The 72089-nt window shown below is 49.9% G+C and overlaps 1 pseudogene; it reads right to left on the reverse strand.

The window, feature by feature from the left end:
• Positions 1-12245: 12245 nt before the first annotated feature.
• LOC103644416 (noroxomaritidine synthase-like) lies at positions 12246-50063 on the reverse strand (annotated as a pseudogene).
• Positions 50064-72089: the final 22026 nt, after the last annotated feature.

Here is a 72089-nt window from a genome sequence, read left to right on the forward strand (position 1 = left end):
ATTATCATTCATCAGAATCTATACTACTCTATTAAGAGTGTAGAGTTGGTATCCACACCCTGCCCCCGCTCGCGTCCGCACGCCCCCCCCCCCCACCACATCCACACTCTCGCCCACGCACACCCGCAGATCTCACAGCTTTAGTTGGCATATATTTTTCTCATATTCCCAAGATATTTCATTACATTATTTGCAACTATATTTTGGTGTATCTAGATATTTTGTTCTAATGTTTTAAAGAAGAAAGGTTGACAAAAACTTTACAAAAGTTAAAGGTAAAACAATGTTCCTTTGTTTGGCCAGACGTAGGGATGAAAATGGACGAGAAAAATCTTGTTTCGTCTGGTACTGTATTTTGTTTTTATCGAGGTTGTTTCTGTATTTGCGGGTAAACAGGAACATGACGGAAATGGAATGGTATATTGCAGGAACGGAAATGAAAACGATTCGGTGTTTTTCCATCCGTATATCCTGAATCCCATTTTACTATGATATTCTTGTTTTTCCCGTTTCCAAAATCTCGTTTCACGTAGCACATAAAACAATATAAAAAGTGTCGTCTTAGTCCTACCCTCTATGGCATGCTTGTTTAATCTGTGATTCTCTATTTTTATTTATATAATGGTACCAACTAGCTTTGGTGAATATTTTTTGTGGTCTAAATTTTATTGGACTATCATGTGCAGCTTGTGGTGGATAATTCTACTGTTTTTTTCCTATCAATTGTGGTGTCTTTGAAACTGAAGCATGCGAATTGTAATGCTTGTGATGGTATGGTAATTAGGACTTGCTTGCATAATTTTTATGTTATTATGTTACGTGCAACTGTACATGGTACTCTCTCTTGTCTTATGTATCTATAAGTTGGGGTTCATGATTGAAGAATGTTGATGAAAAAATGTTACTTTTGTGCAAGATGTTGATCTTTAAAAACATATTGTCACACCCGGATTTCGGGGCACCAAGACCCGGGCGCGAACATAATCACCAGGTGTGCTGGGACCAAGTCTCACACATATGATGAATCATGGCACAGGATCGAATGTCACATCTTTACTATATAATCGGAGTTTTGTACAAAATAAATATATAATTACATTATATGGAGACAACGGTCCAGCAACCCAAAGTTGACTGGGAGACGACGACCTAGACCTCTCACGAACACATTGCAGCATCCTTCATGCGCCTCATCCTGTGGTACCTGTTCTTGACCTGTGGGGGGTGTGAGACAGCAAGAGTGAGCTCACATACGTTCATCGCTCAACAAGTTGTGGGGAATAATGTGCATGAACTCGCCAAAGGTGGGAGATCACGTGAAGTGTAAGGCTTACCAAAGAGGATGGTTAGAGCTGAGCATTGCTTTTAAAGTTGGTCAAAATTTTATTAGCAATTACTAAGTATAAGTAAATACCAACCCAATTAAGTAGTAGAACAGAAGTAACAACATCACCTGCGATGCAATGCATATGACAAATTGAATTTAAGTTCCATAAATTAATCATGTGAGGGTCCGAGCTGCTCATGACCGTGAGCACGACTAGTATACCAGTTTTACACTCTGCAGAGGTTGCGCATCTTTACCCACAAGTCATGTTACCCATCTGCCAAGGGATCGCGACTTCCCATACACCTCTACCGAGGAGGCGAGGCAGGGTAACACTACGAGGCCTTTACAAAGTTCCACTAGCTTCAGAAAACCCGCTACAGTTTATAGGAAGCTCCAATGCAGGAATCCCTTGCAGGACCGCCATCGCAGCAAAATCCTCCCGAGGGCCTCCCTACACTGACCACTCCCCTACTGCCCTTGCCCCTTTCGGGTAAGGTAGTCCTCCACTAGCTTTCCTAATTAGTCAGCCAAGGGCGTCCCATTAAACCCTTGTGGTAGCACTGTTTTTCCGGGTGGTCGCTCCATGTTCCAATTAACATAATGATCTTATCATGAACAGTAAATAACAACGGATAACAAAAGTATAATCATGAATAACGTATCTTCATACCCAAAACCACATAAAGCACTAGCAAGTACTACCCAAAAAGTTCAGTGGTAAACAAGGTATAAAGATAGACAAACTAGGGTAACCTATTGGGTCCCATCAAATTTAACCTATGCAGATCATTATGATTAATCAGAACATGGCTGGGTAAAAAGAAGTGATCAAGGACACAACTTGCCTGAGACTTGAGATTCCAGGTACCGGGATGATCTTCAGATGACACGTGTCCTCACTGCTAAACGTAGCAATACAGACAAACATGGTATAGGCTAAAATTAACATTACACCAATCATAAGAATAAACTGCGTAATAATAATCTACGCACTGCTACGAGATCGTAGGAACAAGAAACACTAAATTCGGAGCTACGGTTGTTAAGTTAGGAATTTCTGAAGTTTATTTAATACCTAGAATAGAGTTATTCATGTGAATAATTTTAAATCAAGTTTTATAGTTAGACAAAGGTACTAGGTAATAAACAATACTTAAACAAAATTAATGCCACTGGAATGAATCAATTTGGAGCTAAAATGAATTTAATACGAATTAAACAAGTTTTCTTGATTTATTTTTAAACTAAAAATCATTTCCTATATTAATTACTTGATTTAAACAATCCCTGGGCTGCGGCCACAATTCCAGAGAAGCACAGGGTCTATTACGCAAATAGCACCAAGACTCAGGACTGGACTGCGGGTTGAATACCTAAACGGACAGGGGCTTATTTGTGAAACTGGCTCGGCGAAGGGGTATGGGCAATCCACAGCCGTCCGATTAGGAACGGATGCGCCAGATCAGATCGATCATTTGAATCCAACCGTTATGCAATACTGATCGCAGGATTAGAGATCAACGGCTTGATTTAATCTATGAAGGGGTACGCGATCTGGACCACCGGATCAGCGATCAAGGGCTTGGATTTTAAATGACCGCGATCCAATCTGAGGCGTCCGCGGTTAGATCAACGGCCACCGCAACCCTACCCCGAAGCGGTACATAGGTTTAATCTAGACCAGTCACCTCGAGATCAACGGTCCGTGGCTCATCACATTATCGCCCAACCGGAGCCGTTGATCACAAGATCAACGCTCCACGCCTTCTCTTCCCCACTGACCCAAGCCGCGGCGCCGCCACCATGCCCACGCGGTGGAGAATGCGGGCGAGACACCCATTAGCCTCCCCCGAGCACCATTGTCCAATTGAACGGAGTAACACGATGGGCACGCCATGGCGATCACTATGGATTTATTCTTACCTTGATTCGTGCAGCACAGAGCCCTGGCCATGGCACAAACAGGCAGTGAGGGCGAGTTCCCAGGGCGGCGGCAATCCTCTTGACTTGGCACGGCCCCGAGCGCCTCCCCAGTGACCTGGTGAGGTTCCGAGCCGACACCCGAGAGCCCGTCGCTGACGTGAATCGATATGGGAGCAAATCTGGCGGCCACCATGGTCGGTGTGATAGGAGAACCGAGCAGAGGATAACTCGAGCTCGAAGAACAGGGGCGTTGAGCATCCGGCCATGGGATGGGCAAGGTGGCCATAGAGTTCTTGTTTTATATCCCAGGCGGACCAATAGAATCCGCAGTGCGGAACCGGTAAATCCGGCCGGCGGGTGCGGAGGACGGAGTCCGCGCGCGCGAGTTCGCCGCACGTTCGTTGCGGAACAGAAAGAAGAAGGTGCTGACATGCAGGGCCCCCAGGGCAGCGACCCGAAGAGTGTACGTGGGCGCTACTGCCACTGGCCACATGGGCCCGCCTGTCGGCGCGCCAGCCAGCCGGGCTGAGGGGCTGTTGGGCCGAAAGCAGGGTTGGTCAGCCCATGTAGTATTTTGCTTCTTCTTCTTTTTTCTTTTTTTTCCAAACTCAATTTGAATTTGAATCCTAAATTCAAACTTTGTGCAGAATTTGTCCTCAAATTATATTGTGAATTTAAGAAGTGTCAGTTTGAGAAATATAAAGTTTATCTATGTTTTATATACTCTCTTTTCCAAATTTCCAAGTTTCGAATTAGGTCAAAACCTCCTTTTCATTATTACCTTATTTTTATTCATATTGTTTTAAATGCGCAGACAAAGATCCAATGTGATGCAAGGGTTTATTTTATGTGTTATTAATTATTTGTTCCCTTTTATATATGGTTATTACTGTGTTACAATGAGTATGGGGCAAACACATAACGAGATCTACTCTCTTCCGATTGATTACAAATTGGGTATTACAAATCCTACCCCCTTAAAAACAATCTCGTCCTCGAGATTAGTAAGAAAGTGATGCAAACGTTTTGTTTGGAATTTATCTTCTAGTTTTCAATTGGTTCAAAACCAAGAGGGTTTTTTTTCTTATTATTAATGACTAGGAAAGCAAAGGTATCTTTTATGTCAAGTCACCCAGTAGGAAAGCTGAGGGATGGTTATAGCAGGGATAAGTTGTGGTAAGAAAGATTAGGGTAAGGAAAGACTCCATTCCAGATTGTTGATCTTGATTCCCTTGGAGATCTGATCTGACTCCCATCCTTTGTTGACAAGGTTGATCTATCTTCTCTCGGGTCTTGGTGTTAGACACTATCATCCGAGTTGGGATAACAATTGTGGGTATATGGGGTAGGTAGGTTAAACAGAGTTTTTTTTTCTTTGCATTTGGGATAAATGGAGTATGCATCCTGTGATGTAGGTTAGGTTGTTGTTCACGAACGAGTTGGTGTAAGGCACCCATTTAGGTTCATGTTTTATCGGAGTGGGGTCTAATCTATTTCACCAGGATTAACTAAATCTTTAAGTAACTCACTTTAGATTAGATCATGTTAGATTAGGTGGGATCTAGATCAGATTGGTATAATTAGATAAGATCTATTTATTTTAGGCTAGATCATGGTTGTTACTGTAGAGTGGGATATGTATGCCTATTAGAACAAGATAAATCCATAAGGATAAGGTAAAATCTTTTGAGGTCAGTTAGATCTATTAGGGTGACATATTTTTCTTTAAGATAAGATGAATCTATTAAGATAAGAGAATATTTTTAAGATAAGATGAATCTATTAGGTTAGGGTAGAATATTTTAAGATGAGATGGATATCGTTAGGCTAGATATTTTAATGGGGAATAATCTAGTTTGTCTAGTTATTTTTATAAGCATTTTCTTATATGTATATGCAGATGTAATAGTGGACTAATTCCACAACTCATCACACTCAATCGAAGATCCAAATCAAACAAGTATCATAAGAACAAACATTCAAGCATACAAATACTTATAAAAATAGTTTTGTTTTTATTCCTAAGAGTAGGTCTCCTAGTCCTAAAGGTCACTTTAGGCACAGGATTTCAAAGTGTGAAATCCACATTTGTCTTTAGAATGAAAAGGTAAGAGTAATCAGAGTAAAGCGGAAATAGATAAGAAAAGATTAAGAAAAGAAAAGAATCAGAGTAGCAAAGGTAAGTAGATAATGGTTGTCCAGTTCTATCTAGGTTTCGTCCTACAGTCAACATTCCTCTGATACCACTTCTGTCACACCCGGATTTCGGGGCACCAAGACCCGGGCGCGAACATAATCACCAGGTGTGCTGGGACCAAGTCTCACACATATGATGAATCATGGCACAGGATCGAATGTCACATCTTTACTATATAATCGGAGTTTTGTACAAAATAAATATATAATTACATTATATGGAGACAACGGTCCAGCAACCCAAAGTTGACTGGGAGACGACGACCTAGACCTCTCACGAACACATTGCAGCATCCTTCATGCGCCTCATCCTGTGGTACCTGTTCTTGACCTGTGGGGGGTGTGAGACAGCAAGAGTGAGCTCACATACGTTCATCGCTCAACAAGTTGTGGGGAATAATGTGCATGAACTCGCCAAAGGTGGGAGATCACGTGAAGTGTAAGGCTTACCAAAGAGGATGGTTAGAGCTGAGCATTGCTTTTAAAGTTGGTCAAAATTTTATTAGCAATTACTAAGTATAAGTAAATACCAACCCAATTAAGTAGTAGAACAGAAGTAACAACATCACCTGCGATGCAATGCATATGACAAATTGAATTTAAGTTCCATAAATTAATCATGTGAGGGTCTGAGCTGCTCATGACCGTGAGCACGGCTAGTATACCAGTTTTACACTCTGCAGAGGTTGCGCATCTTTACCCACAAGTCATGTTACCCATCTGCCAAGGGATCGCGACTTCCCATACACCTCTACCGAGGAGGCGAGGCAGGGTAACACTACGAGGCCTTTACAAAGTTCCACTAGCTTCAGAAAACCCGCTACAGTTTATAGGAAGCTCCAATGCAGGAATCCCTTGCAGGACCGCCATCGCAGCAAAATCCTCCCGAGGGCCTCCCTACACTGACCACTCCCCTACTGCCCTTGCCCCTTTCGGGTAAGGTAGTCCTCCACTAGCTTTCCTAATTAGTCAGCCAAGGGCGTCCCATTAAACCCTTGTGGTAGCACTGTTTTCCCGGGTGGTCGCTCCATGTTCCAATTAACATAATGATCTTATCATGAACAGTAAATAACAACGGATAACAAAAGTATAATCATGAATAACGTATCTTCATACCCAAAACCACATAAAGCACTAGCAAGTACTACCCAAAAAGTTCAGTGGTAAACAAGGTATAAAGATAGACAAACTAGGGTAACCTATTGGGTCCCATCAAATTTAACCTATGCAGATCATTATGATTAATCAGAACATGGTTGGGTAAAAAGAAGTGATCAAGGACACAACTTGCCTGAGACTTGAGATTCCAGGTACCGGGATGATCTTCAGATGACACGTGTCCTCACTGCTAAACGTAGCAATACAGACAAACATGGTATAGGCTAAAATTAACATTACACCAATCATAAGAATAAACTGCGTAATAATAATCTACGCACTGCTACGAGATCGTAGGAACAAGAAACACTAAATTCGGAGCTACGGTTGTTAAGTTAGGAATTTCTGAAGTTTATTTAATACCTAGAATAGAGTTATTCATGTGAATAATTTTAAATCAAGTTTTATAGTTAGACAAAGGTACTAGGTAATAAACAATACTTAAACAAAATTAATGCCACTGGAATGAATCAATTTGGAGCTAAAATGAATTTAATACGAATTAAACAAGTTTTCTTGATTTATTTTTAAACTAAAAATCATTTCCTATATTAATTACTTGATTTAAACAATCCCTGGGCTGCGGCCACAATTCCAGAGAAGCACAGGGTCTATTACGCAAATAGCACCAAGACTCAGGACTGGACTGCGGGTTGAATACCTAAACGGACAGGGGCTTATTTGTGAAACTGGCTCGGCGAAGGGGTATGGGCAATCCACAGCCGTCCGATTAGGAACGGATGCGCCAGATCAGATCGATCATTTGAATCCAACCGTTATGCAATACTGATCGCAGGATTAGAGATCAACGGTTTGATTTAATCTATGAAGGGGTACGCGATCTGGACCACCGGATCAGCGATCAAGGGCTTGGATTTTAAATGACCGCGATCCAATCTGAGGCGTCCGCGGTTAGATCAACGGCCACCGCAACCCTACCCCGAAGCGGTACATAGGTTTAATCTAGACCAGTCACCTCGAGATCAACGGTCCGTGGCTCATCACATTATCGCCCAACCGGAGCCGTTGATCACAAGATCAACGCTCCACGCCTTCTCTTCCCCACTGACCCAAGCCGCGGCGCCGCCACCATGCCCACGCGGTGGAGAATGCGGGCGAGACACCCATTAGCCTCCCCCGAGCACCATTGTCCAATTGAACGGAGTAACACGATGGGCACGCCATGGCGATCACTATGGATTTATTCTTACCTTGATTCGTGCAGCACAGAGCCCTGGCCATGGCACAAACAGGCAGTGAGGGCGAGTTCCCAGGGCCACGGCAATCCTCTTGACTTGGCACGGCCCCGAGCGCCTCCCCAGTGACCTGGTGAGGTTTCGAGCCGACACCCGAGAGCCCGTCGCTGACGTGAATCGATATGGGAGCAAATCTGGCGGCCACCATGGTCGGTGTGATAGGAGAACCGAGCAGAGGATAACTCGAGCTCGAAGAACAGGGGCGTCGAGCATCCGGCCATGGGATGGGCAAGGTGGCCATAGAGTTCTTGTTTTATATCCCAGGCGGACCAATAGAATCCGCAGTGCGGAACCGGTAAATCCGGCCGGCGGGTGCGGAGGACGGAGTCCGCGCGCGCGAGTTCGCCGCACGTTCGTTGCGGAACAGAAAGAAGAAGGTGCTGACATGCAGGGCCCCCAGGGCAGCGACCCGAAGAGTGTACGTGGGCGCTACTGCCACTGGCCACATGGGCCCGCCTGTCGGCGCGCCAGCCAGCCGGGCTGAGGGGCTATTGGGCCGAAAGCAGGGTTGGTCAGCCCATGTAGTATTTTGCTTCTTCTTTTTTTTCCAAACTCAATTTGAATTTGAATCCTAAATTCAAACTTTGTGCAGAATTTGTCCTCAAATTATATTGTGAATTTAAGAAGTGTCAGTTTGAGAAATATAAAGTTTATCTATGTTTTATATACTCTCTTTTCCAAATTTCCAAGTTTCGAATTAGGTCAAAACCTCCTTTTCATTATTACCTTATTTTTATTCATATTGTTTTAAATGCGCAGACAAAGATCCAATGTGATGCAAGGGTTTATTTTATGTGTTATTAATTATTTGTTCCCTTTTATATATGGTTATTACTGTGTTACAATGAGTATGGGGCAAACACATAACGAGATCTACTCTCTTCCGATTGATTACAAATTGGGTATTACACATATGTTCTTGACTTTTAAACTTGTGAAGTTGCGATTTATAATGTCTTAAACTCTTGATATTGTAGTTTAATGAGTGATTGTACAATATTGCATATTCCGTTCAAAGTTTCCGGTTACCGACCATTTTCATTACATATGTGTTTGTTTTAATCGGTTTTCGTGTAAAGCTACTCTCGTTTCCGACTATATCGCTCCCATTTTTTGGTAGGAAAATATGGTAACAGAAATGGGAGAGGGGGTTTTCCGACCGTTTCCGTCCGTTTCATCCCTTGCCATATGTAATCTCTGTGGTCAAGTATTATTATCTTTTTTTGTTCTGTGTTCTAACGATCATTTTGCTTGTCTATCACGACCAACCAATAATGGCTTGTTTGGGAACAAGGATAGTAGAGGGGATTGAGAGGAACAAAAGCCCTTACTATTCAACCGTGTATTACTCAGTTCCAAACAATTAATCTCTAAGTGCTCGTTTGGTGGACAAGAAAATGGAGGGGATGATATATAGAGAAGGATTCACTTGCTATTCAAATTGAATAACAAGTGAATTCCTCTCTCATTCCTTATCACCACATCACTCCCAAATGAGTGATTTTCATTTTATTTTCTTCCCACTCCCCTCTCCGATTGGCTATCGCGAAGTATGTGAAGTGACGTGGACAGTTCCTCTTCTAATGAGATCTAACCTTTTGCTAAGTTTAGTTTAGATTTGATATTTCTAATGTCTCGTATCAATCAAAACAATATATGTTGGACAGCGAAAACAGGAAAAGAGAAAAAACAAACAAACAATATGTGTGGCACGCCGGGTAGGGAGACAGAGGTTCCAACACGATGACGACGTGGGGCATTTTGTACTGCTTGATCTCTTCCATGTAAGAGCTAGCAATTTTGATGCGAGAGCGTGTGTCCTGCAGATTCTTTATTATAAGAATAAGGTAAGATAGATAAGATTATGTTGGTCTGTTAAAGCTTTCTTTTTGTTAGAAAGCCTGTTAAAACTTAGGCCCTCTTAAACCTCTTAAAAATAAGTTAGCAACTAAAATTAGATGAGATCTTAGCTAATAGACCAGTTAATTGTTAGTTATACCTTTTAAATAGTTTTTAGTCGTTAGCTGCTGCAACGCAGTTAAATCAATTAATAACTGATTAGCTAACTAATAATTAGATCTAGAGGTTTAAAACAGAGCCTTAATCCTTCTCTACAGCTCAGCTAGACTTATTAGAACATCTCCAATAGTTCCTAAAATACATATCTCAATAACTGATAATTTACACCTCCCTAAAAGTCTTGATACCTAAAATAAAGTTCATACTCTAGTTGTTCTCTATATTTTCCCTAAAATTTGTTTGGTTATAGCCCAACTATCTCTCTCGCGCCATATATTGTCCAACACGAGTCGACGAACGGTGTGCTATGTGTAGAAACCTAGCCAGCCTCCATAGAAATTTCATGATTTCATGTAAAGGACGGCTAAGTTTCTATACATAGTGCGTGACAACTTTCACGAAATAGTGTTAATTTTTATCAGCCACTACATATGATATCATGACATGTCGACAAATTTTATGATTTCTGACTTTGTGTTTTATACAGTTTTAAAACAACTGGATCGTAAGTTCGCGGTCATATTTCATGAGCATGGTGTTCGAAAATTCCGGTCTGTTTCTAAAATAGGTCGTAGCTTATGTCAAATAACATGAATATCATTTTGTATTTGTTGTTTTCCATTTTTTGAGTGGCTTGCAGTTTAAATCTGAATTATCCGAAGAAATTTAATTAAATGAACTAAATCTAATAGTTATAGAAAACACTTTGATAATTCTGCAAAAATTGAACATGTAGGTCTATATACTGTAGGAACACACCACAAAAACTTTGGTAAAAAGGAAAAAAATAAATATACTTTATCGAGTGTTAAGGGAAGACACTCAGCGAAGACTTGCTTTGTCAAGTGTCTGCCAGGGAACACTCGGTAAAGAATTAGTTTACCGAGTGTCCTCTCCGGACACTCGACATAGTTAGCGGCCATCAACTGTAGACGATTGTTGATGGCCTTTTGCCGAGCGTCTTGTTTCCCCGAGAGTTTGATACTCGGCAAAGGCTCTTTTACCGAGCGTCAGTGTATGCCGAATGTTTTTACGCTCGGTAAAGGATATCTGTGCCGAGTGTCTTTATTCACCGAGAGTGACAATCGGTAAAATATATTTGCCGAATGTCTGACAAATTATCCTCGACAAAAAGCTAGACATTCGGTAAAGAATCTGATTCGAGCAACGCTACCGTATTCGTAGGTAGAGTAGAATCTTACATCGCATCCCGCTGGGTATTATTTTCATTGGATTATTTAATATTATGCAAATGGTACATGATGGTAAGATAAGAATTGAGTTGTCCAGCCTGCAGGTAACAGCCATGCGCAGTGTGATGTGTTCAGTCAGGAGCAATGTTTATCGGGATATAGCTGCTCAGGATGGGTGGGGATAAGCTAATCATTTTTTCGCGCTAAACAGACTAATCCGCTAATATCCGATATTTGCCCGCTAAAACAGCTAAAACACGTATCAGTTAGCGCACTAAAATCGCATTTGGTAGTAGTTGCTGTGCGTTTGTGGGGACGTGGGCCGAATGAAATTTGGACCAAAAAAGTAGCTTGCCCCCAAACTAAACCCTAGGCGACTGCTCTGTTGCTCCTCTCCTCGTGCTCTCTCGAGCAGCGCCGTCATGGTGTGCTCAAGCCTAAAGGCGACAGCGTTTCTACGAGGAGCTCAAGGTGACGGTGTTTCCTCAGCAAGCTCAAGCGACGGCGTTTCCACGAGGTTGTGGAGGACCTGGCGTTTCCACGAGCTTGTGGAGGGCGCCGCGGGATCCGCGGCATCTCCGTCTTCGGCGGGAGCCGACGACGACCGTGACAGCGAGCTCGAGAGGTTGCGGCGGGAATGTTTTGCGGCTCAGTAACCAGTAGACTGTAAAACTTAGCAACCGAATGTCGTCACTGTCTTTAGGTATTTTTGGTGGATGTTTTGCTTGTTGCAATCAACGGCTCGCTGCTTTGCTTGTGAACAAGTGAGGTAGGTGCATGGGTAGCTGCTTTGCTTGTTGCAATCAGCACCTAGCTGTTTTGCTTGATGAATGGCTAACTGAACGTGCGTGCTACAGTGAGGTAGGTGCATGTTCTGATAGGTGCATATTATTTCTGGTAAATGTTTTGCTAGTTGTTTTGCTTGCTGAATGGCTAACTGAATCAGCAGCTAGCTATTTTCCTTTCTATTATTTCTGGTTCTCAACCGCCGATTGTTTGTTTTCTTTGGTTTTTAGTCTATTACAGAGGTGATGCTGCTCGGCTGTTCTATATATTCTGAACATCGCTAAAATATTTAGCTACAGCGATGCTCAGATATATCCTTTTCTAACTGCTGAAAAAGGTCAGGGATAAATACCTTAACCCACTATTTTAAACACTGGTCAGGAGCTAGCCGCGTGACGCGGGAGCGGGAGCGGGAGGCCGGACAACGTGGTCTCTTCTCCTAATCTTGACAGCAAGTCCATTCTTCATGTGAAGCGTGATGGACAGCTTCGGCTCCACGACGTACGTGGCCCGGCACTGTAACACCCGGATTTTAGGGGTCCAAAACCCGGGCGTAAACATAATCACCAGGTGTGCTGGGACCAAGTCTCACACATATGATGGATCATGGCACAGGATCGAATGTCACATCTTTACTATTTAACAGGAGTTCTATACAAAATAAATAAGTAATTACATTATAAGGAGACAACGGTCCAGCAACCCAAAGTTGACTGGGAGACGACGGCCTAGATCTCTCACGAACTCATCGCAGCATCCTCCAAGCGCTTCATCCTGTGGTACCTGCTCTTGACCTGTGGGGGGGTGTGAGACAGCAAGAGTGAGCTCACATACGTTCATCGCTCAACAAGTTGTGGGGAATAATGTGAATGAACTCGCCAAAGGCGGGAGCTCATGTGAAGTGTAAGGCTTACCAAAGAGGATGGTTAGAGCTGAGCATTGCTTTTAAAGTTGGTCAAAATTTTATTAGCAATTACTAAGTATAAGTAAATACCAACCCAATTAAGTAGTAGAACAAAGTAACAACATCACCTGCGATGCAATACATATGACAAATTGAATTTAGTTCCATAAATTAATCATCAGAGAGTCCTGAGCTGCTCATGACCGTGAGCTCGGCTAGTATACCAGTTTTACACTCTGCAGAGGTGGTACCCTTTACCCACAAGTCATGTTACCCATCTGCCAAGGGATCGCGACTTCCCATACACCTCTACCGAGGAGGCGAGGCAGGATAACACTACGAGGCCTTTACAAAGTTCCACTAGCTTCAGAAAACCCGCTACAGTTTATAGGAAGCTCCAATGCAGGAATCCCTTGCAGGACCGCCATCGCAGCAAAATCCTCCCGAGGGCCTCCCTACACTGACCACTCCCCTACTGCCCTTGCCCCTTTCGGGTAAGGTAGTCCTCCACTAGCTTTCCTAATTAGTCAGCCAAGGGCGTCGCATTAAACCCTTGTGGTGGCACGTGGTTCTCAAGTTAAGCTCTATGTTCCAATTAACATTTTAATGATCTTGTCATGAACATAAATAGAATAACAACATAATTGGAACATAGATATAATGAAATATTAACCCAAAACCATATAAAGCAGTAGCAGAACTACCCAAGTGATTCAGGGGTAAACAAGGTATTTAGGATGAACAAACTAGGGTGACCTATTGGGTCCCATCAAAATTAACCTATGCAGATCATTATGATTAATCAGAACATGAGTAGGTAAAAGAAGTGATCAAGGGCACAACTTGCCTGGGACTTGAGATTCCAGGTACCAACTTGCTCTTCAGGTGGCTCGTAACCTCGCACTAGTCGTAGCAATACAAACAAATATGGTATAGATAAAATTAACATCACACCAAACATAAGAATACACTGCGTAAAAATAATCTACGCGCTGCTACGAGACTAACGCAACTTGAACGGATCAAATCAGAGTTAAAACGGAGAAGATACGAATTTCCTAAGGTTTTATGTATTTGATATAAGATTAGTTATGAAATGAATTTTGTGGTGACATTCATGTCAAAACAGAGGTACTAATTGATAAACAATAATATTACCAAATTATAGGAATTGGAATTAGTTAATTTGGACTCCATATGAATTTTCTATGAATTAATCAAGTTATAGAAATTGTTTTTATGTTAAAAAATTCATTTTCTAATTCAATTTATCTATTTTTCTCATTCACTAGACTGTGCAACAATTTGCAGAGAAGACAGGGGCTAATCTACAAAAATTCCAGAGACTCAGAGCACTATTGCACTGGACGGCGGGTTGATTCCAGTGTTTGTCAGGGTCTCTTTAGCAAATAAGCCAACGAAGGGGTATCCCCAGTTTCTGGCCGCACGATCTAAGATCAAGGGCTGGGATTAGATTGGGTCCCTAACGAACCGGTGCGCAATGTGGGCCGTAGGATCAAAATCCGATGGCCCAGATTCTATGAACCCTGATATAACCAAAACCGCATGATCTGAGATCTACGGCTCCCGCAAACTGGTATGGTCTGCACTAATCCACGTCGTTCATCAAGGGACGGACGGCGCACACATCCTTCCCACGGCACAGAAGCCGTCATCTTCCCCAAGCGCGTGGATACGGCGGCGCCCGACCGCGACGGCGAGACCGTCGTGCTTGTGAATCCAACAAACCCGAGCACCATTCCCCAATTAGCTCATCCCTCGCCAAACCGATGACCTCCCGAATCTAATTCACCAACCAATTGCAGCCGCCATCAAGCACAGGCCCCTGCCCATGGCAGAGCACCAATTTGAAGTGGTGCCAACGCTGCACGCCCAAATTCGTCACCCAGACCCTATTCGAACTACCCTACATGACGCTAGAAGGAAAGGCGAACGAGGTGGTTATGGTCCATACCATGTATCGGAGTCTGGTTGATGATGGCCACGGTGGAGTGCGAGCTCGGCGGAGAATTCTACCTCGGCAAGTAGTTCATCGCGCACCGATCACCCGAACGGCCCAAAATCGACGGCGAAGATCTATGCCTTTCTCCTCCGCGCCCGACTGATACCCCACAGGACCCCAATTTCGACGGTCGCCCGTTCCACGGATTAGCTCCCTTCCCCGGCGTCACGGTAAAGGCGCGCCCACACATTAGCTCGCGAGCGTGGCAGGTGTGGTGAGGAGCTTGCGGTTAGGCAAGAGGAGCAAGGGGGTGCGGCTTAAATACCCTGGAGGCCGAGTCCGGCTAGAAGCGAGAGAATCGCTTGGTTTGTTGAGATTTCCTACCGCCGCGGTCGCTGTTCCGGTTGGGGAAGAAGAAGATCCATCCTGCCAGAGCGGAACCCATCAGTCGGTGAACTAGCAGGCGCGCACGGTCCCGGGCCCACGCGCCAGCAGCAGTAACGAACGAAGCGGTCTTGAGCAGGACAAGCGGGCAGCGACTGGCAGCCGGGCCCCACGCGTAAGAGAGTCCAGGCGCGGTTGCGTTGGGCAGGCGGGAGAGGGAATGTGGAGGTGGGCTGAATGGGATTTAGCCGGCCCAAACAGAGTTTTGGCCTTTTCCTTTTCCTTTTCCATTTTTCTTTTCTCCCCTTTTCAAATTCAATTTGAATTCAAATTTAATTCAAACTTTTTTGTGGATCTTTCTTACAAATTATATTTTTTTAAATTAGGGTATTAACTCTGGATATATTTATTTATATATATTATTTACCTATTCATCTCCTTTATCTTTTCTCTTTTTTTTTCCAAATCCCAAGTTTTAAATAAGGTCAAAACCTTCTTTTCACTATTAATGTGTTTTTATTATGATTATTTTTATAATTAAATGCACAAGCAATTAAACTCCAACATGATGCACCATTCTTTTATTTAGTATATTTATTGTTAGCCAAGGATAATTCCATGATTTGAAATATGCAAATATGAGAATAATAACACAAGTGGTCAATTGAACCCTTTATATTTCTCAATTCTTGGACATTTCACTACTCTTGCAATTTGGGTATTACAGGCACCACCTCGACGGCGAAGTTCCACAGCAGGGCCGCCGCCACGGTCTTCATCTGCACGAACGCAATCTCCTTGCCAAGGCACGTCCGCGGCCCGGCGTTGGAGATGAACTTGTAGGACGGCTCGTAGCGTAGGCCCCCTTCGTCGTTGAACCATCTCTCCGGGCGGAACTCCATGCAGTCCTTGCCCCACACGCCCTCCATCCTGCCCATGCAGTAGTTGGAGATGAGCACACTGTCGCCGGGCATCAACTCCTTCCCGCTCGGCAGCACGTCGGCGTCGACCGCGGTCTTGCGCTCGAACGGAACAGGTGGGTACAGCCTCAGGGACTCGCATAGGGCAGCGTGCAGGTACACCAGGCTGTTGGCTTTACCCATGTTGAAGGTCACTGTTGACACCTTTTTGGAGGCATCAATTACTCAAGAGAACCGGCGGCGATGCTCTCTGGTCAGGTGCGGACGGTCCGCGCGCAGGGCCGGACGGTCCGCGGCCTGGCGCTAGGCGGCGGTGCTCTCTGGTCAGGCGCGGACGGTCCGCGGCACAGGGCCGGACGGTCCGCGACCTTGTGTAGGAGCTCGGGTTCTCTGCCTGACGGCCGGACGGTCCGCGTCCTAGGGCCGGACGGTCCGCGCGTGCGCAGGGGCGGCGGAAGATCGCCGGCGGCGCCTGTATCTCGCTCCCGGGAGGGACCCCGTCGGGGAGGAGAGATCCTAGGAGTTGTCTAGGCTCGGGCAGACCGACCTAGACTCCTCTAATCGACGTAGAGTCGAGGAGAGGCGAAGAATTTGGGGATCGAGAGGCTAAACTAGAACTAGACTAGAACTACTCCTAATTGTACAGGAAATAAATGCGAAATAGAAGTTGTATTGATTCGATTGATGATTACAAATCGGCCGTAGACCTCTCTATTTATAGAGGAGGGGGGCTGGACCCTTTACACAACTGATTCCGAGCTAATCCCGCGAATATAGCTAACAATCGTAGCACAAAATTCGGAATCCTAAACTGCTCTGCGCAAGCGCGGACCGTCCGGCCCATAGGCGCGGACTGTCCGGACCGCGGACCGTCCGGCCTCAGGGCCGGACCGTCCGCCGGCTCAAAAGTGTGCTCAACATATGCCCCCCTGCCTTTTGGTGGAGCTGAGCAAACCAAAAGCAACTAACTCGATGTGATTACATCGGTTCTCTTAGGCATCCTACCACATACTAGGATGGTACTGTTTGAGGAAACGCTCATTCAAAGCCTTAGGCAAGTCCTTGCCTTGTAATGTTTGTAGCAAATAGGCGTTGCCAGACATCACCTGTTTTACTTTATAAGGGCCTTCCCAGCTTGGTGACCATTTCCCGAACTTCCGGTCTTTATTCCTTAGAGGCAGAATGGTCTTTCACACCAGGTCCCCTACTTGAAATGATTTTGCTTTGACCTTCTTGTTGTAGGCCCTGGCTACCATGATTTTGTCCTTTTCTATTGCTCCCAAAGCTATCATCCTTTTGTCAGTCACCTCATCAATATTATCCATCATTGAATCATAATAATCGGTAGCAGTTAGATCATTTTGTCTGGCGAACCTGACAACATTCAAACTTATTTCCACAGGCAACACTGCTTCCTGCCCATAGACAAGCACAAAAGGAGATACTTTAGTAGCCCTATGTTTAGATATTCTATGAGCCCATAAAGCTTCAGACAAAATCTTATGCCAATGTTTAGGATTATCAGATATTTTCTTTTTTATCAAATTAATCAATGTCCTATTGCTAGACTCGGTCTGACCATTGGCGTGAGCATAATATGGAGATGAATTAAGCAGCTTAATTTTGTATAATTCAGCAAATTCACGTACCTCCTTTGACATAAAAGAAGTACCTTGATCTGTAGTTAAGGTCTGGGGAATGCCGAATCTATGAATAATATGCTCAGTTATAAACTCAATTACCTCCTTGTGTGTCATGTTCTTTAGAGCAACGGCTTCAGTCCATTTGGTGAAGTAGTCAGTGGCAACTAACACAAACCGATGCCCCTTTGATGATGAAGGATGAATTTCTCCAATAAAGTCTAATCCCCACCCTCTGAACGGCCAAGGCTTGATGATAGGATGTAATTCGGATGCAGGGACCAACTGTAGGTCGCCGAATTTTTGACACACTTGGCAACCCTTGTAGTACTTGAAACAATCAGCTATCATACTAGGCCAATAAAAACCAGATCTTCGCAACAACCACTTCATCTTTGGAGCTGATTGATGAGTACCACAAATTCCTTCATGTACTTCGGCCATGGCTAATATAGCATCATCTGGGCCCAAGCACTTAAGCAGGATATCATTGACCGTTCGGCGGTAAAGTTCATCACTCATCAAAACATACTTGAAAGATGTTCGCCGAATGTTCTTATCTGTCCTGATATTGGGATTTCGTAAATAATTAAGTATAGGTGTCCTCCAATCACTTGCATCGGCTTCATTGTCAGCCGAATCGATTAAGAGAACTTTTCTGGTAACCCCGGACGGTCCGGCGTCATCACGCGGACGGTCCGCGACCTGGGAATTTGGTTCTACACTGGTTATCAGATTTTCAGTTTTGTGAAATTTCCATCTCTTTATCCGATAACCTGATGCATCTTGTGCCAAATTGTTAGCTTTATAATTCTCAACTCTAGAAATATGCCGAATACTGAATTCGTCAAAAGAATGGATTATGCTCCAACATTTCTCAAGGTAACTATTTAGAGTACCATCAAAACATTGATATTCTTCTAACACTTGTTGGACAACCAGCTGAGAATCACCAAATACCTTCACATGTTTTACTCCCATACCATTTAAAAGTTCTAAGCCGAATAGGAGGGCCTCATATTCAGCTTGATTATTAGTGCAATAAGTTTTCAATCGGCTAGAGAAGTCAAAGGAGACATTACTTGGTGAAACAAGTACAATGCCAATTCCTTGCCCTTCATTGCAAACCGATCCATCAAAATATAAAGTCCAAGGAGTAATAGTGAGGTATGACATGTCTAGCTCATGAATATCATTAACCCGATGTTCTACAATGAAATCCGCTACGACTTGGCCTTTCATAGATTTCAGTGGTTCATAGGCCAAGTCATATTCTATTAGTGCATAAGCCCACTTACCAATTCTACCACTCATAATTGGGTTATGCAACATGTATTTGATCACATCGGCTTGACTAGAAACAGTGCAATGACTAGACAGTAAATAACATCTACATTTGGTGCAGGCATAAAACAAGCATAAGCATAACTTTTCAATAAAAGTGTACCTTGTTTCAGCATCCACCAACCTTCGGCTTAGATATGTCATCACATGCTCCTTCCCCTCAGTTTCTTGTGTCAAAACAGCCCCAATGACCTTATCCTCAGCTGCAATGTATAATCGAAATGGCACTCCTGCTCGTGGTGCTTTTAATACGGGAGCCGAAGATAAGTATTTTTTGATGAGATCAAATGCTTCTTGCTGTTCCGCCCCCCAAGCGAATTCGGCATCATTCTTAAGCCGAAGAATAGGGGTAAAAGCATCAATCTTCCCGGCTAGGTTAGAAATAAACCTTCGTAAATAATTCACCTTGCCGAGGAACCTCTGTACCTCGACCTTAGAGGTCGGAGGCCCCACATTCCGAATAGACTTGATTCGGTCAGGGTCTATCTCTATACCATGTTCATGTATGACAAATTCTAAAAACTTACCAGCCGACACTCCAAAAGCACATTTACGTGGGTTCCTTTTCAAACCATACTGACGCATTTTATCATAGGCTTTGCGCAAATCAGCTATATGAGAACTAAACTCAGCCGATTTGACTACAATATCATCAATGTAAACTTCCACAGTGTTTCCTAACAATTCATGGAAGATCAAATTCATAGCCCTCTGATAAGTGGCACCAGCATTTTTTAGACCAAATGTCATGACAACCCACTCAAATAAACCAATGAAGCCTGGACATATAAAGGTCGTTTTAGACGCATCTTCTTCGGCCATGAAAATCTGATTATATCTGGCATTACTATCAAGGAAGCTAATAATTCTATTTCCTGATGCATTATTGATTAATGTGTCGGCTATGGGCATGGGATATTCGTCTTTAGGAGTTGCTCTATTTAAATTGCGAAAATCAATGCATACTCTAAGTTTACCTGACTCCTTCTTCTCCACCGGCACAATATTGGAGACCCACTCTGCGTATCTGCAAGGTCTGATAAAATCAGCTTCTAGTAGCCGGTGGATTTCGTCCTTGATGCGTGGGAGAAGATCTGGACGAAATGTTCTAGCTCTTTGCTTGAAAGGTCTAAAACCAGACTTGATAGGCAGCCGATGCTCTACGATCTCTCGGCTTAATCCAGGCATCTCAGTGTAATTCCAAGCAAAGCAATCTGAATATTCCTTCAATAGACCGATCATCTCATTTCTAGGATCGGTCTCCAGGGTCTTGTTTACAAAAGTCGGCCTTGGAGTTTTACCATCTCCTATGTCAATCTCCTCCAAAGGATCGGCCGATGTAAACCCCTGTCCTAGTTTATCAAGATCTCGGAATTCCTCTATCATGTTCCTCGCAGAGGAATTAGATGATCTTTGTATGATGGCGGACTTTCCGGTCTCGGGGACCGGATCATCCATAATACTATCCTTTTGATGTGATACATGTTCGGTCTTAAAGTCCGAACCCTTTTGTGAAAGACCAGACCATCCGGCCTTAGAAGCCGAACTGTCCGTGGCTAGAGACTCATGAGTTTTGTGTGTATTCATTATTTAAACTTTATTTAGGATTTAGCCGATTCTCCATCGGCTCTAGCATTACAGGAATGAAACCTTTCTTATCTATACTTATGAATTGATAATCAGAAAAATCTACTCCTGTGAGACATGTAGCAGTCTCATAAGTCCAGAGTACAGGGGCATTGGCCACAGCGATGCAGGCCGATACATCAGCATGTACTTGTTCTATGTCATCGCCTACCCATTGTATTAGCATTTGATGTAATGTAGAAGGTATACATTGATTGGCGTGAATCCAATCTCTGCCTAGAATTAAACTGTAATTTCCTTCTACATCAGCGACGAAGAATGCAGCAGCAAGGGTCTTAGTCCCGATGGTTAATTCAACAGACGTGACTCCCCTGGCTTTGATCGAACTATCAGTTCCAACACCGCTGAGGGTCATGTTGGTCTTGACAAGTTCGTCATCTTGTTTACCTAATTTTCTGTATAATGAATAAGGCATTAGATTTACAGTCGCCCCTCCGTCTACCAACATCTTAGCAATCGGTATCCCATCAATGTGACCGCGCACGAAGAGCGGCTTTAAATGATTTACCGATTCCTTTGGTTTAGTAAAGGTGGCTTCTTTAGGACCAAAATCAAACTGGGCAACAACAGGTTCATCGTCGCCGATGATAGTACAATCGGCAGAAAATGTAATAATATTTACATCCATACCTGGGCGTTCTGGAGAAGCCTCGTAGTCGACCAGGTCTTCTCCCAGCAAGTCGTCCTCTTCCATTGATGTTGTCGTGTCGTTGGAGGCCTCCTGGTGAACGGCGGACGGTCCGCACGCGGGGGTCGGACGGTCCGCACCTGGTGCAGGTTGTCCAGAGGCTTCCTGGTGAACGGCGGACGGTCCGTGCGCGGGGGCCGGACGGTCCGCGCCTGGTGCAGGTTGACTTTCTATTTCTGTGGCCGTTTGTTTTTTCTCAACGGCCTTCAGTCTCCATTTCTTTTGCGGTGGCGAGTATAGTGGATGTGTGTCATTAAATGTCTTTTCCGCCTCCTTCTCCTGGCTCTCCTTTGCTCTTAGGCGCTGTAATTTTCTCTTTTGGGATCGTGTCAATCCCGCTGGGCACCATCGAGGCATGGAGTATTTTGGATCGGCTGTTTTGATGGTAGCCGTATCCTTTTCGGTTGTGTTGGCCGATTCGCCGAAAATCATCGGCCTTTTATTGTCTCCCTGTATGACAACATCTGCGGTGCCTATTTTGATGATGTCCTTTTTTGTTGTTCTTTGAGTTGCTACAGGCATATGTTGTGGGGGGTAGATATCCCCCGGGTCCACTAAAAGAGTAAAAGACCTCACGAAAAGCCCAAGGGCCCAATAAATCGTAAGGTCATTCTTTCGTGGGCCTGGGGAGAAACAATCAGCAGAGCAGAGCGAAATGAGGCCGGATTGGTGCAAACCCGGACGGCCCACAACGTCGAGCGAGTAAACCGCAACAGAGATTCGACTTTCCCACGCTGAAGCCCCCATGCAGCGGAGCCATGCGAGGATAAGTCGGCAAGGGTTACGTAGGGATAAACTCAAGAGGTTTACTATCTTTTAGCTACTTGTTGTTATCATATCCACGTGTGTTGCCCCACGGTCGAATATATAAGGCCTGGGGCGCACCCCTTCAGATCGATCGACCCTATTTACTTAGCCACCCACGTTAACTCTCGGTATTCTCAATCCAGAGAGCTCTCTTGTAACCACGTTCACCAAGCATACTCACCAGGACGTAGGGTGTTACGCATCTCTAAGCGGCCCGAACCTGTAAACCTTGTCCACTGTCCCTCGTGCGAACGGCATGAACCATTTTGCTACAGTCGTCGACACCGTCCTACTCCTAAAAACACCTTGAGGGGCAACCCCGGGTGTGCGGTCGGACCCAAAACACCGACAGCTGGCGCGCCAGGTAGGGGGTGTGTCGACGATCCGAGCTAGCTCAATGGCCGTCACCTTCCACAGCAAGATCACCCTTCGCCCCGGATCCGTATTCTGCTTCGGAACAATCTCGTCTGTAGCGGATGAAGAGGGAACTCTACACCGTATCGCGGATCCGCCGGAAAAGAAGTCTCCTCCAACGAACTCCGAAAATGCCGAAGAAGTGCAACCTCCAGCTTTCCGGAAAAAGATCGTCTCCGGAAAGTCAGGGGCTGAAGGCTCGCTGACTCGGAGAACTCCACTGTCTACTTCTCCGACAACAGAATGGGCACAAATCGCGAGGAAGAAGGAGATTAGGGAGAAGCAAGTTGTTCTTTCCGTTCCTCCGGCCTCAAAGGAGAACGGAAAGAAGGTCGCCACGACAGCAGCGCCATTCTACCCCGACGTCCTCTTCATCGGGAGAGTGGAGTCACCTACCGTCTCCGACGACGAGCCGACTGCACCCGGAGAAGAACCGCCTCAACGAGAATCCCGTCGACGGAGGAACCGGCGCAGGAACGTTCGACGACATCACGCGGCCGAAGAACGGGATCCGGAGCAACCTGTCTCGCGAGACGAGGTCTCGGAGATAGGGGAAACTCCGGAGGAACGTGTCTTCAGAGAGCGAAGGAACTCCCGACGACGTGATCGCCGCAGGGCTCAGGAACAAGCCGAGCAAGATGCAAGACAACGCCGGGAGAATCCATTCTACGGGCGCAACTTGAATCCTGACTTCGCCCGAGCTATGAACACGCCGAGCAAAGTCGGAGGAGTACTAGCTCGGATAGCTGATGGACTTCCTCGGACTCCCGACGCTGAGGGCTATCGACGCTTGTTCACCCAAGCAGCCAACCATCTTCTACCGCTTGCTCATCCGCCGAACGATCTACGACACGCCATCAACAGTCGTCGGGACGTGCGAAGCTCCATCAATGCTTCACGCGAACGACGGCATGAGAACGAGATTCGCCGTCGGGAGGAGTACGACAGGGATCATGGCATCCCGACTCAGAGCCAGGCCACCAGGACTGAGTCGGCAACAGCCTCAACTGGCGGTACCACCCGGGGACGGTCGAGGAACCACAATCACAACTCCCCTCCCTGGGACAGACATCGTCCCCGACGACAGGAGGACACATGCGGAGTGTCCGCTCTTACTCCGCGCCTTAGGGCCATCCAATGGCCTCCTAACTTCAAGGTATCCAATGTCGACAAATATGAACCTAAGCAGGATCCAGGGGGTTGGCTAGCCGTCTACACCACCGCTACTCGAGCTGCCGGGGCATCCGAAGACGTGATGACCGCGTATTTACCCATCGTCCTTGGGCAAGACGCGCTGCAGTGGCTGCGACATCTACCCCGACACTGCATCGACGACTGGGGAGACTTCAGTCGATGCTTCACCGCCAACTTTCAGTCCCTCTCCGACAAGCCGGCGCAACCGTGGGACCTCAAATCCATCAAGCGCCGGGGGGATGAGACTCTCCGGTCGTACCTCAAAAGGTTCCAGACCATGAGAAATCGAATCCCCGAGGTCACGGAGGCGACCGTGATCGAGGACTTCTACAGAGGATCCAACGACTCGGCTTTCGTCCGAGCTATACTACAGAAGGCGCCGACTGCCTCCGAGGAGCTGTTCCGGGAAGCCGACCTCTACATCACCGCCGACGAGCGAGCTCAGGACCTCATCGGAGGAGCAAAGCCTGCACCGGCAGCACCACGACGCGACGCGAACCAACCACCCGACAAACGTTGGGAGAAAAGGCCTCGCGAAGAAGTACACGCCGCCGGACCACCTGCCTCTCGCGCCCGAGGAGGACCTCGCGGAGGTGAACGCACGCTGGACGACATCCTCGACGCCCAATGCCCATACCACAAGGACATGCGCCACACTCTTCGCAACTGCCGGGACTTCAAGCACTCCGTCGGGCATGGCCGACCCTTCCAACCTATACCTCCTCCTCCGCCGAGGGGAGGACCGGATGAACCACGACAACCCCGTCAACCCCAAGAGGAAGGAGGAGGAGCTTTCCCGCGCGTGGACAGGGAGGTCAACGTCATCTTCGGCGGACATGGGTCGCAGGAGAACAAGAGACAACAAAAGCTCAATGACCGACAGATACTGGTGGCAACCACCAGCCCTCCCGCCCCATACCGGTGGTCAGAACACCCGATCACTTTCACTCGGGAGGATCAATGGCTCAACTTCGACCATTCAGGCAAATACCCGCTCCTCGTCGATCCGATGATCCGAGAGAGCCGGGTAAAGAAGGTGCTAGTGGACGGGGGGAGCAGCATCAACGTCACCTTCCCCCGAACACTCCAAGGCTTGGGGGCTCACCTCAAAGAGCTCCACAAGTCGGACACTCCTTTCTTCGGCATCGTGTCGACGGAAGGGGAATACCCGCTGGGCCACATTTACATGCCCGTCACCTTCAGAACTCCGGAGAACTACAGAACCGAGTTCCTGAGGTTTGAAGTGGCGAACTTCGACTGCGGGTACAACGCCATCATCGGGAGGCCGGGATTGGCTAAATTCATGGCCATTCCGCATTACACATACATGATACTGAAGATGCCAGGACCGCGAGGAACCATAACTGTGTGCGCCGACTTCCAAGGCGCCGCAGAGTGTTTCCGAGTGGCCATCCAAGCAGCCCTCACCACCAAGCCGTCGACGGTTCCTTCTACACTGGCGAACTCTAAGCCTGAGGAGGACCTCGCGGTACCGGCGAACGAAGCTCAGGCCGCGACCTCTATGCGACCGACTGAAGAAACTAAGAGGATCAACCTGGGGTTCGCTTATGAACGCAAGACTGCCATCATCAGCTCCAGCTTGGACGACAAATAGGAAAGCGTGCTCGTCCAGTTTCTGCAAGATAACCGGGATGTATTCGCATGGCAACCTGCGGATATGCCGAGAGTCCCAAGAGAACTGGCCGAGCACAAATTGAAGGTCTATCCTCAGGCGAGGCCGATTCGGCAAAAGCTACGTCGTTTCACGCCCGACAAGAGAGAGGCCATTCGCGCCGAGCTAGCTCGTTTGGTCGCGGCTGGATTTATTAGAGAAGTATTACATCCCGAGTGGTTAGCCAACCCTGTTCTTGTACTCAAAAAGAATAAAGTGGATTGGCGCATGTGCGTCGACTATACTGATCTCAACAAACACTGTCCGAAGGATCCCTTCGGGCTCCCGAGGATAGATCAGGTGGTAGACTCCACCGCAGGATGTTCTGTGCTGTCTTTCTTAGATTGCTATTCCGGGTATCATCAGATTAGTTTGGCGAAAGAAGACGAGGAAAAAACGGCGTTCATCACTCCGTTTGGTGCTTTCTGTTATACCTCCATGTCGTTCGGCCTCAAAAACGCTGGAGCGACTTATCAGAGAGCCATTCAAACATACTTAGCCGATCATTGGGGCAAGCGTGTGGAGGCCTACGTAGATGATGTGGTAATCAAAACGGAGAATTCGGAAAACTTCATCGAAGACTTACAGCTGGTTTTCAACAGCCCGAGACGATATAGATGGAAGCTTAATCCCGAAAAGTGTGTTTTCGGGGTACCAGCGGGAAAGTTGCTCAGGTTTATCGTCAGCCACCGGGGAATTGAGGCTAACCCAGATAAGATTGAAGCTATCATGAAGATGGAAGCTCCTCGATCACAAAAGAAGGTTCAGCGACTTACTGGATGTATGGCAGCTTTGAGCAGATTTGTATCCAGGCTGGGAGAAAAAGGTTTGCCATTTTACAAGCTACTCAATAAGGTGGATAAGTTTCAATGGACTTCAGAAGCACAAGAAGCTCTAGATGCACTGAAAAAATTCCTGACAACACCACCGGTATTGAAACCACCCCGGCGAGCTACATCAACTCAACCGGCTGAAGATTTGCTACTGTATATCTCTTGCACGACTCACGTGGTAAGCACCGCGTTGGTAGTCGAGCGAGTAGAAGAAGGACATGCTTATCCAGTGCAACATCCTGTTTATTTCATCAGTGAGGTTCTAGGCCCCTCAAAGAAAAAGTATCCTCAAGTTCAGAAGCTATTATACGCAGTACTTCTAACTGCCCGCAAGCTGCGTCACTACTTTGATGACCACAAAGTCATAGTAGTTACTGGTTTTCCAATAGGGGATATTCTTCACAACAAGGAAGCCATTGGCCGAATAGCCAAGTGGGCTTGCGAGCTGGGATCCCATGACATGGAGTTCCGACCTCGCACTGCCATTAAAACCCAAGCACTGGTTGATTTCGTATCAGAGTGGACCGAACAGCAAGTACCGGATAATCCAGAAACTGCAGAAGTGTGGCGAATGTATTTTGATGGCTCGCTGAAGCTGCAGGGAGCGGGAGCAGGGATTCTCTTCACCGCACCTGGAGGCGAACACCTCAAGTACGCCCTCCAGTTGCTATTCTCGGCCTCCAACAATGCAGCCGAGTATGAAGCTCTGATTCATGGATTGAACATCGCCATATCACTGGGCGTCAAGAGATTGATGGTATACGGAGACTCTCTGGTAGTCATCAGCCAGATAAACAAGGAGTGGGATTGTTCAAGCGATTCAATGGGAAAATACTGTGCTGCCGTCCGAAAGCTGGAAGATAAATTCGATGGTCTGGAATTTCATCATGTAGAAAGAGATCGGAACACAGCAGCTGATGTACTGTCCAAGCTAGGATCCAGTCGAATTCAGGTCCCACCCGGAGTCTTCGTGCAAGAAATTCTGCAGCCGAGTATCTCAATGGATCAAACAGAAGAGTGCAACATCATAGATCAACCCGAATCAGACTCTGATGACTGGAGAAGGCCGATCATTAAGTATATAAAGAATGAAGAAGAACCAGACGACAAGAACTCGGCAGAGCGCATTGCAAGACAGTCGGCTCACTATACACTCATTGGGGAGACATTATACAGAAGGGGTGCATCAGGCGTCCTCATGAAGTGCATTCTCTCGTCCACTGGGAAGCAACTTCTGGAGGAGGTCCATGCTGGGCAATGTGGAATACACGCAGCCTCCAGAACACTAGTCGGGAAGGTCTTCAGGTCAGGATTCTATTGGCCGACAGCAAAGAATGATGCAGCCGAGTTAGTTCAGAGGTGTGAAGCTTGCCAATACTTGTCAAAACAACAACACCTGCCAGCACAGCAACTGCAGACCATACCAGTAACTTGGCCTTTCGCATGCTGGGGGCTGGATATGATTGGACCTTTCAAGAAAGCTCAAGGGGGTACACTCATGTATTGGTGGCGATTGACAAATTCACTAAATGGATAGAGTTCAAGCCCATTGCCTCTTTAACCTCTGCTAAGGCCGTGGAATTCATACAAGACATAATATTCAGATTCGGGATACCAAACAGCATCATAACTGACTTAGGATCCAACTTCACAAGCTCGGAATTCTTCGACTTCTGCGGTCAAAAGAGCATTCAGATTAAGTGTGCATCTGTAGCACATCCAAGAGCCAACGGGCAGGTTGAGCGAGCCAACGGAATGATATTGGAGGCACTCAGGAAAAAGGTCTTTGATAAGAATGAAAAATTCGTAGGAAAGTGGATAAGGGAATTGCCCTATGTCGTTTGGAGCCTAAGAACCCAACCTAGCTGAGCCTTGCATGGAAACACCCCTTTCTTCATGGTCTATGGGTCGGAGGCAGTGCTACCCGCTGATCTCAAGTTTGGGGCGCCAAGGTTGATCTTCGAAAGCATAGCAGAAGCTGAGGCCACCAGGCTAGAGGACATTGATGTACTTGAGGAAGAACGGCTTAACGCAGTAATCCAATCAGCACGGTACCAGCAGACTCTAAGGCGCTATCACGACAAGGCCGTGCGACAACGATTCTTCTCAGTAGGGGATCTCGTCCTCCGCCGAATTCTAACGGGGGAGGGACGGCACAAGTTATCACCCTTATGGGAAGGACTCTTCATGGTAGCAGAAGTCACTCGGCCCGGATCGTATCGCCTCACTCAGATGGATGACACGGAAGTTGGGAACTCCTGGAACATAGAACACCTCAGAAAGTTTTACCCCTAGATGTATTTCAAAACTGCTGGGGCAACGATGTATTCCGTAAAGTGGAAATATGTCATCAATAAAAAAGAAGTTTCAAAGATACTCAGTTCGTTTACGATTGACTTGCCTTCTTACTTAACTCGGGGTGACCACTATGCCCTACTAGCGGAGCAATCGACTTAAGTCGGCAACGACTTAAGGCGGTACAACATGCTCACGCTTACTTAACTCGGGGTGACCACTATGCCCTACTAGCGGAGCAATCGACTTAAGTCGGCAACGACTTAAGGCGGTGCAACATGCTCACGCTTACTTAACTCGGGGTGACCACTATGCCCTACTGACGGAGCAATCGCCTTAAGTCGGCAACGACTTAAGGCGGTGCAACATGCTCACGCTTACCTAACTCAGGGTGACCACTATACCCTACTAATGGAGCGTTCGGCCAAAGTCAATGGCGACTAAAGTCGGTGCAACATGCTCACGCCTATGCAATTCAGGGGATGACTTCCATATCCCGCAAACAAATTTCATAATCATCATGCGTCATTTCATTACTGCAAATTTACGAACTAATGAATTCTGATACAATAAGAGAGTAATTATGTCATTCGAATAACAAACTGATGTCCTCTAACAAATATTCGATCATGCTAACCGCGCGCTCAGAGCACGCAAAATGTTTCCCTATTTCGCAATGTTTTTCTCAGGAGCGACCGACAAAGAAGGGCGACTCGAGGAAACAGGGGCAGCATTCACGTCAGCCCTTATGTCTTCGGGAACAACCACGCCGGGTCTCCTCATCAAGATTCGTCCCGCCCGAATAGCCTTGTCCATGGCTTTGTCGCGCTGGGCTTTGAGAGTAACAGAAGTTTCTTCAGCAACTTTAGCAGCCAGTCGAGCGGTCTCTAACTCCTGGGCAATGGATTGCTTGGAAGCTCGGAGTTCTTTGATGGTGGCATCCTTTGCTGATATCAACTGCTTAAGGCGGGTCACTTCGTCCGCGGATTCCTGCAGCTTACAACGTTGATTGTCCAATTCCTCCATTGTAAAGCGGTGACTCCTCTCCAGAATAGTCAGCGAGTTGCTGGAATCACGATACAATCTGTCAAGACTGTCGCGAGAGGCAGCAAGGATACACTTTTCTTCCTGCAGACAAAAATCAACTCCTTCAAAAACCAAGCAAGTAATAAGAACACAGCAAGGCAAGGCGCAGTTTTATAAATTACCTTCTCAGAATCGAGCCGAGCATGAAGAGAAGAACTCAGGGCATTGGCGTCATCCAAGGCGGCGGAGACTTGACTCAGTTCAGTTTGGCTCCGAGAGTACTTCTCCTCGAAGTCAGTGCACCGCTGAGCCAATTCAGCCCGATCTCGGGAATGTTTTTCCTCAAGAATTGAAATCTGCCGAGTCATTCCTGGCAAGAGATAATCAAACAAAATGGGGTCGGAAGGTAAAACAGTCCACTGCAAAAGCAAAGAGAGCACTAACCAGCGTTGGTCGCCTCCAATTCAGAGACACGATGTTGAAGTGACATTGGATTCCAACATGCAAGAGATGAAGCTACTTTTGGGACGGAAGCACCCTGCAATCTCAGCTGGCTGGCCATCCCATCCACCAAAGCCTGATGAGAAGAACAGATGAGTATAATGACAGCAGTTCATGCAATGTAAAAATCAAGCTAAAATACATCACGGTACCTGGAGGTTGGAAAAGAACGAAGGGATCCCCAAGTCAGGAGAAATCAGTTGATAATCAGGCGTAAGGCCATCACCCGAAGCAGCTTGCAGCAAACCGGTAGGAATCAGCTCGGTGCCTTCAACAGAGCCAAACACCTGATCAGCGGGGACGCTGCCCTCTAAAGCGACTCCCTGATCCAAAGTTTGGGCTGCCACCATACAGCCAGAGTGTGGAGGAGATCCCACGTGAACATCCATGGAAGTATAGGAAGGAGACCCTGCTTGGGCACCCTCGGGGGCTGGGTCATAGTTGGCACTGCCCACTTGAGCCGGATCATCCCCGGCAGCACCCTCGGGGGCTGGGCACTAGCTTGCACTCTTCACCTGAGCTAAGTCATCCCCGGCGACATCCTCGGGGGCTGGGCATGTGTCAGCACCATTCTTGAGATCCAGGCTCTCTGCAGTAACCACCTCTAAGGTTGATAGGCCCTCAGCTACTTCCATAGGACCAGGACGATCCAAGTCAGTCTCCCGACCCTCGAGATCGCGCTCTAAGGTCGACGAGGCACAGGATGACCTCAACCCAGCATCAGGCACGTCAACGCAAGCTTCCGTGGCATCATCACCCACTGGCTCCGATAACAAGTCCTCTGGGACCATATCCTCAAGAGTTTGATCAAAGTTGGCCAGGGACAGTTCTTGCAGACCAATGAGGGCAGATAAAGCAGGAGAGGGAACTCCACTACTCTCACCGCTGGCGATGAACTGCCGACTGTTTTTCCTCGTCAAGGGAGCTTCATTCTCTTCCTCCTCATCATCCACATTGACAACACAAGCAGCACCCCCATTGGGATCAGCAACAGGTGGAGCACCCACATTGGGATCAGCAGAAGATTGGTTACACCCATTGGGTTCAGCGTCAGTAAGTCCAGTCGCGAGCACTTCTTCAGTAGCAAGAACCGAGGTACCAGCGTCCTGATCAAAACTGGATACTCGCCGGAGACGTCTTCTTTTCTTCTTTTGCTCATCAACAGAAGGATCAGGCTGAGTGGTTCGGCAAGGGCGCCTCGGGCGAGTACTGACAGGTTTCTGAGCGTCCAAAGTCGTATCAGCTTCTGGGAGGGGCACCACTGCCAACGCCCCAGCAGGAGCAGCATCGGAAGAATCCTGAGCAAGCAAATCAAGCATAGCGTTTATATCTGCATCACTAGGGTTCAGGGGCACCTCAAAATGGACCTGCCGTTCATCGTCAGGAATCTCCCCAAGCGAAGCAACCAAAGCACTAACTTCTTCAGCAGAGGGTCGTACTCTAAGGCCCAAACTGCCATCAGTAACAGGTGGATTTGACACAAAGAGGGTGAATGCTTTTGGAGGAGGCAAGTTCCAGGCCGAGTACGCCACTAGAGCACCAACATTTGACACCTTGCCCCTGAGGATCATTTCTAGTCGGCTCACCAAGTCTGCAGAAGGAATTCTCCTGTTGATAACCCGAGTTGAGTCGGCTAGCCCTCGATACAGATAAGCTGGGTAGGCCCTGTCTTTCAGTGGCTGAATGTTCTTGAAAACAAAGTCAGTGACCACAGCTTCAGCAGTTAGACCTCTCTCTTTCAGCAGTCCAACTTCAGCTAGCAACACACCCGCCTCAGCTACCTCCTCATCTGTGGGAGACTCGGTCCAGCTTGGGGTGCGAATGTTCGGCTGTCTTCCCGACCGGGAGGGGAGAGAATTTCCATAATTATCAACTATGAACCACTCTAGGCGCCATCCCTTAATACTGTCCTTGAGGGGGATCTCGAGATATTCAGTTTTCCGTCCGCGGCGCATCTCCAAGCTGGCACCCCCGACCAACTGATGTTGTCCCCCGGCCATCCCAGGGCGACAATGATACAAGTATTTCCATAAACCGAAGTGTGACAGCACGCCAAGAAAGGCTTCGCATAAGTGAACGAAGATGGAGATTTGCAGAATTGAATTAGGGTTCAAATGGGTCAAGTTAATATGATAGAAATCAAGAAGGACGCGGAAAAAGGGAGAGATGGGAAGGCCAAGGCCACGGAGAAGAAAAGGGGCGTAAACAACAGACTCGTGGGTATTGAGAGCACCTAGAGGGGGGGTGAATAGGTGATCCTGTAAAACTTAAACTTATAGCCACAAAAACTTGCTAAGTGTTAGCACAATAAATGCCAAGTGGCTAGAAAGGAGTCTCAACAAAACATAATACCACAAGAGATCAATCACAGAGACGACACAGTGGTTTATCCCGTGGTTCGGCCAAGACCAACGCTTGCCTACTCCACGTTGTGGCGTCCCAACGGACGAGGGTTGCAATCAACCCCTCTCAAGCGGTCCAAAGACCCACTTGAATACCACGGTGTTTTGCTTGCTTTTTCTCAATCCCGTTTGCGAGGAATCTCCACAACTTGGAGCCTCTCGCCCTTACAATTGAAGTTCACAAAGAACACAGAGCAAAGGGGGAATGAGCAACGCACACAAGACTTCAAAAGATCAGAGCAACAACACGCACACAAGTCGCAACAGGAGCTCGCAACACAACTCAAAGAGTTCGCAACTCAACAAGAGCTCTAGATGCTATCACAATGAAACGAATGCGTGAGATCGATGTCTTGGTGCTTAGGAATGTTGTAGGAATGCTTGGTGTACTTCTCCATGCGCCTAGGGGTCCCTTTTATAGCCCCAAGGCAGCTAGGAGCCGTTGAGAACAAATCTGGAAGGCCATCCTTGCCTTCTGTCGTCGGGCGCACCGGACAGTCCGGTGCACACCGGACACTGTCCAGTGCCCGATTACCTTCCTTAAACAGCGCAGTCGACCGTTGCAGATCTGGGAGCCGTTGGCGCACCGGACAGTCCGGTGCACACTGGACAGTCCGGTGCCCCCTTCCGACCGTTGGCTCGGCCACGTGTCCCGCGCAGATCGCGCGGCCGACCGTTGGCCCGGCCGACCGTTGGCTCACCGGACAGTCCGGTGCACACCGGACAGTCCGGTGAATTATAGCCGTACGCCGTCGGCGAATTCCCGAGAGCGGCCACTTCGCTTGAGGCAGCCTGGTGCACCGGACACTGTCCGGTGCACCACCGGACAGTCCGGTGCCCCAGACCGAAACAGCCTCTTAGTTGAACACAGCCAACTCCCCTCTTTTCTTCTTCTTCCTGTTTCTGATACTTAGACAAGTATATTAGTACACAAAATCAATGTACTAAGACATGGAAACATACCTTTGCTCCTGATTTGCACTTTGTCCATTCATGGGCATAGATTTACATTTAAGCACTTGTGTTGGCACTCAATCACCAAAATACTTAGAAATGGCCCAAGGGCACATTTCCCTTTCAATCTCCCCCTTTTTGGTGATTTATGCCAACACAACATAAAGCAACTAGAACAAGTGCAATATCACTTCAAATAAACACTCAAATTTATTTTGATTCAGTTTTGGCATATATGGATCATCCTTTGCCACCACTTGGTTTGTTTTTGCAAATCAAACTCAAAATCCTATCTCTAAGTCAAATCCACTTGTAGAGACATAAAGAGAGGTTTTCCAAAGAAAATTGATTCAATATTCCAAAAACTCCCCCTATTTCCCATAATCAATACTTCTCCCCACAAGAAGTCAACTTTTGACAAGAGAGACAACAAAAGAGATTTGACAAACCAAAAGCTCTATTCTACTGTTTTCAAAATCTCTCAAGTGGTAGCTGATCCATTTATCACTTTGGCCTTTATTTTCTCCCCCTTTGGCATCAAGCACCAAAACGGGATCAATCTTGGCCCTTTAACCCCATTGCCTCACCAAAATCTTCAATTAAGAGCAAATAGGCAATAAGAGTATAAAGATGAACTTTGGAAAAGTTACTCTTTTCATCGGAGTGCAGTGGAAGTCTTTCACGGTCCAAGTCCACCTTTCCCTTTCAAACCTTCTTTGAGACTAAAACAATCAAACTCAAACAAATGGTTAGTCTCAAAGGGTCAAGTTGCAACACGTCTCCCCCTAAAACTGTGCATCACTTTGCAACGGACTTGTGAGGTCCAGGGAGTGTGTGTACAACTTGAGCACCACAATAAACAACAAAATGCAAAAAGGAACATGATCAAGGGCATAAACATATGTATGCTACAATTCAATCCAAGTTCCGCGAATCTAAGACATTAAGCTCACTACGCAACCTGCAAAAGGTCTTCTCATCTAGAGGCTTGGTAAAGATATCGGCTAGCTGGTTCTCGGTGCTAACATGAAACACTTCGATATCTCCCTTTTTCTGGTGGTCTCTCAAAAAGTGATGCCGGATGTCTATGTGCTTTGTGCGGCTGTGTTCAACAGGATTTTCCGCCATGCGGATAGCACTCTCATTATCACATAGGAGTGGGACTTTGCTCAGATTGTAGCCAAAGTCCCGGAGGGTTTGCCTCATCCAAAGTAGTTGCGCGCAACACTGTCCTGCGGCAACATACTCGGCCTCAGCGGTGGATAGGGCAACGGAAGTTTGTTTCTTAGAGTTCCACGATACCAGGGACCTTCCTAAGAATTGGCACGTCCCTGATGTACTCTTCCTATCGACCTTACATCCAGCATAGTCGGAATCTGAGTATCCAACCAAGTCAAAGGTAGACCCCTTTGGATACCAGAGCCCGAAGCAAGGCGTAGCAACCAAATATCTAAGAATTCGCTTCACCGCCACTAAGTGACATTCCTTAGGATCGGATTGAAATCTAGCACACATGCATACGCAAAGCATAATATCCGGTCTACTAGCACATAAATAAAGTAAAGACCCTATCATTGACCGGTATGCTTTTTGATCAACGGACTTACCTCCTTTGTTGAGGTCAGTGTGTCCGTCGGTCCCCATCGGAGTCTTTGCGGGCTTGGCGTCCTTCATCCCAAACCGCTTTAGCAGATCTTGTGTGTACTTCGTTTGGGAGATGAAGGTGCCGTCCTTGAGTTGCTTCACTTGGAACCCAAGGAAATAGTTCAACTCGCCCATCATCGACATCTCAAATTTCTGCGTCATCACCCTGCTAAACTCTTCACAAGACTGTTGATTAGTAGAACCAAATATTATGTCATCGACATAAATTTGGCACACAAACAGATCACCATTGCAAGTCTTAGTAAAAAGAGTTGGATCGGCTTTCCCAACCTTGAAAGCATTAGCAATTAAAAAGTCTCTAAGGCATTCATACCATGCTCTTGGGGCTTGCTTAAGTCCATAGAGCGCCTTAGAGAGCTTACACACATGGTCGGGGTACCGTTCATCCTCGAAGCCAGGGGGTTGCTCTACGTACACCTCCTCCTTGATCGGCCCGTTGAGGAAAGCGCTCTTCACATCCATTTGGTATAACCTGAAAGAATGGTGAGCGGCATATGCTAGCAAGATACGAATTGATTCTAGCCTAGCCACAGGAGCAAACGTCTCCTCAAAGTCCAAACCTGCGACTTGGGCATAACCTTTTGCCACAAGTCGAGCCTTGTTCCTCGTCACCACTCCATGCTCGTCCTGTTTGTTGCGGAACACCCACTTGGTTCCCACAACATTTTGCTTGGGACGAGGCACCAGTGTCCAAACTTCATTGCGTTTGAAATTGTTGAGTTCCTCCTGCATGGCCAACACCCAGTCCGGATCTAGCAAGGCCTCTTCTACCCTGAAAGGCTCAATAGAAGAGACAAAAGAGTAATGCTCACAAAAATTAACTAATCGAGATCGAGTAGTTACTCCCTTGCTGATATCACCCAGAATTTGGTCGACGGGATGATCCCTTTGAATCATCGCTCGAACTTGGGTTGGAGGTGCCGGTTGCGCTTCTTCCTCCATCACGTGATCATCTTGTGCTCCCCCTTGATCACACGCTTCCTTTTGATGAACCTGTTCATCGTCTTGAGTTGGGGGATGCACCGTTGTTGAGGAAAAAGGTTGATCTTGTCCATCTTGTTCCTGTGGCCGCACTTCTCCAATCGCCATGGTTCGTATAGCGGCCGTTGGAACATCTTCTTCATCTACAACATCACAATCAACAACTTGCTCTCTTGGAGAGCCATTAGTCTCATCAAATACAACGTCGCTAGAGACTTCAACCAAACCCGATGATTTGTTGAAGACTCTATATGCCTTTGTATTTGAGTCATAACCTAACAAAAACCCTTCTACAGCTTTGGGAGCAAACTTAGAATTTCTACCCTTCTTCACTAGAATGTAGCATTTGCTCCCAAATACACGAAAGTAAGATACATTGGGTTTGTTACCGGTTAGAAGCTCATAGGACGTCTTCTTGAGGAGGCGATGAAGGTAGACCCTGTTGATGGCGTGGCAAGCTGTGTTCACGGCTTCCGACCAAAAACACTCGGGGGTCTTGAATTCTCCAAGCATCGTCCTCGCCATATCGATTAGCGTCCTGTTCTTCCTCTCTACCACACCATTTTGTTGTGGTGTGTAGGGAGCGGAGAACTCGTGCTTGATCCCTTCCTCCTCAAGGAACTCCTCCACTTGAAGGTTCTTGAACTCGGACCCGTTGTCGCTCCTTATCTTCTTCACCTTGAGCTCAAACTCATTTTGAGCTCTCCTGAGGAAGCGCTTGAGGGTCCCTTGGGTTTCAGACTTATCCTGCAAAAAGAACACCCAAGTGAAGCGGGAAAAGTCATCAACAATAACTAGACCATACTTACTTCCTCCTATGCTCAGATAGGCGACGGGTCCGAAGAGGTCCATATGCAGCAGCTCCAGGGGTCTTGAAGTGGTCATCACATTCTTGCTGTGATGCGCTCCTCCCACTTGTTTACCTGCTTGACAAGCTGCACAAGGTCTATCTCTTTTGAATTGTACGTTAGTTAAACCTATCACGTGTTCTCCCTTTAGAAGCTTGTGAAGGTTCTTCATCCCCACATGTGCTAAGCGGCGATGCCACAGCCAGCCCATGCTAGTCTTAGCTATTAAGCATGCATCTAGACCGGCCTCTTCTTTTGCAAAATCAACTAAATAAAGTTTGTCGTCTAATACACCCTTAAAAGCTAGTGAACCATCACTTCTTCTAAATACAGACACGTCTACATTTGTAAATAGACAGTTATATCCCATATGACATAATTGACTAACAGATAGCAAATTATATCCAAGACTCTCCACTAAAAACACATTAGAGATAGAATGCTCATTCGAAATTGCAATTTTACCTAACCCTTTTACCTTGCCTTGATTCCCATCACCGAATATAATTGAATCTTGGGAATCCTTATTCTTGACGTAGGAGGTGAACATCTTCTTCTCCCCTGTCATATGGTTTGTGCATCCGCTATCAATAATCCAGCTTGAACCCCCGGATGCATAAACCTGCAAGGCAAATTTAGGCTTGGGACTTAGGTACCCAACTCTTGTTGGGTCCTACAAGGTTAGTCACAATTGTCTTAGGGACCCAAATGCAAGTTTTATCACCCTTGCATTTTGCCCCTAATTTCCTAGCAATCACCTTTCTATCCTTTCTACAAATTGTAAAGGAAGCATTCAAAGCATGATATATTGTAGAAGGTTCATTTACTTTCCTAGGAACATTAACAACATTTCTCCTAGGCATATTATGAACAGCATTTCTCCTACCAACATTTCTATCATGCACATAAGAAGAGCTAGAAGCAAACATTGCATGAGAATCAAAGGCATTATATGCATTACAACTCCTATAAGCATTTCTAGGTTGTCTTCTATCATAGTACATAAAGGCATGGTTCTTTTGCACACTACTAGCCATAGGGGCCTTCCCTTTCTCCTTGGCGGAGATGGGAGCCTTATGGCTTGTCAAGTTCTTGGCTTCCCTTTTGTAGCCAAGTCCATCCTTAATCGAGGGATGTCTACCAATCGTATAGGCATCCCTTGCAAATTTTAATTTATCAAATTCGCTTTTGCTAGTCTTAAGTTGGGCATTAAGACTAGCAACTTCATCATTCAATTTAGAAATTGAAACTAGGTGTTCACTACAAGCATCAACATTAAAATCTTTACACTTAGTGCAAACCATAACATGTTCTACACAAGAGTTAGATTTACTAGCCACTTCTAGTTTAGCATTTAAATCATTATTAACACCTTTTAAAGTAGCAATGGTTTCATGACAAGAAGATAACTCACTAGAAAGCACTTCATTTCTTTTAATTTCTAGAGCAAGAGAATTTTGTGCACTAACAAATTTATCATGCTCCTCATATAAAAGATCCTCTTGTTTTTCTAGTAATCTATTCTTATCATTCAAAGCATCAATCAACTCATTAATTTTATCTATCTTAGATCTATCTAAGCCCTTGAACAAGCATGAATAATCTATGTCATCATCATCACTAGACTCATTATCACTAGAAGAAGCATAAGTGGAGTCTTGAGTACTCACCTTCTTCTCCCTTGCCATAAGGCATGTGTGATGCTCGTTAGGGAAGAGGGATGACTTGTTGAAGGCAGTGGCGACGAGTCCTTCATTGTCGGAGTCGGAGGAGGAGCAATCCGAATCCCACTCCTTGCCTAGATGTGCCTCGCCCTTTGCCTTCTTGTATGCCTTCTTCTTCTCCCTCTTGCTCCCTTGTTCCTGGTCACTTTCATTATCGGGACAGTTAGCAATAAAATGACCAAGCTTACCGCATTTGAAGCATGAGCGCTTCTCCTTTGTCTTGGTCTTGCTTGGCTGTCCCTTGCGACCTTTAAGCGCCGTCTTGAAGCGCTTAATGATGAGGGCCATCTCCTCATTATTTAGCCCGGCCGCCTCAACTTGCGCCACCTTGCTTGGTAGCGCCTCCTTGCTCCTTGTTGCCTTGAGAGCAATGGGTTGAGGCTCATGGATTGGACCATTCAATGCGTCGTCCACGTACCTTGCCTCCTTGATCATCATTCGCCCGCTTTCAAATTTTCCAAGAACTTCTTCGGGCGACATCTTGGTGTACCTAGGATTTTCACGAATATTGTTCACCAAATGAGGATCAAGAACGGTAAAGGACCTTAGCATTAGGCGGACGACGTCGTGGTCCGTCCATCGCGTGCTTCCGTAGCTCCTTATTTTGTTGATAAGGGTCTTCAGCCTGTTGTAAGTTTGGGTTGGCTCTTCTCCCCTTATCATTGCGAATCGTCCAAGCTCACCCTCCACCAACTCCATTTTAGTGAGCATGGTGATGTCATTCCCCTCGTGAGAGATTTTGAGGGTGTCCCATATCTGCTTGGCGTTGTCCAAGCCGCTCACCTTATTGTACTCTTCGCTGCACAAAGATGCTAATAGAACAGTAGTAGCTTGTGCATTTCTATGGATTTGTTCATTTATAAGCATAGGGCTATCCGAGCTATCAAATTTCATTCCATTCTCTACAATCTCCCATATGCTTGGATGGAGAGAGAATAAGTGACTACGCATTTTGTGACTCCAAAATCCGTAGTCTTCTCCATCGAAGTGTGGAGGTTTGCCAAGAGGAATGGAAAGCAAATGCGAATTCGAACTATGTGGAATACGAGAATAATCAAATGAAAAGTTCGAATTGACCGTCTTCCTGTAGTCGTTGTCGTCGTCCTTTTGGGAAGAGGTAGACTCATCGCTATCGTCGTAGTAGACGATCTCCTTGATGCGCCTTGTCTTCTTCTTCTTCCCGTCTTTGCGCTTGTGGCCCGAGCCCGAGTCATTGGACTTGTCATCCCTTGGCTCGTTGACGAAGGACTCCTTCTCCTTGTCGTTGATCACGATTCCCTTCCCCTTAGGATCCATCTCTTCGGGCGATTAGTCCCTTCTTGAAGAGAACGGCTCTGATACCAATTGAGAGCACCTAGAGGGGGGGTGAATAGGTGATCCTGTAAAACTTAAACTTATAGCCACAAAAACTTGCTAAGTGTTAGCACAATAAATGCCAAGTGGCTAGAAAGGAGTCTCAACAAAACACAATACCACAAGATATCAATCACAGAGACGACACAGTGGTTTATCCCGTGGTTCGGCCAAGACCAACGCTTGCCTACTCCACGTTGTGGCGTCCCAACGGACGAGGGTTGCAATCAACCCCTCTCAAGCGGTCCAAAGACCCACTTGAATACCACGGTGTTTTGCTTGCTTTTTCTCAATCCCGTTTGCGAGGAATCTCCACAACTTGGAGCCTCTCGCCCTTACAATTGAAGTTCACAAAGAACACAGAGCAAAGGGGGAATGAGCAACGCACACAAGACTTCAAAAGATCAGAGCAACAACACGCACACAAGTCGCAACAGGAGCTCGCAACACAACTCAAAGAGTTCGCAACTCAACAAGAGCTCTAGATGCTATCACAATGAAACGAATGCGTGAGATCGATGTCTTGGTGCTTAGGAATGTTGTAGGAATGCTTGGTGTACTTCTCCATGCGCCTAGGGGTCCCTTTTATAGCCCCAAGGCAGCTAGGAGCCGTTGAGAACAAATCTGGAAGGCCATCCTTGCCTTCTGTCGTCGGGCGCACCGGACAGTCCGGTGCACACCAGACACTATCCGGTGCCCGATTACCTTCCTTAAACAGCGCAGTCGACCGTTGCAGATCTGGGAGCCGTTGGCGCACCGGACAGTCCGGTGCACACCGGACAGTCCGGTGCCCCCTTCCGACCGTTGGCTCGGCCACGTGTCCCGCGTAGATCGCGCGGCCGACGGCCCGGCAGACCGTTGGCTCACCGGACAGTCCGGTGCACACCGGACAGTCCGGTGAATTATAGCCGTACGCCGTCGGCGAATTCCCGAGAGCGGCCACTTCGCTTGAGGCAGCCTGGTGCACCAGACACTGTCCGGTGCACCACCGGACAGTCCGGTGCCCCAGACCGAAACAGCCTCTTGGCTGAACACAGCCAACTCCCCTATTTTCTTCTTCTTCCTGTTTCTGATACTTAGACAAGTATATTAGTACACAAAATCAATGTACTAAGACATGGAAACATACCTTTGCTCCTGATTTGCACTTTGTCCATTCATGGGCATAGATTTACATTTAAGCACTTGTGTTGGCACTCAATCACCAAAATACTTAGAAATGGCCCAAGGGCACATTTCCCTTTCAGGTATCCTCTGTCGGAACAGTAGACCCGTGGCAGATCCGCCAAGAACAGAGTTCCCGCGGAGGAAGAACCCCGATGGATACGAGGTGGAGAAGTTCAGCTTCGGAAATGATGGACATATGGTTACCTGCGAAAGGCAACTGGCTGTTGGGGTCGATTGGAGGGATCACCACAGCAGACGAGCTCGCGGTTTTCCTCTTGGGTGCCATCTCGATTTTACCAGCGAAGCAGAGTGGGAGGCGAGTGGCAGAGAAGATTCGGAAGCGGGAATGCAAGAACTAGGGCACGGAAAGCAAAGGCGGCTAAAAGCGCAGCTCTTATGGGATATTCTCGAGCCAGATACCGTTCCAAAAAGTGCCCAGTCATCACCCGGCGGTTATTTCCAAAACCCCAGCGTGCCACGTGGTCATCCGGCAGTTATCTCCAGAACACCGATGCGCCACCTCATCACTCGGCCATCATCCTCAAAGTGGCTCGGGCGGCCTGCTGTCACTCGGCGTTGCCTCTAAAACGATGTTTTCATGTTCAGTTGCTCGGCATTACTTCTAAAATGCCGACGTCGACCTCTAATCACTCGGTGTTGCCTCTAAAACGCTGTTTTCATGTTCAGTTGCTCGGCATTACTTCTAAAATGCCGACGTCGACCTCTAATCACTCGGCGTTGCCTCTAAAACGCTGTTTTCATGTTCAGTTGCTCGACATTACTTCTAAAATGCCGACGTCGACCTCCAGTCACTCGGTGTTGCCTCTAAAACGCTGTTTTCATGTTCAGTTGCTCGGCATTACTTCTAAAATGCCGACGTCGACCTCTAATCACTCGGCGTTGCCTCTAAAACGCTGTTTTTCATGTTCAGTTGCTCGGCATTACTTCTAAAATGCCGACGTCGACCTCTAATCACTCGGCGTTGCCTCTAAAACGCTGTTTTCATGTTCAGTTGCTCGGCATTACTTCTAAAATGCCGACGTCGACCTCCAGTCACTCGGCGTTGCCTCTAAAACGCTGTTTTCATGTTCAGTTGCTCGGCATTACTTCTAAAATGCCGACGTCGACCTCTAATCACTCGGCGTTGCCTCTAAAACGCTGTTTTCATGTTCAGTGGCTCGGCATTACTTCTAAAATGCCGACGTCGACCTCCAGTCACTTGGCGTTGCCTCTAAAACGTTGTTTTCATGATTCAGTCGCTCGACATTACTTCTAAAATGCCGACGTCAACCTCCAGTCACTCGGCGTTACCTCTAAAACGTTGATATCATATTCAATCACTCGGCGTTACCTCTAAAACGTTGATATTACATTCAATCACTCGGCGTTGCCTCTAAAACGCTGATACATTGTTCAGTTGCTCGGTGTTACCTCTGAAACGCCGACACCGTCTACAAGATTACTCGGCAAACTACTTCTGGAAGCGACAGTGAAATCCCCAAGTTATTCGTCTACTGTCTCAAAGGAATCAGTTTCATAATCAGGCAAAGCGAGTCATCAAGAAGAAGCCAACGTCATTCTTTCATTAAGGGAAGATAATAAATTTACAAATCAACTCTTTGCGAGTTGATACTCCCCTACGCTATACTACTCTACATAACTACTACATTATTCTAAAACTACACTATACTAATATCTAACAAGACCAGTGGCGTCTAGCCACTGGCCCTGTTGCTGCTGCCGCTGCCGCCGCCCTTGGTGCTGCCCTTGCTGCCACCGCCCTTGGTGCTGCCCTTGCTGCTGCCGCCCTTGGTGCTGCCCTTGCTGCTGCCGCCGTCACCGTCCCTGCCGCCACCGCCGCTGCCCCTGCCGCTGCCGCTGCCGTCGCCGTCACCATCGCCGTCGTCGTCGCCGTCGTCATCGTCCTCGTCCTCGTCCTCGTCGCCGTCCGAGTCCTCCTCATCCGAGGAGTACTCCGACTCATCCGAGCCCTCGAGCCTGGAGCGCTCGACGGCCCGGATGTACGTCCAGACTTCCGCGGCAATCCCCTGGGAGTCGTCTGAATCGTCAGACGACGTCGAGGGAGAGACGGGAGCCGGAGACCCCTCGGACTCGGAGGAGAACTCCTCCTCCGAGTATTCCGAATCGCCGAAGTCCTCCGATGGAGGAGTCGGCTCGCGTTTGCGTTTGTTACTCTTGCCCATGGCGGAAGCAGACAGGAGAGAAGAGAGGGAAGCAGCAAAGAACAACAAAGAGATGTGAAAAAGCCAGAGAGGCAACAACGTTATTTATAGAAGAAGAAGGCAACCGCTCACCTCCAACCACGGTCACTGAACAGTCGCAAAGCATTCAATAAGCACTTCAAACCCGTCTGAAGACACGTCAGGCGGCTGACGCCGTTTCACGCAACACTACACCCATTGGGACTCCAGTCAACAGCGCGGAGGATATGATTACACTCGCCGTCACATCACATTACTACTCAGAAGCAGCCGCCTAAAACACTCAGCGTACCAAGCCGTCCCTTGCCCACACCCATTGGGGGGGACGCCCAGGAATTATCAGTATCTTTTTCAAAACGGTCACATCTGTGCAGGGCACGCAGTGAATACCTCAAGACAAAAATGAGATATCAGTAAGGATCAGAGGAAAGCCAAATATAGCCAGAAAAGTACAAGATATGGCCGACAGAAGCGACGTGAAGACTAGACAGAGAACGTCCATCAGATGTCCAATCAGTCGCAGTGCAAGTAAATTACATTACCCAGCGAGATATGAATGGATTGCGAAGTCGGCTGTTAAAGACAAAATATATGCTGACCTCTAAAGCAAAATATTGATGACATAATGCTGACCTCCAAAGCATAATGCAAACGGCTTCATGCCAATTTCTACAAACGAAAAGGATAATTTTCAGCAAAGAGGCACGAAAGGAAGACCTTCGAATGGATTATCCTTAAAAATCCATTTGAAGGTCGGGGGCTACGCCCATTGGGTGCACCTTCGGTGCACCCCATGGACTATCATTCCAAGCCAAGATAGTGCCGACTTCTAAGGCGTGGGACAAGATTAAAAGGCCAGCCCTCAACCAAAACGCAGGAGCACAAATGGAAATAATTTCTGGGGAAGACCTTCGAGTAGATTATTTTCTAGAATCTACTCGAAGCTCGGGGGCTACACCCATTGGGTGCACCTCCGGTGCACCCAATGAAGTTCAGAATCCTACAAATTGAAATGCCGACCTCTAAGGCGCAAGCACAAAACTAAGCCTCGGTCAACGAATGATCGGAGCAGGAGAAGACGACAGGAAATTATTTTTCTTCAAATCACCTGCAAGCTGGACCTGGGATCTTTGGGCTGATTACCTCTAAATTAACCCAAAGATCGGGGGCTTGTGGGGGATAGATATCCCCCGGGTCCACTAAAAGAGTAAAAGACCTCACGAAAAGCCCAAGGGCCCAATAAATCGTAAGGTCATTCTTTCGTGGGCCTGGGGAGAAACAACCATCAGAGCAGAGCGAAATGAGGCCGGATTGGTGCAAACCCGGACGGCCCACAACGTCGAGCGAGTAAACCGCAACAGAGATCCGACTTTCCCACGCTGAAGCCCCCATGCAGCGGAGCCATGCGAGGATAAGTCGGCGAGGGTTACGTAGGGATAAACTCAAGAGGTTTACTATCTTTTAGCTACTTGTTGTTATCATATCCACGTGTGTTGCCCCACGGTCGAATATATAAGGCCTGGGGGGCACCCCTTCAGATCGATCGACCCTATTTACTTAGCCACCCACGTTAACTCTCGGTATTGTCAATCCAGAGAGCTCTCTTGTAACCACGTTCACCAAGCATACTCACCAGGACGTAGGGTGTTACGCATCTCTAAGCGGCCTGAACCTGTAAACCTTGTCCACTGTCCCTCGTGCGAACGGCACGAACCATTTTGCTACAGTCGTCGACACCGTCCTACTCCTAAAAACACCTTGAGGGGCAACCCCGGGTGTGCGGTCGGACCCAAAACACCGACATATGCCCCCCTGCCGGATTGGTCGGCCTAGGAGGCCGAGTAGTCCAGCAATCTTGTTGGGCCTGTGCCTGGTGACCGGATTCAGCTGCGCTCAATCGGTCTTGCACTGGCGGCGCCAACCTATCAAAAACGGATGTTTGGGGTGCCCCCCAGGCGGGGTACTGTGGCATTCCAAATGGATATGGTGGCATGCCCCACATTTGATTTGGGACATATGGTGGAGGTAAGTATGTGTATGGATATGGCATAGATGGATAAGGAGGTGGAGGGGTCCATGTCGGCATGTTAGGTCTCAATTGTACAATAGGACCTTTCATTTCTTCCGATTGGTGAGGTGGTCCAATCGGCCTGACCTGACGTTGCTTATGAATGGGTGAGCGGGGTCGCTTTGGTGGCCGGTCACTGGGGCCGGCCTTCTTTTTCACATATTTAGACAACAATTGATCAAAAGTTGGGCCAGGCTTGATCAGCCGACCAGCTGCTTTAAATGTATTTGTTTTCCACATACCTATCTCTGGTCGTCGTGGTTTGAAGGTACATGGTCGCTGCGAGTCCTGAGCATGGCCGGACCGTCCGCCAGAGTCCTCCGAACCGTCCGGAGAAGCGTCGGACCGTCCGCGTCGGGACGACGGACTGTCCATGATGCGCAGCACGGGTTCCCGCAACTGTCTCCCTGTCTGCGCTTGCCCCCCAGTGCTAGAGGCTGTGATGGTCACCTTCAGGGTCTCCCCTCCATCGGGAGTCTTCTCGGCCACCACTTTCCTGCAAGAAACTTTACAATCCCCATCGGCCTTTTTAGCATTGCCGATGATTGTTTCCTTGCCTTTGCCTTTATCGGCTGTATTTGGCCGAACCGGGACTTTCTTGCCCTCGAAGTCAATCATGTTCATCGGAAAGGGCTCTGTATCCACCTGCATTTCCTGAAATTTCAATCGTCCTTCGTTAATGGCCGATTGAATCTGTCGCCGAAATACATTACAATCATTAGTGTCATGAGAAAATGAGTTATGCCACTTGCAGTACGCACGACGTTTTAGCTCGTCGGCGGATGGAACAGTGTGATTTATTTTAATATTGCCATTTTTAAGTAACTCATCAAATATTTTATCACATTTACCAACATTAAATGTAAACTTTACCTCCTCTTGCCGTTTCTTTTGAACCGACTGTAAGGAAGCACAAACCGAAGATTTGGCCTGCTTTGGCCAAACTATTTCATCAGCGTACACTTTTGCTGATTCGTCATCTGAGCTACTTTGGTCGCATTCTACTATGTGTACGTTGTGACGCATTGTTTTAGCAGTTTCCTTGCTCCGGCTTTCGCAAGCCAAAGCTCTCTGGTGTAACTATGCTAGTGTAAAAAATTGGATGCCTTCTAATCTTTCTTTTAAATAATATCACAGACCATTAAAGGCTAATCCTACTAGCTGTTTCTCTGCTAAATGAATTTGAAAGCATCGGTTTCTTGTATCTCGGAATCTCCGGATGTAATCATTAACCGATTCATCTTTTGTCTGTCGCAACGACACTAAATCTACCAAATCCAACTCATAGTCACCGGAGAAAAAATGATCATGAAATTTTTGTTCTAGATCCCCCCATGATGAAATGGAATTAGGAGGTAAAGTGGCATACCATGCAAACGCGGTTCCTGTTAGCGATAATGAAAATAAACGTACGCGAAATGCCTCTGTGTCGGCCAATTCTCCCAATTGTGCTAAGAACTGGCTTATATGTTCGCGTGTGTTTTTCCCTTGATCACCCGAAAATTTTGCGAATTCAGGTATCCTGGTTCCCTGTGGGTATGGGTGGTGATCAAATCGGCTGTCATAAGGTTTCCGATATGATTGCCCCCTAGGGACCATGCTTACTCCGAGCTTATCTCGGAACGCCCCGGCTATTTCTTCCCTTACTATATCAATGGCAGCCGGTGCGAGACCACCGGCTCTCTGGTCAAACATAGGTGGGGTTGGCTGGATATTAGCATGTTGTCTTTCCCACCATTAGTTTGAGTTACGTGGTGCATTTTCATTTGCCCTATATGGGTCATAGGTTTGATCGTTTCTTTCCGGCCTCCTGGGTGGGGCCGGAAAGCTTTCCTGGGCTCTGGATCTTGAATTAATGGGTTGATGCATTGTATAGTGTGATGGGAAGTGCTGCTGGGACGGGTGAGGATTCTGGTAACAATCCTCCTCAAAAAGGTCATGTGCGGACTGTCCGGACATTGGCCCGGACCGTCCGTGATTATGTGCGGACCGTCCGTTGTTGTACGCGGACGGTCCGACTGGGTAGTTTAGATTCTGTGTCGTGTGTGGTGGTTCGGGCGCATATCTAGGTAACTCATTAAAAATCGGCCCGACTGTTGTTGGTCCGGACGGTCCGCGCTCACGTGCGGACGGTCCGGGCATGTGCAGATCGGCTGGTTTGCTGCCGATTTGCGGTTGCTCAGGGTATGTGTCCATCGGCATCCCATAAAGGGGTTGTGACTGGTCGTGACAACATGTAGCCGATGTGTTACGCGTGTTACCTCCTAACTCAACCTCGTGCGAAGGAAAATTTGTGATACTAGATTTATCAAATGCACGTACTGGTCTCTTAAGATCGCTTTGCATACCCCCTATGATGTTCTGCATTTGTTCACGCTGATCTTCTACATAATTTCTAAGAGATTGCAGATCGTTGGTATTACTTACATTGGGGATATCTGACGTGGGTTGGAGCGAAGCCGGATCCGTCGCCCGATGTCGGACGACCTTGTTGTTCCTGTCCACTTTGAAGTTGGCCAAGAACTTTGCTTTCGCCTCCTGGATCATCCGCTCCTTGTGCTCCTCGAACTGGAGCTGCTCGTCAGCCGACAAGGTTTCCCAAGTCGGCTCTATGATGTTGCTTGGAGAAATATCAGAGCTATCCCTTGAACCGGCCATTGAGGGCCGATTTGATGAGCTTAGATATGTCTTTCCCCAGCGGAGTCGCCAAAAAGTATGTTGACACCTTTTTGGAGGCGCCAATTACTCAAGAGAACCGGCGGCGGTGCTCTCTAGTCAGGTGCGGACGGTCCGCGCGCAGGGGTCGGACGGTCCGCGGCCTGGCGCTAGGCGGTGGTGCTCTCTGGTCAGGCGCGGACGGTCCGCGGCACAGGGCCGGACGGTCCGCGACCTGGTGTAGGAGCTCGGGTTCCCTGCCTGACGGCCGAACGGTCCGCGCCCTAGGGCCGGACGGTCCGCGCGTGCGCAGGGGCGGCGGAAGATCGCCGGCGGCGCCTGGATCTCGCTCCCGGGAGGGACCCCGTCGGGGAGGAGAGATCCTATGAGTTTTCTAGGCTCGGGCAGGCCGACCTAGACTCCTCTAATCGACGTAGAGTCGAGGAGAGGCGAAGAATTTGGGGATCGAGAGGCTAAACTAGAACTAGACTAGAACTACTTCTAATTGTAAATGAAATAAATGCGAAATAGAAGTTGTATTGATTCGATTGATGATTACAAATCGGCCGTAGACCTCTCTATTTATAAAGGAGGGGGGCTGGATCCTTTACACAACTGATTCCGAGCTAATCCCGCGAATATAGCTAACAATCGTAGCACAAAACTCGGAACCCTAAACTGCTCTGCGCAAGCGCGGACCGTCCAGCCCACAGGCGCAGACTGTGCGGACCGCGGACCGTCCGGCCTCAGGTTCAAAAGTGTGCTCAACAGTCACCATGCCACTGCCGCTGGTGCCCGCGGCGTAGCCTGCACCATCCCTGGAGGAAGCAACGGCAGCGGACAACTCGCCTAGGAGCTTCTGCTCCACGCGCGGGTTCTTGGACACGAGGTAGAAGAACCACGAGAGCCCAGTGGCGGGGCCGTCACGGCCGGCGAATAGGAGGTTCACCGTCGTGTCACGTAAGAACTTGTCGGTGCTCTCCTCGTCAGCAGCGGTGTTACCGTGACAGAGAACGGATGAAAGCAAGCTGGCACCTTCGTCCACTCTGTCTGCCCGGCGTCGCGCCCGTGCAATCATCTCCGAGACGAAGCCGTCGATGGTGCGGCGTCTGCAGCCAACTTTCTCTCGGGCCCAACATTCAGCCTTCTCATCAGCTTCCAGCACGCCATGGGGATGACGTGGCGGAGGAAAATCGTCTCCAGCGCAGCGTCCGTGGCGCGCATGAAGGGAACCTCCGGCAGCCCGGACGCCAGGCACCCAGTGTCGACGCTGAAGACGAGAGTGCAGGTCAAGTCGAACGCTAGCCTAAGGAGCACGTCATGCAGATCGCACGGCCTTCCCTCGTCGGCGGCGAGGGCGAGCAAAGGCAAGAGGCTCTTATCCACTTTGCCGCGGCTGCACCATGCCGTGAAGGCGCGGAACCGTGGAGCGGCCACGAGCATTTGGGCTTCACCCGCTGGCGCCGCCACGACTCCCCGTCGGAGTTCAAGATGCCAGCGCCGAGAACGTCGAAGATCTCGGCGAACTCGTGGCCTTTAGGGTAGTTGGCGAAGTTGGACGTGAAGATGTGGCGCACGTTGGCGGGGTCGCAGACTCGCAGGTGGCGAAGTACCGCTGGCCGGGGACGCCTTTTGGCTTCCAGGTTGTAGCCCGTGCCGGCGAGGAGGGCGGTGGCCCAGTCGTGGAAGTGGTGGAGGTTGGCGGCCAAGCCAGGGAGCTGCCCGACTATTGGCCACTCCGTCGGCTCCAAAGGGCTCGTTTTCTTAGATTGCAGGCGGCGGTAGTACAGGGCGAGAAAGCAGAGACTAGTGAAGAACTCTAGAAGCAGCAACACTGGATCCATGTCTGGCCGGCCTCCGTGGGGAGAGACGAAGCAAATGTCACGGTGCAGCAAATAGTCGTAGCTGCACGCATTGGCCGTGAGGCCCATGACCATGCAAGGCTGGGGAGATTCCGGGCATCAGTTCGTCAATTTTTTTTAGTTTCCTCCCTTGACCACCAGTTCTAACAGGCAAAGACCGAACCATGCAAATAGGTGTTCTGAGTAGAAAAACATATCCTATACATAAGAATAAGATACACTCCGTGCACATATGCACAGATGAAATCTCAACTCTTTGTTCAACATCTCCTTTTACGGTGAAGGCAGAGTATGAGTAGATAAGTTAACATGAATATTCAGAAGTGCACAAACCTCGAGGTAGACTGGACATTCATGGAATGTATGCAAACTTTTTGCAGGTTTTGCATATGGCATTCGAGATTTGGGATTGGAATTTAAATTTAACTTTATGACTAAGGTGCAAAAGTTAGTCTAATTCTCCTTTTATTATGACTAAACCAGATCCTCTATCCATTATCTAATAAGAAATATACGTTTGCAAGAATTCATGTTCCACTCAATATATATCTGTATGTATATACAACAATTAAGTGCCAAAAAATGTACCTCATCCACTCTTAACCGTTTGTTGGTCACTAAGAGCAACTCCAATAGTTCTCTAAAAAGCTCCCTAAATCAATAGTTTAGGTAGTTAAACTATAAACTACTCACCAATAGTTCTCTATACGAACTTCCTAAATTTAGCTACTTCTCATCTAACCTCAATTCCTTGCTTCATTTGGCAACCATTTACTAGCTCCATAAACAAAAAGTGATTGCATTATCTAGACACACAGTTTGAAGTTAGATTTCTAGATATACAAATTGGAATGCATAAGAGCAACTCCAAGAGTTTTTCTAAATTTCACATTCTAAATTATCATTTAAAGAGTTAGTTGCATAAAAATCATTTTTTATATCTTTTTAATCCCCATCAATTTTTGTACATCTTATTTGCACTATAGAGAGTCATTCACATTTTCTATATTTGGCTAGCGAGAAATTCGAAATAGAAGATGTCTATATTTAAATAGCCATTTAGATAAGTTGTTGGAGATTTTTTTTACAAAATCTCTATTCATATTAATTAGGAGGAATATAGAGACACTATTGAAGCTGCTCTATGGATATATTTGATTGTTTCTAGAAACGTGGATTAAAAATAGGTTAAAACATGAAAGTTCGGCCGTGGCGCATTGGTAGCCATCGCACGGTGATGGGCCATCTTTAATGAAGCGCTCTCATCAGGGACGGACCGTGCTCGAGGCCTCCTACCGCTTTAGATTTTATAGAACTTTGTTAGAACCTTATCTAATCTAAAATGTACATAATATAATGTACAACATGCTTTTATACTGTAGCAGTTTAGTTCAGCTTTTTCTGACTTCGTCTCCTTTGTGGGTCCACCGCGACTCTATGGATGGAATGATACAGCATGTCAGCATGAATAGCAGTTGGACAGTACGTAGACGGGTGTCGGCAGGCACAAGCTGTGTGCGCTGGTGCGCGGCGGTGAGCAGGCGGGCATGTGTTCGTTTGGTTTTAATCTGTACCGGTTTCTACTGCTTTTACAATATTTTTTGTCTTTATGGATTACAATTGCAGCAGTTCAAACAATTGTTTTTAATCCGAAACGAACAGAGCGACAGTGTACGATCTAGTTGACAACAAACAATTTAAAATAAAAGCACAACAAACAGATATAAATAAGGACATTGTAAGAAACCTTAACAAAAGAAGATGAATTCACTGTTGCTAATGATAATGACATAGGTTAAAAAAACCTTCGACAATGCACCAATAAAAATATGTTAAATAAAAACATGTGTTAATAATAACATTTAGATAAAGTATTTTTAAACAAAACAAGGGTAACTAAGAGATATAACTAGTGGAGATTGGGGAATAAACTGGCCACCGAAGATTCGGTGGCGAACTCGGTCACTCGGACGAAACTGGTAACGGTGGCGACGTCTTCATCCTTTGCCTTTGCGGCGCCACGGTCTATGGACTGTGGAGTCACGGCGACACAGCGCACAACGCAGGCGAGCGACAGCGGGCAGCCAACAGCACGGCGTGCGGGCATGCGACCTGTAGAGGCGAGGCCACGAGGCGAGCGGAAGGCATAGCAGAGGCGAGGCGAACGGAGGGTGCAGGCGTCTAGCGCAGCTGCATACCAGCGTAGGGAAGACCGGAAGAGCTTGATGTGCGGCTGTGGTGCAGCTGTGTCTGTGCAGCAGCGGAGGCGCGGAGCAAAGATCCCAGGAGCACAGATGGAGAGATACCTATTTGACATATTCACTACTCGGTAATGGGCCGGACCCAAGGTATGGCCATACCTCGCCACATTAAGCCCTCCACCCCTGTTATAGAAAAAAAAGAGTTACTATATATATATATAATTTAAAATAAAATAATATAACCGTGTTTGAATAAATATCTTATTTAAGTAAGTTATCTATATTATATATAGAAAGCGTAATAATATATAGGCAACTAACTAGTGAATATGTATAGAGCGGATGTCGCATTTACAAACACAACCACCTCACATCGAAAAAATGGAGCCTTCTAGCGGCTTATGGATGTGCATGCCCATCCTCCCCGGTAGCGGAAAGAGAGCGCGCGAAAATACGTGACCGCACGGTCAACACACATTTTGGGTGACAGATGCATGATTTGCTAAAAACGTGAATAGTGAGTGGATCACGGTCCCGCAAAATGAGTATCTGCAATGAGACTCACACCCACTAAAGTCAGCCTTAGGGACAAACATACTGACTATTGAGTTCGATCTACGGAACATATAAATGCACGCTGAGAATGTACACATTCAGTTAGAGGCATAGATAGACAGTTGTTGTGGCCTGAAATTTCTATATAATTTTTGTTAGATTATGTATATCTAAAAGAGTAAGTCTCAATTCTAAACCTCTAGCTACTTATTAGTTGGTTTTAGATGGATTGATACACCTAACAAATCATGGCTATGTGAAGAGCATATGTGTCGGCGTTTCGAACCCGGGGGTCCCTGGACCGACGAGTAAATTGTCGCCGCGTGCCCCAGCTCAGATGGGTCGGCGCGAGACGGAGCACGAAGGGGGAAAAGAGGGAGACATGCGAAAGGGGAAACCCGCGGCCTTCGTGTTGTCCTGCGCCCAGGTCGGGTGCGCTTGCAGTAGGGGGTTACAAGCGTCCGCGTGGGAAGGAGCGAGAGGCTTATACGCGCCGTCCCGTTCTCCCGCGTGGCCAACCTTCTTGTACGAGAGCCCTGGACCTTCCTTTTATAGGCGTAAGGAGAGGGCCCAGGTGTACAATAGGAGATGTAGCAGTGTGCTAACGTGTCTAGCAGAGAGGAGCTAGTGCCCTAAGTACATGCCGTCGTGGCAGCCGGAGAGGTTTTGGCACCCTGTTCATGTGATGTCGTGGCCGTCGGAGGAGCGCTGGAGCCTTGCGGAAGGACAGCTGTCGGGGCTGTCGAGTCCTTGCTGACGTCTCCTTGCTTCCGTAAGGGGCTGAGAGCTGCCGTCGTCATAGAGCACGCGGGGCTCCATCATTATTTGTTTACCGGGGGCGAGCCAGATGGGATGCCGGTCTTGTTCCTCGTAGCCTGAGCTAGCTAGGGGTAGGGTAATGATGGCCCCCCTGTGACGTGGTCGGTCCGAGCCCTGGGTCGGGCGAGGCGGAGGCTCCTCCGAGGTCGAGGTCGAGTCTGTTTTCCGAGGTCGAGGTCGAGTCCGAGCCCCGGGTCGGGCGAGGCGGAGACCATCGTCTGAGGCCAAGGCTGAGTCCGAGCCCTAGGGTCGGGCGAGGCGGAGTTCGTCGTCTTCCGGTGCCGAGGCCGAGTCCGAGCCCTGGGGTCGGGCGAGGCGGAGTTCGTCGTCTTCTGGGGCCGAGGCCGAGTCCGAGCCCTGGGGTCGGGCGAGGCGGAGTTCGTCGTCTTCCGGGGCCGAGGTCGAGTCCGAGCCCTGGGGTCGGGCGAGGCGGAGTTCGTCGTCTTCCGGGGCCGAGGCCGAGTCCGAGCCCTTGGGTCGAGCGAGGCGGAGCTTCCTATGGCGCCCGAGGCCGGACTTGGCTGCTGTCAGCCTCACTCTGTCGAGTGGTACAGCAGTCGCAGCGACGCAGGCGGCGCTGTCTTCTTGGCAGACCGGTCAGTGGAGCGGCGAAGTGACTGCGGTCACTTCGGCTCTGTTGACTGAAGGGCGCGCGTCAGGATAAGGTGTCAGGCCATCCTTGCATCAAATGCTCCTGCGATACGGTCGGTCGGTGTGGCGATCTGGCCAAGGTTGCTTCTTGGCGAAGACTGGGCCTCGGGCGAGCCGAAGGTGTGTCCGTTGCTTGAGGGGGTCCTCGGGCGAGACGTGAATCCTCCGGGGTCGGCTGCCCTTGCCCGAGGCTGGGCTCGAGTGAGGCGAGATCGTGTCCCTTGAGTGGACCGAGCCTTGACTTAGTCGCACCCATCAGGCCTTTGCAGCTTTGTGCTGATGGGGGTTACCAGCTGAGATTAGGAGTCTTGGGGGTACCCCTAATTATGGTCCCCGACAGTAGCCCCCGAGCCTCGAAGGGAGTGTTAATACTCGCTTGGAGGCTTTTGTCACACTTTTTTTGCAAGGGGACCGGCCTTTCTCGGTTGCGTTTCGTTCCGGTGGGTGCGCGCGAGCGCACCCGCCGGGTGTAGCCCCCGAGGCCTCGGAGGAGTGGTTTGACTCCTTCGAGGTCTTAGCGCGTTTCGTGATGCTTTGGCTGGCCTGTTTGTTCCCTCATGCTAACTGGCCGTAGCCCGGGTGCACAGTCGAGTCCCAAGTTCTCGGGCTGGTATGTTGACGCTGTCAACGGTTTGGCCGGAGCCGGGTTTGCGAGAGCAGCCCCCGAGCCTCCGCACAGAGCGAGAGGACGGTCAAGGACAGACTCGACTTTTTTACATACGCCCCTGTGTCGCCTTTCCGCAAGGAGGAGGGGGGAAAGCGCCATGTTGCCCTCGGAGGGCGTCGAACATGGTGTCTCCAGTGAGTTGCTAACGGGTAATCCGAGTGGACGCCCATGCCCCATTCGTTAGGGGTCGGCTACTGGTCCGGAGGCGCGCTCCAAAAGTACCTGCGGGTGATTTGCCGGACCCGGTCCCCTTTTGACGGGGTCCGAGGGCTCGATGCCTCCCTCTGGTGGGATTCCCGTTACAAAATCGTTCCCGTCGGTCTCGGAAATGTCCTAGGGTACCTCGGGAGCGTAGCCCGAGCCTTCGTTATGTATCGAACGTACCGTGGGTCATCGCTCGCTCTGCGTCTGAGGCGGCTGTCGAACCCTTCGGGGGCCAGCCTACGAACCCCTGATTAGTAGTGGGCGCGGAGCCTGAGTGGCCTGAGGCGGCCGTTTGAACCCTTCCGAGGGGCCAGCCTTCGAACCTCTGACCAGTAATGGGCGCGGAGCCCGAGTGCTCTGAGGTGGCTGTCGAACCCTTCCGAGGGGCCAGCCTTCGAACCTCTGATCAGTAGGGGGGCTCGGGGCCCGCTTCCTTCACGGAGAAGGACCCCTTTCGGAATATCCCCTTTCCCGGTCCCTGTTGTAAGAGAGAGGAAGAGGAAAAGGATACGAAATCGAACGACGTGGCACACCTTTTTTGACGAGGTCATTATGGCGGAGGTGAAGCGTCGCCTGCTTCGCCTGCCAAAGGTGCCGCCTGTCCTGCCGCAGAGTTAACGCGACGGGACGAGTGGTTCGCGAGGCAGTCGTTGCGCGTGCGCGAGCCGTTCGAGGAACGGGCATCCCGCTTTGAGTTTTGAATCTCGCGGCGGGTTCGGGCGACGTGTTGAACGGGTCTCGCCTGTGCCTTGATATATTCGAGAGAGGGACCGGTGGCGGTTCTCTACTCTGCTGCTCGCCTCCCACTTAGGTTTTCGCAACCCGAGGGAATAGCCAGAGAAAGAAACCGCGCACCTCGTTCTCTCCGCCGCCACCTCTTCTGCTTGGTGATGGCCGACCGGGTGACCGTTATTTCGCCGCACGACCCGTGGCCTTTCTCCACCGTCACGGCGGACGACCTGGAGGCCCTTGTTCCTGATGGTTTGCTTTTCCCTCTCTCTGGTGACTCGCAGCAGGAGTGGATGCCCCCTCCGAGCGGAGCCGCCCCGTCCCCGTCGCCGGGGTATGTGGTGAGCTTCGTCTCCTTTCATGAGCGGGGGTTTGGAGTGCCGGCAAGCCGTTATATGCGGGCGATTCTGCACATCTACGGGGTGGAGCTGCACAATCTCAGCCCCAACTCCATCTCGCAAGCAGCCATCTTCGCGGCGGTTTGTGAAGGATATTTGGGGATTGCCCCCCCACTGGGACCTGTGGACCCATATCTTCTCCGCGGAGCTTTTTGCCTCGCCGACGGGGGAAAGAAGGGTTCGCATGGCGGTGCGGGCTGGTGGCTGCATCCTCCAGTTGAGGCAGGCGCGGGCGCCACAGTACATCCCTGCCATCCTCGCGTCTTCGAACAAAGGGTGGCAGCGCCGGTGGTTCTATCTCCGAAATGACGACGGGAGGCTCCCGTCGTTTTCTCAACGAGTGGTGACCGCCGCCAGCGAGAACTGGCGCTACGGGGCCCCGCGCGATAGACAGAAGAACCTCCAGCCCCTTTTGAAGGCCCTAGAGGAGCTGCGAGAAAAAGGGCTCACCGTCACGGGGGTGGTTGCCGCCATTCATCGCCGGAGGGTGCTCCCCTTGATGGAGCGGCGGCTGCCGCTTTGGGAGATGACGTCGGGGGTCGACTTGAAGGGTTTGCAGATGTCCTCGGACCCCCTCCCCATCGACGACCTCCACAGGCGGGTGGCCGGCACGGTAGCGAAGTTAGAGGCCGGCACCTTTTCCCAGCCCTTGATGCGTCCCGATCGCGGGTGTGTGTCTCTGGTGAGTATCCGCTCCTTCTTCCATCTTGCGTCAGATTGCCCTCGGTTCTCACAGCCGAGACTTTTCGTCTGTCTCCAAGAGGTAGGGCATCACAATCCTTCCCTGCCACCGGTCCCGGAGGACACGGTGGACCGGGCTGCGCAAAGGGTCACCGCGGGAAGAGGAAGGAGAAGAAGGACGCGAAGAAGGCTCGGGCCCGCGAGCGGACGCGGGCTCGGGATGCCTTGGAAAGGCTTCGTCGTCGGTAGGAGAGGGAGGGGCTCCCAAGGGAGCCGTCGCCGGAGACGCCTGATGACGACGATGATGATGAAGACGATGATGAAGATGACGACATGACCGCCCGCCTCGGCCTCAGCCCGGATCTGAGGCTGGGCCAGGGATCGTCAAGCCAGCCCCCGAGCGGGCTGGCGCCATCGGTATCCGGGGCCGGGACGTCGGGGTCCCGGTCCGAAGAACAAGGGCAGGCCGAGGGGGTACTTGACCCCTTGGCCGAGGTAGTCGAGGTGACCCCGGCGAGTCAGGCCGAGGCACCTGTTCCCCGGGAAACATTGCCCGTGCCGACTGCGCAGGAGGGCGATCCTCGGGTCGTCGTGGCTGCACCTGGGCAATCCGTCCCTCTGGTGCCTCGGGCGCCCGGGGTAAGGATGGTGCCGAAGCCGGCAACGGGGCCAACCTCGGTGGTACCTTCGGGGATCGAGGCTCGAGAGACCTCCCCACAGGCACGATTGATCATGGCCCGGAGTGGGTAAGTATCTTAAGATATCTTCGTCCTGGCTCCTTCTTCGTACGTCCTGATCCAGTTCTTCCTTTCCTTCCCAGCAAACGGAGGCGTGGTTCGACCGGTCTGGCTCCCCGGAAAGCCCTCAAGACAGTGCCGGCTTCCGCGGCCAGTGCCACACCGGGCCTTGCCGGCCAGTTGGCCTCCTTGCAAGATGCCCCAAAGCGGGGGGCCCAGGCGGCACAAGTTGCCGTGGGGCGAGCTCCCGAGGCCGACTCCTTCGTCGAGGCAGTCGTCGTGCCGAGGGAGACTGCTGGCGCGGCCGCGGCCTTGGGCCCACCAGACGCGTTGCCGGCGCTGGCATCGGCTTCTGCCGAGGTGGTTGCCGTTCCGGCCGTGGAGCCACCCATCGCCGCCGACGCTGAGATGGCCGAGGCGTTGCCGCTGGGCGCCTCGGAGGAGGGGGCGCGGAACCACGACCCGTCCTGAGGGGTGGCGGCCTCGTCCCCGCGCGGCGCAGTCCCGATGGGCGGCGTCAGTCGCTCTGGTTCTGGACCCAGGGGGCTTCGGATCCCTTCTTCGTTCTTGACGATGAGCGAGAGGAGCAGACTTGGGACGGGCTTCGTGAGTGTGCCGAGGCAATGGTGGGGTCGCTTCGGTCGACCTTGAAGGTCTTTTGCAGGGATGTTCCCAAGATCCTCCAGGTAATGATTTCGAGCATACCTTTCACGTGATCAAGGCATTCTTTGTGACGCCCCGCTTTCTTTCCTCACGATCTGACGGATCTGAGCGCCGCTAAGTCGTCGTTCATCCGCCGTGAGGCCGATGTCTGGGGTTCGCTGCGGTCCCTGAGGACCATGCTTGCCGGGGCTACCGAGCGCCTCTCCCAACGGAGCGCCGAGGTGGCAGACCTTCGGTTGCTCTGCGTCGATCTGGGAGTAGAGGCATCGGCGGCACGTGCAGAGGCGCGGCGGCAGCAGTTGGAGCTTGACCAGGTCATCAGCGAGCGGGACCAATCTCGGGGCCGGGCCGCCGAGGCTGAAAGCCGGGCTGAGGCTCTTGGAGTCCGGTTAGCCGAGGCGTCTGCTCGGGCCGGAGCCCTTGCGGCAGATTCTAGCCGTGGCCCAAGCTGCATCCTCGGAGCAGCGTGCCCGAGCCGAAGGTATGTCTTGGCTGTTTTAAGATTTTGATTCAGCTTCGTTCCTCAACCCATGCTTGAAGTCTTCTGCTTTGGTTGTCTGTAGAGCTCGAGTCTGCTCTCGGTGAGTCCACCAAAGCACTTGCCCAGGCGGCCAAGCAGAAGGAGGCCGACCGTGCGGCCATGTCCGAGGCCATCTCAGCCTTCTGCCGGGCCTTTGGTTCCAACGACGTCCCCTCGGGAAGCTCCCCTCAGAGTCGCCTGCAGGCCTTGGGTGACCACGCGCGCGACAGACTCCGTGAGGCGCTAAATCACGGCATCAGGCGGGCCTTCGCCGTGCTCGCTTCCCACTATGATGTGGATCTGGAGCGGGTCAGCGAGGGGTATTGCCTTCCCGACGAAGATGAGGATGCCCCGGCCGAAGTCCAGAGGCTTGACGCGGCCGCCGCGGGCCCTAGCGTGGTGCTGGCGACCACCTTCGAAGCCGAGATCCTCCCGCTCGCGCCGTCGTTTGAGGCCGGGGCGGATCTCGCCGAGGGTGGGGACGAAGCCGAGGGCGCGGCTCCTTCTCCGGGCGATGCCTAATTCTGCCGGAGCAGTTTATTTTGAATGCATATGTGTCTTTTGCGGCCGCCGAGGCCCGAACACTTTATTATCGTAATATAAGGTTGTGTCTCTTTTCCTCCTGTTTTGTGTATCCAGACTCGTTCGTCAGTAGCAGGACTGCTTACCCAAGTAAGAGTTATTTTTCGTGGTAGGCGACGAGTGAGGTATCCGTATACCAGAGGCGTAGGAATCCCTCGGCTCGGTCGGCCTTGCCACCTACATGCACCCTTATTCGTTTCTTGGGGTCCTGTTACTGATATAGCCGGGAGACGCCAAAGTCTTTTTGATGGAAGACTTTTTTTTCGAGGAAAATCTTGACGCAGAGGGGGTTCGCCCCTTCTAGCCCCCGAGGGAGGGTCGGGCTTTGCCGAGGCAAGGCTAACCCTTCCTTGATGGTTAGACTTTGTATGTGAACGAGGTGTACGAACGACTTGAAAGCATCTTAAGGGTAGAAGCGACGTAGCTGTCAGATGTTCCAAGCGTTTCTGTAGACCTCGCCTTGACTGTTGGCCAGCTTGTATGTCCCGGGCTTCAGAACCTTGGCGATGACGAACGGCCCTTCCCAAGGAGGCGTGAGCTTGTGCCGCCCTCGGGCGTCTTGTCGCAGCCGAAGCACCAAGTCGCCCACCTGGAGGTCTCGAGACCGAACCCCTCGGGCGTGGTAGCGTCGCAGGGACTGCTGATACTGCGCCGAGTGTAGTAAGGCCATGTCCCGAGCCTCTTCCAGCTGGTCCAGTGAGTCTTCTCGGTTTGTTCGATTGCTTTGGTCGTCGTAGGCCCCCGCCCTCGGGGAACCGTATTCTAAGTCTGTGGGCAAGATGGCCTCGGCCCCATAGACTAGAAAGAACGGTGTGAAGCCCGTGGCTTGGCTCGACGTCGTCCTCAGACTCCAGACCACCGAGGGGAGCTCCTTCATCCATCGCTTGCCGAACTTGTTGAGGTCGTTGTAGATCCGTGGCTTGAGTCCTTGCAGAATCATGCCGTTGGCATGCTCTACTCGCCCATTCGTCATGGGTGAGCCACGGCGGCCCAGTCCACCCGGATGTGGTGATCCTCGCAGAAGTCCAGGAACTTTCTGCCGGTGAACTGGGTGCCGTTGTCGGTGATGATGGAGTTCGGGACCCCAAAGCGATGGATGATGTTGGTGAAGAACGCCACCGCCTGTTCGGACCTGATGCTATTTAGGGGTCGGACCTCGATCCACTTGGAGAATTTGTCGATGGCGACCAGCAGGTGCGTGTAGCCCCCGGGTGCCTTCTGCAAGGGACCGACGAGGTCCAGACCCCACACAGCAAACGACCAGGTGATGGGTATTGTCTGCAGAGCTTGAGCAGGCAGGTGGGTCTGCCTTGCATAGAATTGACACCCTTGGCAGGTGCGGACAATTCTAGTGGCGTCAGCCACCGCGGTCGGCCAGTAGAAACCTTGTCGGAAGGCGTTTCCAACAAGGGCTCGAGGCGCTGCGTGATGACCGCAAGCCCCGAGTGTATTTCTTGTAAGAGCTCCTGGCCTTCGGCGATGGATATGCATCGCTGGAGGATGCCTGAGGGGCTGCGGTGGTAGAGCTCCTTCCCGTCCCCCAGCAAGACGAACGACTTGGCGCGCCGCGCCAGTCGCCGAGCTTCGGCTCGATCGAGGGGCAACTCTCCTCGGTGGAGATATTGCAGGTACGGGGTCTGCCAGTTTCGATTAGGCGTGACCCCGCTCCGCTCTTCCTCGACGCGCAGTGCCTCACCCTCGGGGGCCGAGGGTGCCTCGGGCTGGGCCGAGGCCTTCTCGGGCTCAGGTGTGTCGTCGGTCTTGACTGAGGGTTGATGTAGATCTCGGGAGAAGACGTCCGGGGGAACCGTTGTCCGCCCCGAGGCTATCTTTGCCAGCTCATCCGCAGTCTCGTTGTATCGTCGGGCGATGTGGTTGAGCTCGAGCCCGTAGAACTTGTCCTCCAGGCGCCGAACCTCATCGCAGTAGGCTTCCATCTTCGGGTTGCGGCAGTGGGAGTTCTTCATGACTTGGTCGATGACAAGCTGCGAGTCGCCGCGAGCGTCGAGGCGTCGGACCCCTAGCTCGATGGCGATGCACAACCCGTTGACCAGAGCCTCGTACTCAGCCACGTTGTTGGACGCCGGGAAATGGAGGCGCAACACGTAGCGGAGGTGCTTCCCGAGGGGCGAGATGAAGAGCAGGCCCGCGCCTGCCCCTGTTTTCATCAGCGACCCGTCGAAAAACATGGTCCAGAGTTCTGGTTGGATCGAAGCTGCTGGAAGCTGGGTATCGACCCATTCAGCCACAAAGTCCGCCAAGACTTGGGACTTGATGGCCTTCCGAGGGGCGAACGAGATTGTCTCGCCCATGATTTCCACCGCTCACTTTGCAATCCTACCCGAGGCCTCTCGGCACTGGATGATCTCCCCTAGGGGGAAGGATGACACCACAGTCACCGGATGAGACTCGAAGTAGTGTCGCAACTTCCGTCGCGTTAGGATCACTGTGTACAGCAGCTTCTGAATTTGTGGGTAGCGGATCTTGGTCTCGGACAGTACCTCACTGATGAAGTAGACGGGCCTCTGGACGGGCAATGCATGCCCCTCTTCTCGTCTCTCAACCACGATCGCGGCGCTGACCACCTGAGTGGTAGCGGCGACGTAGATCAAGAGGGCTTCTCCGGCAGCGGGGGGCACCAGGATGGGTGCGTTCGTAAGGAGCGCCTTCAGGTTCCCGAGGGCTTCCTCGGCCTCAGGGGTCCAAGTGAAGCACTCGACCTTTCTTAAGAGGCGGTACAGAGGTAGGCCTCTTTCGCCAAGGCGCGAGATGAAGCGGCTTAGAGCCGCAAGTAATCCCATGACCCTCTGTACGCCTTTCAAGTCCTTGATGGGCCCCATGTTGGTGATGGCCGCGATTTTCTCCGGGTTGGCCTCGATGCCCCGCTCGAAGACGATGAACCCCAAATGCATGCCTCGGGGGAGTCCGAAGACACACTTCTCGGGATTAAGTTTTACACCTTTCGCCTTGAGACACCGAAATGTCGTTTCAAGGTCGGAAAGGAGGTCGGAGGCTTTCCTCGTCTTGACTACGATGTCATCGACGTAAGCCTCGACCGTTCGACCAATGTGTTCGCCGAACACGTGGTTCATGCACCTTTGGTACGTCGCACCCGCATTCCTCAAACCGAATGGCATGGTAACGTAGCAGTACATGCCAAAGGGTGTGATGAAAGCAGTCGCGAGCTAGTCGGACTCTTTCATCCTGATTTGGTGATACCGTGAGTAGGCATCGAGGAAAGACAGGGTTTCGCACCCAGCAGTGGAATCCATGATTTGATCGATGCGAGGCAGAGGATAGGGAACTTTCGGACATGCTTTGTTTAGACCAGTGTAGTCTACACACATCCGCCATTTCCCTCCTTTCTTTCTCACAAGCACAGGGTTGGCAAGCCATTCGGGATGGAATACCTCTTTGATGAACCCTGCAGCCATCAGCTTATGGATCTCCTCGCCTATTGCTCTGCGCTTTTCTTCGTCGAATCGGCGCAGAGGCTGTTTCACGGGTCGGGCTCCAGCTTGGATGTCCAGGGAGTGCTCGGCGACTTCCCTCGGTATGCCGGGCATGTCCGAGGGACTCCACACGAAGACTTCGGCGTTTGCGCGGAGAAAGTCGACGAGCACTGCTTCCTATTTGGGGTCGAGCTCGGAGCCGATCCGGATCTGCTTGGAGGTGTCATTGCTAGGGTCGAGAGGGACAGACTTAACCGTCTCTGCTGGCTCGAAGTTGCCGGCATGGCGCTTCACATCTGGCGTCTCCTTGGAGAGGCTCTCCAGGTCGGCGATGAGGGCCTCGGATTCAGCGAGGGCCTCGGCGTACTCCACGCACTCCACGTCGCATTCGTACGCGTGTCGATACGTGGGGCCGACGGTGATGACCCCCTTGGGGCCCGGCATCTTGAGCTTGAGGTAGGTGTAGTTGGGGACGACCATGAACTTGGCGTAGTATGGCCTCCCCAGCACTGCGTGGTAGGTTCCTCAGAACCCGACCACCTCGAACGTGAGGGTTTCCCTTCTAAAGTTGGAGGGAGTCCCGAAGCAGACGGGCAGATCGAGTTGTCCGAGGGGCTGGACGCGTTTCCCGGGGATGATCCCGTGAAAAGGCGCTGCGCCCGTCCGGACCGAGGACAGATCGATCCGCAGGAGCCCGAGGGTCTCGGCGTAGATGATGTTGAGGCTGCTGCCTCCGTCCATGAGGACCTTGGTGAGCCTGACGTTGCCGATGACGGGGTCGACAACGAGCGGATACTTCCCCGGGCTCGGCACGCGGTCGGGGTGGTCGCCCTGGTCGAAGGTGATGGGCTTGTCGTACCAGTCTAGGTAGACTGGCGCCGCCACCTTTACCGAGCAGACCTCCTGACGCTCTTGCTTGCGGTGCCGAGCCGAGGCGTTCGCCACTGGCCCACCGTAGATCATGAAGCAGTCGTGGACCTCGGGGAACTCCTCTGCCTTGTGATCCTCCTTCTTGTCGTTGTTGTGGGCCCTGCCACCTTCCGCAGGTGGCCCGGCCTTGTGAAAGTGGCGCCGAAGCATGACGCACTCCTCAAGGGTGTGCTTGACGGCCCCCTGATGATAGGGGCACGGCTCCTTGAGCACCTTGTCGAAGAGATTGGCACCTCCAGGAGGTTTCCGAGGGTTCTTGTACTCAGCGGCGGCGACAAGGTCTGCGTCGGCGGCGGCGCGTTTCGCTTGCGACTTCTTCTTGCCTTTCTTCTTGGTGCCGCGCTGAGTGGACGCCTTGGGGACATCTTCCGGCTGGCGGCCCTGGGGCTGCTTGTCCTTCCGGAAGATGGCCTCAACCGCCTCCTGGCCAGAGGCGAACTTGGTGGCGATGTCCATCAGCTCGCTCGCCCTGGTGGGGGTCTTGCAACCCAGCTTGCTCACCAGGTCGCGGCAGGTGGTGCCGGCGAGGAACGCGCCGATGACATCCGAGTCGGTGACGTTGGGCAGCTCGGTGCGCTGCTTCGAGAATCGCCGGATGTAGTCCCGGAGAGACTCTCCTGGCTGCTGGCGGCAGCTTCAGAGATCCCAGGAGTTCCCAGGGCGCACGTATGTGCCCTGGAAGTTGTCGGCGAAAGCTTGGACCAGGTCGTCCCAGTTGGAGATCTGCCCCGGAGGCAGGTGCTCCAGCCAGGCTCGAGCAGTGTCGGAGAGGAACAGGGGGAGGTTGCGGATGATGAGGTTGTCATCGTCCGTTCCACCCAGTTGGCAGGCCAGCCAATAGTCCGCGAGCCACAGTTTCGGCCTTGTCTCCCCCGAGTACTTTGTGATAGTAGTCGGGGTTCAGAACCGGGTCGGGAACGGTGCCCGTCGTATGGCCCGGCTGAAAGCCTGCGGACCGGGTGGTTCGGGCGAGGGACTCCGATCCTCCCCGCTGTCGTAGCGTCCCCCACGCCTAGGGTGGTAGCCTCGGCGCACCCTCTCGTCGAGGTGGGTTCGACAGTTGCGGTGGTGGTGCTCGTTGCCGAGGCGACCCGGGGCCGCAGGCGCTGTGTTGCGCGTGCGCCCGGTGTGGACCGAGGCTTCCCGCATGAATCGGGAAGTCGCGGCGCGATGCTCCGAGGGGTACCCCTGCCTTCGGGAGGCAGAGCTTTCGGCCCGTCGGACCGCGGCATCCTCCAGGAGATTCTTGAGCTCTCCCTGGATACGCCGCCCTTCGGTGGTCGATGGTTCCGGCATCGCGCGGAGTAGTATCGCTGCCGCAGCCAGGTTCTGGCCGACTCCACTAGAAGCCGGTGGCGGCCTTGCCCTGACGTCGTCGGCAATGCGGTGCTGGATGCCCTGGGGTAGATGACACGCTTCTCCGGCCGGAGCTTGGTCAGCCCATTCCTGCCCGATGTTCCGCCAGAACGGCTCAAGTGTTCCTGCTCCCTTGTCGAGCCTGGCCTGCATCTCGTGGGTTTGCTCGAGCTGTGCGTCCTGACCCCCGCAGGGACTGGGACCACAGCTAGCTCCCGAAGGATGTCAAAGCGAGGCGCAGGCCTAGGGGGATCACCGTTTTCCGGTATACCAAGATGGTTGCCTTCGCTGGGACCCCCTAGATCGACGTGGAAACATTCACGACTTGGGCCGCAGTCCTCGTCGCCGAAGCTGCGGCTACCGTCGGAACAATCGGAAAGGCAATAGTCGCATGCGGTCATGAAGTCCCGCATGGCACCGGGGTTACCGAGTCCGAAGAAATCCCAACAAAAGTCGGGCTCGTCATCTTCCTCGGAACCCGAGGGTCCGTAGGTCGAGACGGTCGTCAGCCGGTCCTAGGGTGTCCGCATACCGTACCCCGGAGGGTTTGGACATGCCTCTATGAAGGCTTCCACCGAAGCGAAGTCGCTTGGTGGGTCAAGGCTGAATCCAAAAGGCACGAGATGGGAATCGGTCGGTACCTCTTGGTCGACGGGCGGTGACGAAGTCGCGTCAGGGGCAGACTGCACCGTCGTCTCAGGTACGAGGGTGATGCCCAGCAAGTCCCTTGCGAGCGTGCTGGCGTCGTCCGTCCGCTTGGAGTTGGCGTGTTGCGGGGAAACGGCGCTCGTCTTCGTCTCAGACGCGAGGTCGACGCCCGACATGTCCCCCGTTGGGGCGCCGGCGCCGTCGACTCGCTCGACAGCCGACGAGGTGCCACCTCCTGCTTGGCCTTGGTTGCCCCGCCTCCTCCTCCGTCGGCGGGGGAGGCGACGGGACAAACCTGAATGTTGTTCTTCCGCCACGTGGGGAAGACGTCGTTGATTCCGCCGCCGGCGGGCGGGTTGTCGGCCGCCATTGTCGCTGTCGCGCGGCGGAGGAAGGAGTATCATGTCATAGCTGCCATCGAGGGACATGAACTCAAGACTCCCGAAACGGAGCACCGTCCCGGGCTGGAAAGGTTGCTGGAGACTACCCATATGGAGCTTGACGGGAAGCTATTCGTCAACACGCAGTAGGCCCCTACCTGGCGTGCCAACTGTCGGCGTTTCGACCCCGGGGGGTCCCTGGACCGACGAGTAAATTGTCGTCACGTGCCCCAGCCCAGATGGGTCGGCGCGAGACGGAGCACGAAGGGGGGAACAGAGGGAGACAGGCGAAAGGGGAAACCCGCGACCTTCATGTTGTCCTGCGCCCAGGTCGGGTGCGCTTGCAGTAGGGGGTTACAAGCGTCCGCGTGGGAAGGAGCGAGAGGCTTATACGCGCCGTCCCGTTCTCCCGCGCGGCCAACCTTCTTGTACGAGAGCCCTGGACCTTCCTTTTATAGGCGTAAGGAGAGGGCCCAGGTGTACAATAGGAGATGTAGCAGTGTGCTAACGTGTCTAGCAGAGAGGAGCTAGTGCCCTAAGTACATGCCGTCGTGGCAGCCGGAGAGGTTTTGGCACCCTGTTCATGTGATGTCGTGGCCGTCGGAGGAGCGCTGGAGCCTTACGGAAGGATAGCTGTCGGGGCTGTCGAGTCCTTGCTGACGTCTCCTTGCTTCTGTAAGGGGCTGAGAGCTGCCGTCGTCATGGAGCACGCGGGGCGCCATCATTATTTGTTTACCGGGGCGAGCCAGATGGGACGCCAGTCTTGTTCCCCGTAGCCTGAGCTAGCTAGGGGTAGGGTAATGATGCCCCCCCCCTGTGACGTGGTCGGTCCGAGCCCTGGGTCGGGCGAGGCGGAGGCTCCTTCGAGGTCGAGGTCGAGGTCGAGTCCGAGCCTCGGGTCGGGCGAGGCGGAGACCATCGTCTGAGGCCAAGGCTGAGTCCGAGCCCTGGGGTCGGGCGAGGCGGAGTTCATCGTCTTCCGGTGCCGAGGCCGAGTCCGAGCCCTAGGGTCCGGCGAGGCGGAGTTCGTCGTCTTCCGGGGCCGAGGCCGAGTCCGAGCCCTGGGGTCGGGCGAGGCGGAGCTTCCTATGGCGCCCGAGGCCGGACTTGGCTGCTGTCAGCCTCACTCTGTCGAGTGGCACAGCAGTCGCAGCGACACAGGTGGCACTGTCTTCTTGGCAGGCCGGTCAGTGGAGCGGCGAAGTGACTGCGGTCACTTCGGCTCTGTTGACTGAAGGGCGCGCGTCAGGATAAGGTGTCAGGCCATCCTTGCATTAAATACTCCTGCGATACGGTCGGTCGGTGTGGCGATCTGGCCAAGGTTGCTTCTTGGCGAAGACTGGGCCTCGGGCGAGCCGAAGGTGTGTCCGTTGCTTGAGGGGGCCCTCGGGCGAGACGTGAATCCTCTGGGGTCGGCTGCCCTTGCTCGAGGCTGGGCTCGGGCGAGGCGAGATCGTGTCCCTTGAGTGGACCGAGCCTTGACTTAATCGCACCCATCAGGCCTTTGCAGTTTTGTGCTGATGGGAGTTACCAGCTGAGATTAGGAGTCTTGGGGGTACCCTTAATTATGGTCCCCGACAATATGTAATAATTAGTAGGTCCATTAGTCGATATTCTAAACATTTTAACTAGTTTTAGCTACTAACTATTAGTTTTAGCTGTTTAGAACATAGCCTTAGGGCTAGTTTGGCAACCCTATTTTTTCATGAGATTTCCAATTTCCTAAGGGAAAATGAACTAATTTCCCTTGGAAAAATATGGTTCCCAAACTAGCCCTTGGTATTAAAACTGGTAGATTATTTTTTCATGGCTCGCTCTATTCATCTCCCACCTTTTTCTGTTTTAGTTTTCCTCTGTACTTTCGGCTCGTTCCTCCTCGTCTCCTTTCTTGGACTATCGTTCATATTCACCTTTATAATTCTTACTTGAAGTTTAAAATTGCATATTCTTTGTTAGGGACACATTATACTACTGTCATGTCCGAGCCGCTCGAGCCCGTCATGTTACTATGTTACGATGTTCGAATATGTTTGCTTGCAATTGGTAAATCGGGAAACTCCATATATATCGAATTATCGATAGTGATACAGAAGATGTTTCTAAACAGGTTACTAAACAGCCCAATTGCAAACAGGTTCTGATAATTCATTGACGATCTAGATCGACATGTTTTTGTACACAGACCCACACTATACTAAACTTAATAAATTTAGAGACAAAATTGTAACCTATAGAGTGACCCGTACTCAAAGCAATGGTGACTTCATTCACATAAATGCCGCAAAGTAGCGGACTACAGACGGTGCAAACAGATATTTGCAGTGTTGTCCTTAGACGTTCATCGAGAAGAGTAAAAGTACAATCCTCTGATTAGCATCAACACCAAGAAAAAGACGATAAGTGAGCATTAACAGTGATGGTCCTAGAAACTACTAAAAACCTAATCGTCAACACGCAGCAGGTGTCACAAGTCAAGACGAAAAGGCTTAGATGCAACTCGTTAGCGCAGAAAATCGAAACGGCAAGGCTCAGATGTAACTTGACAAAGAAGAGGTGATTCTCGCCTTCATCTCTAAGGCTCCTCAAGAGGAGAGATAGGTAATAGTGGAAGTTTCAGAAAGATATTGTAATCACCATAACATACACACATTACCTCATACGTTATAAATCTATTACACATATATCAACTAATTGTTTAATCTCCATTAGTCGGTCCAACCGGTAAAATAAGCCCACCTCACAGGACACAACAACGCTGGTGTGCATGCGCATGTGGCGCATCTCCCTCAACTTCTCGATAGGTGCACATATAGTCCGCATATTTAAGATGAAAAAACAAACAACCAAAATCCCATACGAGATTAAACTATAATGCACCACAACATTTAATATGGGTCTATTTTTATTTGATTTAATTAAATACAATATGGGTCAGGCCCATTCTAAATCTCATAATCCCCACGAGATTCTAGAGCACATATGAAATGCTCTCACTTCGTGTTTTGTTAGAGACTGTTAAGTTGAACATTTACCTAGGCTAAAGGTCACATTTCTTCAAAACTAAATAATAGACTATACTATGAATTCACAGTTTTGTGTGAAATAAGGTTCACCTAAGCTCTTTACTGGTACTAGGTTGTCAAAAGCATCCCCACTAGTTGAAGCATTTAAGTGAAACTCTATAGCCTTTCATGAGTATCTAGAGATCATCCAAATCTCATATACCATGACTAGCATTTAAACTCATATAGGTGTGTTCCTCAAAAGATAAGATGTCTTGTAGGACAATATCTTTGCTTCAACAAGCAACTTGGATCATACCATGGACAAAACTATCATATCTTATGGAATAAGGAAAGACAAACATCTGGCATGGATCTTGCTAAGGGTCATTCCTCATAGTCTACCAATAGCTGGTTACTGAGAGCACCTAGAGGGGGGTGAATAGGTGATCCTGTGAAACTTGAAACTTACTGCCACAAAACTTGATTAGGAGTTAGCACAAGAATGCCAAGTGGCTAAAGAAGAGTCTTTGCAAGACACGATAACCACAAGAAGGCCAATCACAGATAGACACAGTGGTTTATCCCGTGGTTCGGCCAAGTTGAACACTTGCCTACTCCACGTTGTGGCGTCCCAACGGACGAGGGTTGCAATCAACCCCTCTCAAGCGGTCCAAAGACCCACTTGAATACCACGGTGTTTTGCTTTGCTTTACTATATCCCGTTTGCGAGGAATCTCCACAACTTGGAGCCTCTCGCCCTTACACTTTGATGTTCACAAAGAAGCACGGAGTGAGGGAGGGATGAGCAACACACACAAGACACGAAATCAGAGTCTCAACACGCACACAAGTCGCAACAAGAGCTCACAACACAACTCAGCGAGTTCACAACTCAAATGGAGCTCTAATTGCTATCGCAAAGAATCAAATGCGCGGAATCGAAGTCTTGGTGCTTAGGAATGCTTAGAGAATGCTTGGTGTACTCCTCCATGCGCCTAGGGGTCCCTTTTATAGCCCCAAGGCAGCTAGGAGCCATTGAGTGCATTCTAGGAAGGCAATTCTTGCCTTCTGTCGCCTGGCGCACCGGACAGTCCGGTGCACCACCGGACACTGTCCGGTGCGGATTTCTTTCCTTCTTTGGCGAAGCCGACCGTTGGCGCTGTGGAGCCGTTGGCGCACCGGACAGTGTCCGGTGCACACCGGACAGTCCGGTGCCCCCTTCCGACCGTTGGCTCGGCCACGTGTCTCGCGCGGATCGCGCGGCCGACCGTTGGCCCGGCCGACCGTTGGCTCACCGGACAGTCCGGTGCACACCGGACAGTCCGATGAATTATAGTCGTACGCCGTTAATCACTTCCCGAGAGCAGCAAGTTCGCCTGAGCCAGCCTGGCGCACCGGACACTGTCCGGTGCACCACCGGACAGTCCGGTGCACCCAGACAGAGCTGACTTTGGCTGAACAAAGCCATCTTTAATTTCAACTTGATTTTTCCTGTTTCCAGCACTTAGACATAATACATTAGTCTCTAAAACAATGTACTAAGTCTGAGAAACATACCTTTTATACTTGATTTGTACTTTGTCCACCATTTAACATAAGTCCACTTGTGTTGGCACTCAATCACCAAAATACTTAGAAATGGCCCAAGGGCACATTTCCCTTTCAATCTCCCCCTTTTTGGTGATTTATGCCAACACAATATAAAGCAAGTAGAACAAGTGCAAAATCACTTCAAATGAGAACTCAAAATTGTTTTGATTCAGATTTGACATATACAGATCATTCTTTGCCACCACTTGGTTTGTTTTTGCAAATCAAACTCAATTTCCTATCTCTAAGTCAAACACACATGTTGAAACATAAAGAGAGATATTTCACGAGAAATTGATCAAGGATTCAAAAACTCCCCCTTTTTCCCATAATTAAGCCTTCTCCCCACAAGAGACCAACGTTTGACAATAAGAGGCAAACAAGAGTATTTTGACAAGCAAAAACTCTAACTCTACTTTTTCAAAATTCTCAAGTGGTAGCTGATTCATTTCTTGCTTTGGCCTTATTTTCTCCTCCTTTGGCATCAAGCACCAAAATGGGATCAATTTTGGCCCTTTAACCCCATTGCCTCACCAAAATCTTCAACTAAGAGTAAAAAGACAATAAGAGTACAAAGATGAACTTGGAATAAGTTACTCTTTCATCGGAGTGCAGTGGAAGTCTTGCATGGTCCAAGTCCACCTTTTCCCTTTCAAACCTCCTTTGAGACTAAATTAAGCAAACTCAAACGCACAGTTAGTCTCAAAGGGTCAAGTTGTAGCACATCTCCCCCTAAATATGTGCATCACTTGCAAATGGACATGTGAGGTCCGGGGAGTGCTTGTACAACTTGAGCACCATAAATAAACAACAAAATGCATTAAAGAATATGATCAAGGCATAAAAACATGTATGCTATAAATCAATCCAAGTTCCGCGAATCTAAGACATTTAGCTCACTACGCAACTTGCAAAAGGTCTGCTCATCTAAAGGCTTGGTAAAGATATCGGCTAGCTGGTTCTCGGTGCTAACATGAAACACTTCGATATCTCCCTTTTGCTGGTGGTCTCTCAAAAAGTGATGCCGGATGTCAATGTGCTTTGTGCGGCTGTGTTCAACAGGATTATCCGCCATGCGGATAGCACTCTCATTATCACATAGGAGTGGGACTTTGCTCAGATTGTAGCCAAAGTCCCTGGGGGTTTGCCTCATCCAAAGTAGTTGCGCGCAACACTGTCCTGCGGCAATGTACTCGGCCTCAGCGGTGGATAGGGCAACGGAAGTTTGTTTCTTAGAACTCCATGACACCAGGGACCTTCCTAAGAATTGGCATGTCCCCGATGTACTCTTCCTATCGACCTTACATCCAGCATAGTCAGAGTCTGA

Source organism: Zea mays, chromosome 1 (assembly GCF_902167145.1).
Source record: "Zea mays cultivar B73 chromosome 1, Zm-B73-REFERENCE-NAM-5.0, whole genome shotgun sequence".
Taxonomy (NCBI): domain Eukaryota; kingdom Viridiplantae; phylum Streptophyta; class Magnoliopsida; order Poales; family Poaceae; genus Zea; species Zea mays.